This window comes from Mobula birostris, chromosome 5 (genome assembly GCF_030028105.1).
Source record: "Mobula birostris isolate sMobBir1 chromosome 5, sMobBir1.hap1, whole genome shotgun sequence".
Lineage (NCBI taxonomy): Eukaryota > Metazoa > Chordata > Chondrichthyes > Myliobatiformes > Myliobatidae > Mobula > Mobula birostris.
The window spans coordinates 193,179,564-193,251,109 of record NC_092374.1 but is presented as its reverse complement, the minus strand read 5'-3'; the positions used below and the strand labels follow the sequence as shown (position 1 = coordinate 193,251,109).

Sequence of the window (71,546 nt, the reverse complement as noted above, 5' to 3'; positions counted from 1 at the left end):
CTTAACACCTTTAATTGGATCTTGCAGAGAGGAGAAACTCCACCTTCCTGGAGAGAAGCGATTATTTCAGTTATTCCTAAAGAGGGTAAAGATAAACTAGAATGTGGCAATTATCGGCCAATTAGTGTTCTTAATTTAGATTACAAACTATTTACATCTATATTAGCGCGCAGATTGGAAAAGCTTTTACCTGGCCTAATCCACTTAGACCAGACTGGATTTATTCCACAAAGACAAACACAGGACAACATAAGGAGAACTCTGCACATATTAGAACAGGTTAATAAGAACGAGACAGAGACAATGGTAGTAGGATTGGATGCTGAGAAAGCTTTTGATTCGGTTAGTTGGGCATTCCTATACAGAGTGTTAGGAAGATTCGGCTTTCAAGAAAAGTTTATTAAAGTAATTCAGACTCTATATGACAGCCCTACAGCCCGAATTAAGATAAATGGGGACCTCTCTGACTCCTTCATCTTAGAGAGAGGCACTAGACAGGGATGCCCAATTTCTCCTCTCCTTTTTGCGCTATATATTGAACCGCTTGCCCAACTAATAAGACAGAGTGAAATCGTAAAAGGTATCAAGGTGGCAGGGATGGAACAGAAAGTGGCGTTATTCGCAGATGATGTTTTGGTCTATCTCAGTGAACCAGAAAAATCATTTATAGGAATGTTTACACTGTTGGATGACTTTGGGAAAATATCAGGTTATAAAATAAATGTAAAGAAAACGCAGGTTATGTCCCTAAATTATACACCATCCAAAAAGTTGCAGGATACATATGATCTTAAGTGGGAAGCTAAATCATTAAAATATTTAGGAATAACCCTGCCGAAGGATCTTTCAACACTGTCACAGGTAAATTATGGGCCATTAATCTCAGAGATAAAAGCAGATATGCATAGATGGAATCTTATCCCCTTTTTAAGTATAAATTCAAGGATAAATACTATAAAAATGAATATTCTTCCTATAAAATGAATATTGCTCCAAGGAGGCAAATCATTTTCATATATTTTGGGATTGCCCTAAATTAAGTCTATTTTGGGAAGGTATTCATAGAACATTAAGAAGTGCGAGAGGGAGCATAGAACAGTGCGAGAGGGAGGATAGGCAGGTGAGCGAGAAGGGTCACGCTCAGAGCAAAGGATTGAGATGCGTCTATTTTAATGCAAGGAGTGCTGTGAACAAAGCGGATGAGCTTAGAGCATGGATCAGTACTTGGAGATATGATGTGGTGGCCATTACAGAGACCTGGATGGCTCAGGGACAGGAATGGTTACTTCAGGTGCCGGGTTTTAGATGTTTCAGAAAGGACAGGGACGGAGGTAAAAGAGGTGGGGGCATGGCACTGCTGATCAGAGATAGTGTCACGGTGCAGAAGAGGTGGACACAATGGAGGGATTGTCTACGGAGTCTCTGTGGGTGGAGGTTAGGAACAGAAAGGGGTCAATAACTTTACTCGGTGTTTTTTATAGGCCGCCCAATAGTAACAGGGATATCGAGGAGCAGATAGGGAAACAGATCCTGGAAAGGTGCAATGATAACAGAGTTGTCATGATGGGAGATTTAAAATAGGGAGATTGGCATCTCCCTAGAGCAAGGGGTTTAGATGGGGTGGAGTTTGTTAGGTGTGTTCAGGAAGGTTTCTTGACATAGTATGTAGATAAGCCTACAAGAGGAGAGGCTGTACTTGATTTGACATTGGGAAATGAATCTGGTCAGGTGTCAGATCTCTCAGTGGGAGAGCATTTTGGAGAGAGTGATGATAATTTCATCTTCTTTACAATAGCATTGGAGAGAGATAGGAACAGACAAGTTACAAAAGCGTTTAATTGGAATAAGGGGAATTATGAGGCAATTGGGCAGGAAATTAGGAGCTTAAATTGGAAACAGATGTTCTCAGGGAAAAGTACGGAAGAAATGTGGCAAAGGTTCAGGGGATATTTGTGTGGAGTTCTGCAGAGTTACTTTCCAATGAGACAGGGAAGTTATGGTAGGGTACAGGAACCGTGGTGTACAAAGGCTGTAATAAATCTAGTCAAGAAGAAAAGAAAAGCTTACAAAAGGTTCAGAGAGCTAGGTAATGTTAGAGATCTAGAAGATTATAATAGGAAGGAGCTTAAGAAGGAAATTAGGAGAGCCAGAAGGGGCCATGAGAAGGCCTTGGTGGGCAGGATTAAGGAAAACCCCAAGGCATTCTACAAGTATGTGAAGAGCAAGAGGATAAGGCATGAAAGAATAGGATCTATCAAGTGTGACAGTATGTATGGAACCAGAGGAAATAACAGAGGTACTTAATGAATACTTTACTTCAGTATTCACTATGGAAAAGGATCTTGGTGATTGTAGTGATGACTTGCAGCAGACTGAAAAGCTTGAGCATGTAGATATTAAGAAACAGGATGTGCTGGAGCTTTTGGAAAGCATCAAGTTGGATAAGTCACCAGGACCAGATGAGATGTACCCCAGGCTACTGTGGGAGGGGAGGGAGGAGATTACTGAGCCTCTGGCGATGATCTTTGCATCATCAATGGGGACGGGGAGGTTCCAGAGGATTGGGTGGTTGCAGATGTTGTTCCTTTATTCAAGAAAGGGATTAGAGATAGCCCAGGAAATTATAGACCAGTGAGTCTTACTTCAGTGGTTGGTAAGTTGATGGAGAGGATCCTGAGAGGCAGGATTTATGAACATTTGGAGAGGTATAATATGATTAGGAATACTCAGCATGGCTTTGTCAAGGGCAGGTCATGCCTTACGAGCCTGATTGAATTTTTTGATGATGTGACTAAACATATTGATGAAGGAAGAGCAGTAGATGTGGTGTATATGGATCTCAGCAAGGCATTTGATAAGATAACCCATGCAAGGCTTATTGAGAAAGTAAGGAGGCATAGGATCCAAGGGGACCTTGCTTTGTGGATCCAGAACTGGCTTGCCCACAGAAGGCAAAGGGTGGTTGTAGACGGGTCATTATTCTGCATGGAGGTCAGTCACCAGTGGAATGCCTCAGGGATCTGTTCTGGGACCCTTACTCTTCGTGATTTTTATAAATGACCTGGATGAGGAAGTGGAGGGATGGGTTAGTAAGTTTGCTGATGACACAAAGGTTTGAGGTGTTGCGGATAGTGTGGAGAGCTGTCAGAGTTTACAGCAGGACATTGATAGGATGCAATACTGAGCTGAGAAGTGGCAGAAGGGTGAAGTGGTTCATTTTGGTAGTTCAAATATGATGACAGAATATAGTATTAGTGGTAAGACTCTTGGCAGTGTGGAGGATCAGAGGGATCTTGGGGTCCGAGTCCATAGGATGCTCAAAGCAGCTGTGCAGGTTGACTCTGTGGTTAAGAAAGCGTACGGTGTATTGGCCTTCATTAACCGTGGAATTGAGTTTAGGAGCCAAGAGGTAATGTTGCAGCTATATAGGACCCTGGTCAGACCCCACTTGGAGTACTGTGCTCAGTTCTGGTCGCCTCACTACAGGAAAGACGTGGAAACCATAGAAAGGGTGCAGAGGAGATTTACAAGGATGTTGCCTGGATTGGGGAGCCTGCCTTATGAAAACAGGTTGAGTGAACTTGGCCTTTTCCCCTTGGAGCGACAGAGGGTGAGAGCTGCCCTGATAGAGGCCTATAAGATGATGAGAAGCATTGATCGTGTGGATAGTCAGAGGCTTTTTCCCAGGGCTGAAATGGCTGCCAGAAGAGACACAGGTTTAAGGTGCTGGGGAGTAGGTACAGAGGAGATGTCAGGGGTAAGTGTTTTACTCAGAAAGTGGTGAGTGCGTGGAATGGGCTGCCGGCAACGGTGGTGGAGGCGGATATGATAGAGGCTTTTAAGAGACTTTTGGATAGGTACATGGAGCTTAGAAAAATAGAGGGCTATAGGTAAGCCTAGTAATTTCTAAGGTAGGGACATGTTCAGCTCAAATTTGTGGGCCGAAGGACCCGTATTGTGCTGTAAGTTCTCTATGCTCTATTATGTCTAAAAATAGTCACACCCAATGAAGGCTCAATTGTCTGGCTGAAAATCAAATTTCCGCTCTCTGGGAATCCATGCCTTTTTTCCTTGTTTGTTGGAATTTTATGTCAGGCAACAACAAATCAAAGATTTCCTTGTATTTGATGGTTATCTTTAACTGTTTTAAATGACACAGTTCAGTACCAGTTCATCAGACACCAGTACAACATCGAAAACTGACAGACTGAAGTAAACATAGATTTACTGAGAACAGACCCAGGTCTCTTCACCTCGTGAGTCAGACCATGCAATTTACACCCATCTCCCCACATTCCCTTCAACTCCCCCCAGGATCTGGCACCCGCCTACACATTAGAGGCAATTTACCGCAGTCAATAAACCTGCCGACCTGGGACTTGGGGGAAACAGGAGCAGCCGGCAGAAAGCAACACACAATCAAGGAGGACGTGCGAATTCCGCGCGGACAGTACCAGATGTCAAGATCAAACCCGGATCTCTGTCACCGACATCTGAGTCAATGGTTCTTTTGCTTCTTCTGCTGTACCTTCTATAGGTTTTTAAATTGTGTTGTAAAAGTTACAGTAGATCTATTCATTGCCCTGCAATTTAACGTAAGATATAAGGAGTAGAGGTCTATGGATCTTGTGTACTCAGGACTGGCATAGACATTGTGAACTGAAGTACATTCCCGAACCATTCGACACTCAGAAGCCACTTTAGATTCCTCCTGTGCCAAATGAAGGAGCCTCTGTGTGTGTGTTCATGGTCTTCTGTGGTTGTTGCTCATCCACTTCTTGGTTTGACATGCCATCATTCAGACGAGCTTTTCTGCACACCACCATTGTAATGCCTGGTTACTTGAGTTGCTGTCACCTTCCTGTCAGCTTGAACCTGTCTGGCCAGTCTCCTCTGACCTCTCTCATTAACAAGGAGGCTTTGCCCCCAGAACTGCTGCTCATTGGATGTTTTTCTGTTTATTGCACCATTCCTGGTAAACTCTAAAGACTATTGTGTGTGAAAATCCCAGGAGATCAGCAGTTCCTGAGATACTCAATCCACCCCATCTGGAACCAACACTCACTCCTCAGTCAAAGACACTTAGATCACAGTTCTTCACTGTTCTGATGTTTAGGCCCAATTGAATCACTTGACCATGTCTGCATGCTTTTATTCATTGAGTTGCTGCCACATGATTGGCTGATCAGATACTTCCATTAAGAAGCAAGTGTACAAATGTATTTTTTTTTGTCTCTGTAACCACTCAATCCCCACTCCCCTTCCTGCACCCAACAGTTCAAACTTCCGGGTTGAGCTGGTGCTGGTGTAGCAGGCTCTGGTCTGACTGTACGCTCCGTTTGGGAGTGTGTGAGGGCGAGTGAATGAGTGTGAGAAAGAGGTTTGGTTGACCTGGCCTGCAGCATTCTTCTGTTCAATTTTAAATCCTAGATGCGGCTGCTCATATAACTTGTGTTTGGTCACCTTACAGGGGCCGCAAAGGAATTTTTGTTCTGGCCTATCTCTTGTTTTGGGCGGTCATCTTTGCTTAAGCAGTTTTCTCATGGTAACAGAGGCACTTAGCGTGTTTTTAGGGTGTTTCCAGGTATCTGCTGTTCTTGTCCTTCTAGGTGGTAGTGGTCGTGGGTCTGGAAGGTGCTGCCTTTGGAATTTTGGTGTGTTGTTGCAGTGCATCGTGTAGATAGTACACACTGATGCAACTGTTCAACAATGGTGGAGGGATTGGATGCTTGTGGAAAGGATACCAATCAAATGGGCTGCCTTGTACTGGATGGTGTCAAGCTTCTTGAGTGTTGATGGCACTGCACTCATTCAGGTGAGTGGCGAGTATTCCATTACACTCCTGACCTGAGCCTTGTAGATGGCAGTCAGAAGGTGAGTTACTCACCACAGGATTCCTAGCCTTTAACCTGCTCTGGTAGCCACGGTGTTTATGTGGCTAGACCAGTTCAGTTTCCGTCAATGGTAACTCCCAGGATGTTGATAGTAGGGGATTCGATCAAGAGAATGGCGGCGTAAGGAAAAGGTCTCTCGACAAAAAAGAAGGTAAACTGCCCCATAATCGAATTTAGACAAATACTTAATATTGCATAACTATATTAATAAAAGGGGCAAGGATGATGTCTAAGAACAAGATTAAAAAGTCTGCTCTGAAGGCTGATAAACATAAAGAGACGCAGCAAGGCGACGGGCCTAGCTCCCCCACGGCAAGCCAGGACGGAGATAATGAGGGGGTATCGGTGACTCTGTCCTTGATTCTCGGGGAGATTCGCGAGTTCCGACAAGATAACAGCAAACAGCTGGAAGATATTAAAGGAGAAATAGTAAAAACTAACTCGTGGATAGATGAAGCCAAAGCGAGGATTGTTGGAATTGAAGAGAAGCTACAAAACGCAGAGGAAGTGATAGCAGAAATGCTGAAGCTGCAAGACCAGCTCCAGTGGAAACTAATAGATCAAGAAGGTCGCTCGAGAAGGGAAAATGTGAGGATTTACGGAGTTCCCGAAGGAACTGAAGGTAAACCCGGATTGATGATTCCCTTCGTGGAGAAGCTACTTAGAGAGAACCTTGATATACCGGCCGCAAAAGACCTACAGATAGAAAGAGCTCACCGCGCGTTGGCGCCACAGCCTCCAGCAGGCGCCCAGCCCAGATCGATTCTGGTCAGATTTCTCAGTTACAGAACGAAGGAAGAGGTGCTTAAAAGGGCATGGCAAAAGAAAGGTTTCATGTGGAACAACTGTAAAATCAGTTTAGACCACGACTACGCACCGGGGATTCTTGCCAGACAGAAGGAATATATGGAAACACGGAGAGTCCTGAAGGAAAACAACATCAAATTCCAGACCCTGTATCCAGCTCGGCTGAGAGTCTTTTACAACGAAGGGACAAAAACTTACGCTACGGTGGAGGAGGCAACGTTGGACCTGGCGGACCGGGGACTAAAGTTATCACCCAACCGGAGTCGCTACTGGAGAGGATTCGGCAGAAGTCGTGGCAGTTAGTGCGGCGAGGACGCTCCACACGAACCAGAGTGTCAAGCTACAAGGAAAAGCTGCAAATATTCAGACGTGAATGTACAGAGAACACAGATTAATTAAGAGAAATGACTGAAAAGAGTAAATCGGACTTAAAGGTAAAATGAAAACTGGTAACTGAAAATAAACTAGACGGAATAACTTGAATGATAGCAATATGGTCGAGACATAAATAGGAGAAAATTCTCTATGATTATTCAAACTGCTGAGGGCCCTCTAACACAGGGTGAAGATAGAGGTTATCCCTCTGAACTGAGGCGGGTCGGTGCTCAGGCCTCACTGTGGGAAGTCGGGAAAAATTTTCAAATGTTGCACGTTCAAAAATGTCTAGGGTGTGGTTATATGTCTTGGTTTACTGTTGAGAAGGGATTGCTTACTGTTTGGTTAGAAAAGGAGAGATTTTTTTCTACTAGAGAAAAATGCAAACTGAATTGGTAAAAATAATTTCCTATAATGTTAATGGGGTTTTGAATCCAATTAAAAGAAATAAGATTATGTCTAAATTGAAAAAAGAGAGGGCACAAATAGCTTTCCTCCAGGAAACACATATGAGCCAATCTGAACATGGAAAATTAAAAAGAATGGGCTTTAAGCATGTATTTTATTCATCATATAAATTGAGTCACAAAAGAGGGGTAGCTACTTTAATATCAAGCACTCTTAATTATGAACATATTTCAGAGACTGGAGACAAAGAAGGACGGTTCGTAAAAATCACAGGAAGAATAGAAGGTACAGAAATAACATTGCTGAATGTTTATGCTCCTCCAGGTTGTGAATGGTCATTTTATAGACACATTTTTGACCTAATGGTCAGTTCTCAAGGGGTAGTAATTTGTGGAGGGGATTTTAATATTAGATTAAATCCTATATTAGATTCTTCAAGAGTAGTTACTCAGAATAAACCTCTGACTCGGAAAGTGAATTCATTGATGGAGGAGTTGGGAATTATAGATGTCTGGAGGGAATTACACCCTACTAGTAAAGATTATACATATTACTCTTTCCCTCATTCAGCCTATTCAAGGTTAGACTATTTCTTTATCTTTAATACAGATAGACTCAGGATAAAAAACTGTAATATTGCAACAATTGATCTGTCGGATCATAGCCCAGTCTCTATGTCTCTAATCCTGGAAAGGAAAATGAGGAAAACACTATGGAGGCTAAACTCACATATACTCAATAACCCGAAAGTAATGGAGAGATTAAGGGGAGAAATCAAAGAATATCTAGACCTTAATGACACGGGAGAAACATCACCAGTGATCTTATGGGATACATTGAAAACTGTACTGAGAGGGAAAATTATTTCCATTACCACTCACATGAAAAAAATCAATGCACAAAAATTAGCAGACCTTCAAGGAAAATTAAAACAACTTCAAGTTGTAGATAGCAACAAAAGTAATTCAAATCGAAAACAGGAAACTAGGAAATTGCAAAGTGAAATTGACGATATTTATACGTTGGAAACTCAAAGAAATTTTCTTTACCTGAGACAAAAGAATTATGAAGTAGGAGGTAAATCAGCTAGATTATTAGCATATAAATTACGAAAACAACAAGCAGACAATACAATTCATAAAATAAAGAATCCAAAGACAAAGCTTGTGGAGAGGACAATAGGGAAAATTCAAGAGAGTTTTGAAACATATTATCGAGAGCTGTACTCCCAACCCCGGGCCCCCCAATGAGCCCTATATAGACAGTGTATTGAATTTTTTAGATCTACCTAAACTTACAGATTTACAAAATGAAAGTTTATTAGAACCAGTAACTGTCAAAGAACTGAACGTGGCCATCTCTAGGTTAAAGGCTGGAAAGTCCCCGGGTTCTGATGGGTTTACCTCAGAGTGGTACAAGTCCCTGAAGACACAGTTAGCCCCATTACTACTTAACACCTTTAATTGGATCTTGCAGAGAGGAGAAACTCCACCTTCCTGGAGAGAAGCGATTATTTCAGTTATTCCTAAAGAGGGTAAAGATAAACTAGAATGTGGCAATTATCGGCCAATTAGTGTTCTTAATTTAGATTACAAACTATTTACATCTATATTAGCGCGCAGATTGGAAAAGCTTTTACCTGGCCTAATCCACTTAGACCAGACTGGATTTATTCCACAAAGACAAACACAGGACAACATAAGGAGAACTCTGCACATATTAGAACAGGTTAATAAGAACGAGACAGAGACAATGGTAGTAGGATTGGACGCTGAGAAAGCTTTTGATTCGGTTAGTTGGGCATTCCTATACAGAGTGTTAGGAAGATTCGGCTTTCAAGAAAAGTTTATTAAAGTAATTCAGACTCTATATGACAGCCCTACAGCCCGAATTAAGATAAATGGGGACCTCTCTGACTCCTTCATCTTAGACAGAGGCACTAGACAGGGATGCTCAATTTCTCCTCTCCTTTTTGCGCTATATATTGAACCGCTTGCCCAACTAATAAGACAGAGTGAAATCGTAAAAGGTATCAAGGTGGCAGGGGTTGAACAGAAAGTGGCGTTGTTCGCAGATGATGTTTTGGTCTATCTCAGTGAACCAGAAAAATCATTTATAGGAATGTTTACACTGTTGGATGACTTTGGGAAAATATCAGGTTATAAAATAAATGTAAAGAAAACGCAGGTTATGTCCCTAAATTATACACCATCCAAAAAGTTGCAGGATACATATGATCTTAAGTGGGAAGCTAAATCATTAAAATATTTAGGAATAACCCTGCCGAAGGATCTTTCAACACTGTCACAGGTAAATTATGGGCCATTAATCTCAGAGATAAAAGCAGATATGCATAGATGGAATCTTATCCCCTTTTTAAGTATAAATTCAAGGATAAATACTATAAAAATGAATATTCTTCCTATAAAATGAATATTGCTCCAAGGAGGCAAATCATTTTCATATATTTTGGGATTGCCCTAAATTAAGTCTATTTTGGGAAGGTATTCATAGAACATTAGTTAAGGTACTTAAGTCCCAGATACTTCTGAACTTTGAGACGCTCTATTTGGGGCATGTATTGTTTCTTGAACAGAAGGAAGATATAAAGTTGCTGCAGGCCCTCTTAGCGGCAAGTAAGAAATCAATCACTAGAAAATGGCTAAATTCAATACCACCTACATTAGAAGATTGGTACGAAATTATCTTGGAAATATTTAAATGGAAAAGTTGACTTACTCCCTGAGAACTCAAAAAGAAAAAATTTATCAAATCTGGAATAAATGGATTGAATACATAACCCCAATGCGAGCAGACTTTAGATGACTCTCCTAATGATTTATACTGCTCTTCTCATCAACACAGTAGTATTGCTAACGTAAGCACCCCTAGTCTAAATGTTTGTTTTTTTTTGTTTTCTTTTGGAAAATAGAGAATTAACACAAGTAAAGGGAAAGATTTGGGAAAGGGATAAAAAAATGAAAAAATTAGGTAAATAAGTACATAGGGTTTGGATAATTATGTCTGCGGGCAGGAGCAAGCATGAACAAATTAGGTTATAAACACCAACAATGGTTGATACATAGGCTTATATACAACATTTTGGACTAGTGGAAATGGTCCAGAAGGGTTATATGGAAACTATTATTACCATTTTTCTTAACAACTAATTCCATTACTTAGCCTAATAGGTTAGATTTACCACAGTACATAATTATCTATTTAAATGTTTATTTTCCTTTTATATCATCTCAATGTGTACTTAAGAATGTATAAATAACTGTAGTTTTATACATATAAAAAAATGGAAAAGGTTATATGTGTGAAAAAAGTACATGATATTTGTGAATTCCTTATCCAAATAAAAATAAAATTTAAAAAAGATAGTAGGGGATTCAGTGATGGTGATGCCTTACCTTTTGCACAGGTGTGCTGGGCTCCTCTATCATTGAGGATGGGGATTTTGTGGAGCCTCCTCCTCCTGTGAGTTGTTTGATTGTCCACTACCATTCACAGCTGGATGTGGCAGGACAACAGAACTTAGATCTGATCCATTGGTTGTGGGAGCACTCAGCTCTGTCTATTACTTGCTGCTTATGGTGTTTGGCATACAAGCAGTCCCAGGGTGACACCTCATATTGAAGTATGCCTGGTGTTGTTCTTGGCATACTCTCCTGCGCTCTTCATTGAGCCAGGGTTGATCCCCTGACCTGGTGGTAATGTTAGAATGGGGGACATTAGAGATTACAGATTGTAGTTGAGTACAATTCTGCTGCTGCTGATGGCCCACAATGCCGCATAGGTGCCCAGTCTTGGGCTGCTAGATCTGTTCAAATTCTATCCCATTTAGCATGGTGGTAGTGTCGCACAACATGGTGGAGGGTTGCTTCAATGAGGAGACAGGATTTAGCCTCCACAACTACTGTGCGGTGGTCACTTCTACAAATGCTGACATGGACAAATGCTTCTGCAGCAGGCAGGTTGGTGAGAGTGAGGTCAAGTGTGTTTTTCCCTCTTGTTGGTTCCCTCACCACCTGCTGTAGTCCCAGTCTAGTAGCTGTGTCGGGTAGGACCCGGCCTGCTCGGTCTGCGGTGGTACTACCTAGCCACTCTTGGTGATGGACATTGAAGTATCCCACGCAGGGTATATTCTGTGTCCCTGCCATCCTCAATGCCTCCTCCGAGTGCTGCTCAACATGGAGAAGTACTGATTCATTGGCTGAGGGAGGACGGTTATGGGGAGAAGGCAGGAACTGGATACTGATAGTGGATGATCAGCCATGATCACAGTGAATGGCGGTACTGGCTCGAAGGGCCGAATGGCCTACTCCTGCACCTATTGTCTATTGTCTATTGACAGTACGTGGTAATCAGCAGGAGGTTTCCTTGCCCACGTTTAACCTGGTGCCATGAGACTTCACTATTGTGAGCAAATAGAAAGAATCCCTATTACTGATCCAAAAAGATTACATTAACGAATCAAGGATATCACTGATAAAAAGCTCCTCTGTTCTTCAGGTGGATGTTTGAGAGCAAAGGACAGTATCATTATCATGGAAAAAAATGAGATTATGAACAGATGGACTGAATATATTCTTTTTTAGATTATTTAGGTTAGATTATGAGGACACACAGTCCTCTTTTATTGTCATTTAGTAATGCATGCATTAAGACATGATACAATATTCCTCCGGTGTAATATCATAAAAACACAGGACAGACCAAGACTGAAAAACTAACAAAACCAGATAATTATAACATATAGTTACAACAGTGCAACAATACCATAGCTTGATGAAGAACAGTCCATGGCACAGTAAAAAAGTTCAAAGTCTCTCGAAAGTCCCACATCTCACACAGACGGGAGAAGGAAGAAAACTCCCCCTGCCATGCCCGACCACAGTCCGACTCTGAGTCGTCCGAAAACTTCGAGCTCTGATTAGCCCTCCGACACTGAGTACCCAGCACCATCTCTATCCGAACGCTTCGACCTCAGCCTCGGTCACCAGCAGCAGGCAAAGCTGGGGATTGTGGGGCCTTCCCTCCGGAGATTCTCGATCACACAGTAGCAATGGCAGCGAAACCAGGCATTTCAGAAATTTCTCCAGACATTCCTCTGCTTCTGAAGTCTGTCTTCATCAAATCAGGGTATTGTCCACCACCCCTATTTAACAGATACAATATCATTTCACCAGAGAGCTGCGCGCACTGCGTCGCGCAGCCATCTTGTCCTCCCTGCAACTATTCAGGAATTGTTTGAAGATGATGGAGGCAAGAAACCAGAAATTAAATAAAAACATTGAAGATCCAAGTATTTTAGAATCTGAAGTTCGTAATGCAATAAATAAGATGAAGAAAGGAAAGGCAGCAGGTCCTGATGAATTAGTAATAGAACAAATTATCACCCTTGAAGATTATGGAATTGAAAAACTTACTGATTTAATCAATGACATTTATGAGACTGGAATAATACCAGAAGAGATGAAAAAATCAGTATTTATCACTCTTCCTAAGAAACCTGGAACAATAGAATGTGAATTACATAGGACCATAAATTTAATGAGTCATATCACCAAGATACTTCTAAGAATTTTGATGATAAGAGCTAAAAGTAAGATACAAGCTCAAATAGGTAATGAACAACGTGGTTTTGTGAAAGATAAAAGTACAAGCAACGCAATATTGATGTTAAAGATACTATCAGGATGAGCTACTCAAGTGGAAAAAGATTTGTTTGTTTTATTGACTACACAAAAGCATTTGATAAAGTGAAGCACAATAAGTTATTTGAAATATTACAGAAAACTCTAGATCTAGATTTGAAAGACCTCTGCCTAATCAGAAATCTGTACTGGGAACAAACTGCCACTGTAAGAATAGATGGAGAAGTGAGTCAGTTTACGAAAATCAAAAGAGGTGTTAGACAAGGGTGTGTTTTCTCCTCTGATTTATTTAATGTGTACAGTGAAACAATATTGCAAAAAATAAGAGACATCTTGGGAATCAAAGTTGGCGGTGAAAACATCAATCATTTCAGATATTCAGATGACATTGTGTTAATTGCAAGTATGGATGAAGAACTACAAAACTTAATTGATATAGTTGTTGAAGAAAGTGCAAAAAGACAGAATGTTTGGTGATATCCAAAAAGAAGGAGAATCCTATCTGCAGGCTGAGAATAAATGGGGAAGACATAAAACAAGTAAAGAACTTTTGCTACTTAGGAAGGTTGGTGACATCAGATGGCAGGTGTGACATAGACATCAAAAGAAGAATAGGGATGCAAAAGCCACCTTTATGAGAATGAAGAGTATACTGACCAACACTAAACTAGGCATGACAACCTGCCTTAGACTAGTGAAATGTTACGTTTATCCAGTTATGTCATATGGCTCAGAATGTTGGACAATACCTAGTAACATGAGGAAACGAATTGAAGCAGCAGAGATGTGGGTTTTGAGGAGGATGGAAAGAATATCATGGATGAAACGAATATCTAACGAGGATGTCATGAACAGAGCAAACACAAAAAGAGAAATAATGTATGAGATCATGAAAAGACAACATAACTTCATTAGACATGTGATTAGGAAAGAGGAGTTAGAATGTACGGTAATTATGGGAAAGGCTGAAGGGAAGAAAGCAAGAGGAAGACAAAGACAAATGATGATGGAGACAGCAGCCAGAGAACTGGAAAGAATACCAGTGAATTGATCCACTTGACTCGAAACAGGAGTGTGTGGGCCATGGCAGTCAAAGCTGGGCAAACTGGGCATGGCACCTGATGATGCCATTACCTGGTGATAACAACCTTGAACTAAAATGGACTTTCATTCTTTTTCTGGTAATTGTGTCCTTTCTTGCTAATCTAATGTATAATTTATGTTTCTTTCATACTTTTCTTGTGAATGTGTAGCTTTTCTGATGCTGTATGCCAGCAGGCAGATGTTTTCATTGACTCTCTGCATGCATATACTTGCGTATATGCGTCATTGTGCGTATGACAGTAAGCTTAACCTTAAATTTGGCTTTGCTGTTGGTCAACTGATAAACGCATCACAAACCACAACAAGAATAGGGCCCGATATTATTCTGACATTGGCTCCACAGGTGCTCAGCGAGCTCCTCGTCTGCTGTCATACCCCAGGATGACACTTAGAGCTATGGGTGCACTGCTTGGGACGTGACCAGTTTGGGATATTGTTTCAATGCGTCAAACTGTAAATGATATGTTGTATTTTCCCAGAAATAATTTTGTTAAATGAATGAGGATGAAACATATCAACTCATGCATGAGAAGCAAATTAGATCTGCTCCAACAGGCCTACCAGAGCAACAGGGACAGAGCAAATTCCTTCTCACTTGCTCTTCACTCAACCCTGGAACATCTGGACAGCAAAGCTGCACACATCAGGATGTCCTTTATCAACTACAGCTCGGCATTCAATACCATCATCCCCTCAAACTAATCAACAAGCTTCAAGACCTTGGCCTCAATACCTCCTAGTGCAATTGGATCCTCAATTTCCTCGCCTGCAGACCCCAGTCACATTGGATTGACAATAACAGCACCTCCACAATCTCCACCGGCACAGGCGCACCACAAGGCTGCGTGCTTCGTCCTTTGCTCTACTCCATTACATAGTCATAGTCATAGTCATACTTTATTGATCCCGAGGGAAATTGGTTTTTGTTACAGTTGCACCAACCAAGAATAGAGTATAAACATAGCAATTTAAAACCATAAATAATTAAATAGTAATATGTAAATTATGCCAGGAAATAAGTCCAGGACCAGCCTATTGGCTCAGGGTGTCTGACCCTCCAAGGGAGGAGTTGTAAAGTTTGATGGCCACAGGCAGGAATGACTTCCTGTGACGCTCTGTGTTGATGCTCTATGGCACTGTATTACGCTTATGACTGTGTGGCTAAGGACAGCTCCAATGCCGTATTTAAGTTTGCCAATGACACTGCTCTTATAGGCTGAATCAAAGGTGGTGATGAATTAGCCTAAAGGAGTGAGATTGAAAATCTGGCTGAGTGGTGCCGCAACAACAACCTCTCACTGAGTGTCAGCAAGACCAAGGAGCTGGTTATTGACTTCAGAAGGAGGAAAGCAGAGACTCATGAGCCAGTCCTCATTGGAGAACCAGAGGTAGAAAAGAACATCGACTTTAAATTCCTCGCTGTTATCATTTTCAAGGACCTGTCCTGGGCCCAGCACGTTAGGGCAACTATAAAGAAAAGCACGGCACCAGCTCTACTCCCTTAGGAATTTGTGAAGATTTCTCATGACTTCTAAAAATTTGAAAAAACTTCTACAGATGCGTAGTGGAGAGAATATTAACTGGCTGCATCGTGGCCCGGTATGGGGCCACGAATGCCATTGAATGAAAAATCCTACAAAAAGTTAGTGAATACGACTCAGTTCATCATAGCTAAAGCCCCACTATTGAGCACATCTACATGAAGTGTCGCAGGAGAGCAGCATCCATCATCAGAGAACCTCACCACCTAGGTCATGCTCTCGTCTCACTACTGGCATCGGTAAGAAGGTTCAGGAGTTTCAGGACCCACAGTACCAGGTTCAGGGACGGTTATTACCCTTACCCTTATTACCCTTCAGCCATCAGGCTCCTGAACCAAGGAGGATAACTTCACTCAACTTCATTTGCCCCATCATAGTAATGTTTCCACGACCTATGGACTCACTTTCAAGAACTCGCCATCTCTTTCTTTTTGTATTTGCACAGTTTCTTGTCTTTAGCATAGTGGTTGAATGCCCAAGTTGGTGTGGTCTTTCATTGATTCTATTATGGTTATTATTCTATTATGGATTTATTAAGTATGCCAGCAAGAAAATGAATCTCCGGTTGTATATGGTGGCATAATGTACTTCGATAATAATTTTACTTTGAATGATGTAAAATGACTGTTTAAAGAATTATTTATTTTAGATTGCCCAATAAAGTCACCCTGTGCATTAACCACAGCATAAAAGGCAGGACCAACAGGCTCTGGGGCAGCATCTTCCACCAGGCCATCAGACTGATTAATTCACAATTGTAGTTCCATTCCTCCTGTAGTCCATAACCAGCTCCTTTGTTTTTGCGACATTGAGGGAGAGCTTGTTTTCTTGACTCCACTGTCTCAGCGGATGACTTCTTCTCTGTAGGCTGCCTCATTATTATTCGAGATAGGGCCAATCAGTGTGGTGTTGTCGGCAAATTTAATTAGCAGATTGGAGCTGTTGGTGGCGACAGTCATGGGTATACAGGGAGTAAAGGAGGGGGCTCAGTACACAGCCCTGAGGGGCACCTGTGATGAGGGTCAGAGGGACAGAGGTGAGGGAGCCCACTTTTACCACCTGCCAGTGATCTGACAAGAAGTCCAGGATTCAGTTGTACAAGGCAAGGTGAAGGCCAAGGTCTCTGAGCTTCTTGTCGAGCCTGGAGGGAATTATCGTCTTGAATGCTGAACTATAGTCCAAGAACAGCATCCTCACATAAGCATCCCTCTTCTCCAGATGTGTAACAATGGTGTGTAGAGCTGCGGCTATTCTGTCATCTGTCGATCGGTTGTGTCGGTAGGTGAATTGTAGAGGGTCCAGTGTGGGTGGTAGCATGCTGCAGATGTAGTCCTTGACCAGCCTCTCAAAGCATTTGTTTATTATTGAGGTGAGTGCGACAGGACGCCAGTCGCTCAGACATGTTACCTTGGTCTTTTTAGGTACAGGGACAACAGTGGATGTTTTGAAGCAGAAGGGCACTCTACACTGGGAGAGGGAGAGATTAAAAACATCTGTAAACACACCTGCCAGTTCTGCCACGCACATCCTGAGTACTCGTCCGGTCCCGTAGCCTCGCACTGGTTGACACTTGCTAATCGCCATGGCACTTAATCCGGGATGTTAGGTTGTATCCTCTTAATGGAGAACACCTGTGCAAGGCTTCGTTTAATGTAGGGAGGCTGGTGCATAGACAGCCACCACACAGCCCCTCGCCAGAACTGGGTCAGTGTTCAGTGACATAGAATGCCAGACAACTGGGGTCCCTTCTCTGTTGCAGCCTTCCTTCTGCCTTCGCTGCCATTGTGATGTGTCATCATCTTCAGCCAGCTCCACTGTTGAAGACTTCATCGGATCATTTTGTCTGGAACCTCCCCCATGGGTGGTCCTACCAGGAACAAACACGCCAGACATCGAACTCCAGACAGCATCACTCTAGGGATCTCGGGGACTCACGAGCCTCTCCACCGTGATAAGATGATGATCCTCAGACAGGATCCACATAAGAAATCCATTCCAATCCAGGTCACGTCTTGCTAAATCTCCTCTGCACCCTCTCTAAAGTTTCCACATCCTTCCTACAATGAAGTGACCAGAACCGAGCACAATACTCCAATTCTGGTCTAACTGGGGTTTGGTAGAGCTGCAACATTACCTTACAGCTCTTGAACTGAATCCCCCAGCGAATGAAAGGCCAGCACACCATATGCCTTTTTACACTGCCCTATCACCATGCACTGTGACTTTGAGGGATCTATGGATGTAAATATCAAGATCCCTCTGTTCCTCCACACAGTTAAGAATCCTACTATTAACCCTGTACTCTGCCTTCAAGTTCAACCTTCCAAACTGAATCACTTCACACTTTTCCAGATTCAACCTACCACTCCTCAGCAGAGCTCAGCATCCTATCAATATCCTGTGGTAAGCTACAACACCGCTAACCTTTGTGTCATCTGCAAACTTATCCGACCCTCCACTCCGGCATCCAATTTATTTATACGTATAACAAAGAGCATGGGTTCCCAGAAAAGTTCCCTGTGGAATATCACTGGGCATCAATCTCCAGGCTGAATATGCTCTGTCTACTACCACCCTCTGCTTTCTCTGAACAGGTCAGTTCTGAATCCACACAGCTAAGATTTCCTGACTCCTGTACCTCCTGATTTTCTAAATGAGCCTGCCATGCGGAACCTTATCAAATGCCTTACTCAGATCCATATACACCACATGAGACTGCTCTACCATCATCAATGTGCATGAAGCGTGACCTGCCTCTCATAAAGCCATGCTGTCTATCCCTCATCAAATAATACTTCTCCCGACTGTCTCTATGAATCCTCTATCACACATGAAACGCTGAAGGAACTTAGCAGACCAGGTAGCTTCTTTGCAAAAGAGTATAGTCCATGTTTCGGGCCAAGGCCCTTCATCAGGACTGAAAAAATTTATGAGGAGTCAGAGTAAGAAGGTGGGGGAAGGGAAGGAGGAACCACAAGGTGATGGGTGAAACCGGGGGTTGTGGGGGGGGGTGGGGGTGAGGTAAAGAGCTGAGAAGTTGATTGGTGAAAGAGAAACAGGGCTGGAGAAGGGATAAATCTGATAGGAGAGGACAAAAGTCCATGGAAGAAAGAAAAGGGGAAGGAGAACCAGAGAGAGGTGATAGGCAGGTAAGGGGATAAGGTAGAGGGGGAAATGGGAATAAGGGATGGTGAAGGGTAGGAGGGGGTGTGGAATTACCGAAAGTTCAAGAAATCAATGTTCATGCCATCAGGTTGGAGGCTACCCAGAAGGAATATAACGCGTTGCTCCTCCAACTTGAGTGTGGCTTCAACGTGATAGTAGAGGAGGCTGTGGACATGTCAAAATGGGAATGGGAAGTAGAAATAAAATGGGTGGCCACTGGGGCATTCCACTTTTTCTGGCGGATGAACCATGGGTGCTCGGCAAAATGGTCTCCCGATCTGCATCGGGTCTCACAGGAGCCCACACTGATACAGTAGAAGATCCCAACAGACTCAAGGGTGAAGTGTTGTCTCACCTGGAAGGACTATTTAGGGCCCTGAATGGTAGGGAGAGAGAGTGAGGGAGGAGATATAGGGGCAGGTGTAGCACTTGTTCTGCTTGCAAGAGTAAGTGTCCCGAGGGAGATCAGTGGAGAGGGATGAATGGACAAGGGAGTCACGTAGGGAGTGATCCCTGTGGAAAGCAGAAAGTGCGGGGAGTGGGAAAGATGTGCTTGGTGGTGGGATCCTGCTGGAGATACAGAAAATTATGTGCTGGTTGCAGAGGCTGATGGGGTTACAGGTGAGAACAAGAGGAATCCTATCCCTGGAGGGATGGCAGGAGGATGGGCTGAGGGCAGATGTGCGCAGAAAGGAGGAGATGCAGTTGAAGGCACCGTTGATGGTGGAGGAAGGGAAGCCCCTTTCTTTGAATAAGCAGGGCATCTCTTTAGATCTGGATATAGCTTGCCTGCCACTGACATAATCACTAGAAATATTCTTATTACCTTTCTTGGACAAAGGAATGTCATTTGTCACCTTCCATTCAGCTAGTGTCACTCCTAAGGCCATTGAGGATGCAAAGATCATTTCCAAGGGTGCAGCAATCTCTTCCCTTGCTTCCTGTAATAAACTGGGGTATATACCATCTGGCCCTTGACATTTATTAGACCCATAGAAATGTACTGCACAGAAACAGGCCCTTTGGCCCATCAAGTCCGTGCCAAGACATTTAAACTGCCTACTCTCATTGACTTGCACCAGGACCTTAGCCCTCCTTACCCCTATCACTCATGTACCTGTCCAAACTTCTTTTAAACATTGAAGTCAAGCTCGCATGCACGACTTGTGCTGGCAGCTTGTTCCACCCTCTCACAATCCTCTGAGTGAAGAACGTTTTTTAATAATTTTTGTTTTTCTTTAATCTTAACCTTAATGTTTTTTTAGAAGTTCTTAATGCCGAAAAGTTCCAACATACCAATCTGTTCTATGCTGACCTCACTATTTTCCTAGTTTATTGAAATCATTAAGTGAATTTGGAAAGTTTTCGGGATATAATCTAAACTTTCATAAAAGTGAATTATTTCCTCTAAATGATTCTGCTTCTATATATGATGACATTCTTTTTAAAGTTACGGACTCTTTTTAATATTTAGGTATTATTATCACTAAAAATCACAGAGCCCTTTATAGAGCTAATTTGATTCCTTTAGTGGATTTTATGAAACAACTATTTTGTAGATGGAGTCCACTTACACTTTCGTTAGCTGGCCAAATTCATGCAGTTAAAATGATGATTTTACCAAAATTTTTATATGTATTTCAAAATATTCCTTTTTTTTAACTAAGAAGTTTTTTGATCAGGTTGATTCTATTATTTCATCTTTTGTTTGGAATAATAAAAGAAAAAGAATTGGAAAATATCATTTACGAAAATTAAAGAAGGATGGACGTCTAGCTCTGCCTAATTTAAAATGTACTATTGAGCTGTTAATATATGTTATATGTGTGCTTGGTTATATTGGGCTGATAAAAATGAACGACCACCTTGGAATTGAAAGCTGTGAAACAATTTTACTTAACTTCATTTTTAGAAGCTTCTTTACCTGTACAACTGGCTAAAATTTCTAATCTAAATTTATATGCTATGATTAAGCAGTCATTACAAATTTGCTACCAGTTTCGTAATTTTTTTAATCTCAAAACATTTAACCTTCTTAGTTTAATTTATCAAAATTATTTATTTAAACTTTTTTCTTTGGAGGAATAAAGGAGTCTATTCCTTCATGGATCTGTTCCAAGAAGGCCGATTGATGTCTTTTGAGAAATTAGTAACTAAATACTCTCTCTCGTACTCACATTTCTTGCAATATCTTCAGGTCAGACATTTCTTACAAGAACATTTAAGTAATTTTCCATATATACAGGATTCTCACCTGTTAGACATTCTTTTAAAAATGAATCCTTTAGTGAAAGGTTTTATTGGGAATATTTATAATTTACTATTACAACAGTACAATTATCTTTCACTCAAGGTTAAGCAAGATTGGGAAAGATAGCTTAACATGACCTTGATAACAGAGGATTGGTTGCGAACTTTGAATTTGGTTAACTCTTCTTCGATTTGTGCCAGTCAATTTTTAATTCAATTTAAAATTGTACATCATTACTATTTGACAAAGGAGAAACAGTCTAAAATATTTCCTAATGTTGATAGTCAGTGTGATAGATGTAAAACTGAGACAGCTACATTGACACATATGTTTTGGTTGTGTTCTGTATTGAAGCAGTTTTGGAAATCTATTTTCTCTACAACTTCTAAAGCTTTAAAAATTAATTTACATCCTAATAAATTGACAGTTTTGTTTGGTATAATCCCTCAATGTATTCATGATATTTCTATATCAGCCCAACATGTAATTGCATTTGTTACATTACTGGCCAGAAGGGCTATTTTATTGAAATGGAAAGATGCCTCTGCTCCCACTTTGATACAATGGTTCTCTCAGGTGATGCTATGTCTTAGTTTGGAGAAAATCAGAAGTCGTACTTTTGATCCTCGATTTGACTTTGAGAAGAGGTGGGGCTCTTTTGCCCGCTACTATCATCTAATTTGAGTTAATTAAGAGCATTTCCTTCTGATTCTTTTTTAAATGGATTTGAATTGGCAGATTGATATTTTTCTTTTATGGAAGCTTGTATGGTATATAGCTCTGGGGTTGTGCTCCCAATGTTTTTTTTTCATTTTTTTTTGTTAGCAGGGTTTTTTTTTTGTTTTAGTTAGCAGGGGTTCTTTTTAACTTCTTACTTTTTTCCAAAAAAGAATAGTTTTAACACTTTTTTTTTCTTCTTATTATTGATATACTGTTTAGCTTTGTTAATCAGTTATTTGGCAATTTAATTCCTCATTATACATATTGACATGCTGACTTGATTACTTTAATGTATTTTCGTTGATATTCAATAATAATTAAGGAAAAAGATTTAAAAATGACATGAAAATGACAGGGTCCGTCTCACTGCTGAATACTGAAGCAAAGTACACATTAAGGGTCTCCTCTACCTCCTCTGATCCCAGGCCTACTTTCTCTTTTATCCCTGGTCAGTCTTGCCCTCACTTTAATCATCCACCTGTTCTTCACATATCTGTTTGAAAGGTTGTCCCACAGGACACAATCCCTCAGTGTCCAGTGTCAGCACCGTGTGATCCTTCCCCACAGGGCAGTCCCATTGAGTGCACTAAACTACAGTACATTCTTCAGCTTGTCCTCCCACATCCTGGGATGTTCCAGTCAGTGGATACTTAAAAACCATCCCCTTAATGTGACCAACAATCTCCACTGATGTCACAGACAAATATCAAGTTCCTCTGAAAGGTTTATGCAAGCCGTTCATCAGAAAATCACAGTCACCCCTGTGTGGGAAGTGAACGGCCTATAGTCTTCCTCTCTCCTATTTCCTTATCCTTATACAAGAAATGAAATGTAAAGAATGTTGTGGGCTTGTCTACACTCCGCAATTTTCCTTGGAAAGCCAACATGCCCTGATATGTCTGGTTACATTGAAGTTGGGCCATATGCTGAACAATAAGCCACCAGCATTCAGCATTCAGTGAAGGCAGATGGATAATTTTCAGCTGATGCAATCATCCTGTTTCTGTCATTATTTAAAAAGAGTTCACTCAATGCCTCTCTACCCCTGTCTGACTACCTGAAAGCCTTGAAGCAATATCACTTAAGGTCCTTACGAAAGATTTTGAGGATCAGCTGAAAGGACGCCAGCATACAAGGGGAGGTCAACATGAACAGCATTTCCACCGTGATAAAGTATCACCAACTCTGATGGATAGGTCATGTCACCTGGATGCCTAACTCTTGTTGCCCCAAATAGATCCTTTACTCCCAGTTGAAGAAAGCTCGGTGCCTCTGGTGGGCAAAGAAAATACTTCAAAGATAAACATCAAAATCATTCTGAAGGAATTCAACATTACATCTAAAAACTGGAAAGTTTGCATCTGGAGGAAATCTGTTCAAGATGGAGCTGCGCTGCACAAGAATGATCTCAGCTGTGCTGCAGAGAATAAACACCTGTTGCAAAAAGAGAGACTAACTAACCAAAAGACCCAACCACTATCCATAGCCCATACAGCACCAGAATATGCGGATCCTGGATTGGCCTTGGGGAGCCTTCAATAGACAACCACTTAGGAGAGTATCATACTCAACTTAAGGGATCTTTCTATCACTATCCCTCCTATAGCATGGAATAACGCATGTAGAAATTCCTTCAAAATTACTGCTGCACTGCAAGGAAAGGTATAGCTGGAGTAGAATGATATTTGGCCCATTTCCATTATTAGCGTCCAGTGACAAACTTGTACCTTGATGCCCTGGTGGGATTTCCAATGGTGCTGGAAAACTTTTCCAGACATGAAACTGGCCCCAACTGACTCCAAGGCCCTGAGGTTGTTCACAGCAATATATTTAGTAGACCGAAGAACAGCTGGAGTCACAGAGTTGTACAATCATGCAGCAGGAAACAGGTCCTTTGACACAACTATCCCATCCCAGGTGAAATTCTCTGAAGAAATAACAAGCAGGATAGACAAAGAAGAAACGGTTGATGTTATGTTCTTGCAGTTTCGGAAGGCTTCTGACAAGGTGTCAAACGTAAGGTTGCTTAACAAGCTACAAGCCCATGTTACTACAGGAAAGATTCTAACAGAGATAAAGCAGTGTAGCAAGGAGAGGGGGGATTTTCTCTGCTTCCTCCCCAGCCCAGCAGCAGCAGTGAGAGTGGGAACACATCTCTGCCAGCCGGTCAGGCTTCCCCAAAGCACAGGCAGCCAAAGGGCACAGACAAGTCCTAGCAGAGAGCTCTGTGACAACCTCCTGCCGGGCTGACGGTCTTGGGGGTGGGCAGCCTTTGCGAAAACAACTGTTGAACCCCAGATGCCCACTTCCAACACTTCAACCAAGATCCCTGCAGAGTCAACACTGTCCTCAACTTGGGAATGGAGAAGAAACAGGCCATTCGGCCTCTCGCTTCTGTTGCACCATTCAACATGATCATGGCTGACCTTTGACCTCAATACCACTTTCCTGCTCAATTCCTGTTTCCCTTGATTCGCTTCATACCCATAAATGTCCCGATCTCTTTCATCTTGAATAAGAAGTCCCAAAGATTCGCCATTCCTCTGGGTGAAGAAATGTCTGCTTCCCTAAGTCCTGCATGGGAGACGTCATATTCTGAGCTGGTGACTTGTGGTTCTAGTTACCCCAGCCAGCAGATTTCTTCGCCTCACATCCATCCTGGAAGAATGTTGCATGTTTGAGAAAGAATGTAGAGCATATCAAAATCAGAAACAGATTTAATATCACCCCATATCATGCAATTTGTTAACTTAATGGCAGAGTACAATGCAATACATGATAATATAGAACAAAAAATAAATAAGTAAATCAATGACGGTAAGTGTACATATGTGTGTTAAATAGCTAAATTAAAACATAAAAAATGTGAGTTAGTGTTTGTGGGTTCAATATCCATTCAGGAATCGGATGGCAGAAGGGAAGAAGATGTTCCTGAATCGCTGAGTGTGTGTGCCTTCGGGCTTCTGTAGTCCTTTCTGACGGTAACAATGAGAAGAGGGCATGTCTTAGATGATGGGGGTTCTTAAGAATGGATGCCACCTTACTGAGACATCTCGAAGATGTTTTCGATACTATGGAGGCTAGTACCCAAGATGGAGCTGACCAGTTTTACTTCTTACGATCCTGTGCAGTAGTCACCCTATACCAGACAGTGAAGCAGAATGCTCTCCATAGTACATCTGTACAAGTTTCCTAGGTGACAACCCAAATCTCAAATTCCTAATATACCAGTCCACTTAAGCGCCCTTGTAGAATGGACCCCACCAGCATACCACTGCAAGAATCGGTCGGTCAAACTTTCATTGTACTCCCCTTAGTACGGTTATATAATTTATGCGTAAGGGAAACCAGGCCTGCACATAATGTTGCAGGAATGATCTCACCAGAACCATGTATGATTGTAGTAGAGCATCTTACAGGGTCGATCGCACTCTGGAAGGTGCAGAAACCTGGGTCTGCAGGTCTCTTGCAAGTCCACTGAGGAAGTTGAAGCCCAGTGTCTATGAATCCCTAAGTCTGCTGCAGGCTGACTTTGGCCTGCCCTGGGGTTGGAGGACTGTGTACAGTAGGTGAATGGGAGAGAGGAACAGGGCTTGTTTTGCTGTTGTTTTAGTCTCTGTGTTCTGTGCTGTTCTGCCAAGCATTGTGGGCATGTTATATTGGTGCTGGAATGCGTGGCGACATTTGCAGGCTGCCCCATCACATCATTAGGTTGTGCGGCATGTTAATGTGAACAATGCATTTCACCATGTTTCAATGCACATGTGATAAATAAATGAATCTGAACCTGATTTATTGTTACACTCAAATCCTCTTGCAACAAAGAACATCATACTGCTTGTCTTCCTAATTGGAGAACATTAACCTTTTATGATCTGTGTACAAAGGCACCCACGTCCCTCTGAACGGCAACATCTCATTACCTAAATGATAAGTAGTCCACATTGTGAATGACCTCACATTCCTTCATATGAAACTGTTCTCTACCTTTCATGTAGTCTGTCCATTGTCACCTCTCCATCTTCTCCTCATACACTGTCACCTAGCTGGATCTTGTTAGCAAACTTGGATATATTATACTTGATCTTCTCATTCTGAGTCACGGATTTAGCATCTCTAGCACTGTGCCTCAGAGCAGACCATTGGTACAGCGAGAGCTCAGGGAAACCAGCATCGGATTCCCTGTATGTGTCCACATACTTGGCGATAATAAAGGATTCTGATCCTGTCAATTTGAGAATGGCCCACTAATTTTAGCAGTCTATTTTCTTTCTGTTAACATAATGTCAATCCACACTTTCTATTCCAGAGATCATTCATGTCAACCTCCTTTGGACTCTCTCCAGTTACAGCACATCCTTCCTCAGATATGGAGCCCAAAATTGTTCACAATCACAACTTCCCCATCGTCCTCCCGGGGGAAACTGACCTCCACTCTTTCACACGAGAGGCAGCAATGCTGATAACAATACCATGGGGGAAAGTCATTCAGGTTGCCCCCGTTGTGTAGGCTGCCAGGAGGTCTCAGTCCACCAAGAGTTTGGTGGCAAAGTAGGGGATCTGTTCTTCTGTGACCTAAGGGCAGCTTCATTCAATGAATGAAGGAGGAATCATCCCTGTGTCACAAGAGAAAGATTAAAGTCCAAATTAAAAAGCTGAGACATTTTTTCTGAATTGAAGCAACAGGCTGAGGCTGGCGAGCATGCTCCGTAAATATTCCCCAGGGACAAGAAAATTCCATTAACACTTCGGAAAATGAACCATATTATTCACTGGAACTGGAGGAGAACCAACCCAGCTGTTTGCCACTGAAATGAAGGTGATCTGCCAGAACAAAGAAATATCAGGACATGGGAAAGGATCTCAGTGAAGGATGTGACTGTTCAGTACCACGTATCAGGGCCTGGCTGAAGATTTTGAAAACAGAGCTCCGCTGTACTGAGGTCCTGGGAACAAAATCAAATCCTAGCGGGGGTAAAAGGCAAGACTATATTTCCAACATTAGAGGATTAAGGAGGACAAGGGACCTACAGAGTAAATTACATGGCAGTGTTCCCTCATAGGGAGGGTCATTGGAGGGGTCTTGGCCCAAAATGACAACTGTTTATTCCGCTCCATAGATACTGCCTCATCTGCTGAGTGTCATTTCCAGTACACAAGCGTAAAGAAAAGTTAAATAATTGTTACTCTGAATTTGATGCAGCACAAATAGAACATAATAAATTAAGAAGCACAATAAATATAAATACATAAGATAGCTTATAAACATCGATTGACTATTTGTCCATGAAGTGACACTAGGTACATGAGTGTCTGTACATAAGGTGACTCTGACAGGAAATTATAAAGTAATAGTGGGGTGGGTTAGTAGGTAGAGGCCATTCAACCATGTACACATGTACTGCCAATGAAACAACATTCCTCCAGACCGAGGTGTACAACACAGTACACATACTCACACACAATACATATAGTAATATTACCACAAATAAATTAACAAATAATAACATATATTCCTGAAGATTGACCTTTACCATAAGGAGTATTTATGACACGTTAAAATGTGAATAGCATAATGCTACTGGTGATTCCTGCATGATGAGACCTGGGTGGTGGTAAGGAGTTCATTAGTTCCATGGCCTAGGGGAAGAAGCTGGTTTCTATCAGAAAAGTCCTTGTCCTAATGGTCTGGCCTGATGCTAGGGGGTCAAAGAGATTGTTGGATGGATGGGAGGGGTCCTTGACAATGCTAAAGGCACCATGTGTGCAATGCTCCTGATATAGCAGACCAGGGGAGATGATCTCAATGAAGGATCGAAAGTGCAGCACTACGTATCAGGGTCTGGCTGGAGATTTCAAAAACCTGGGTTTCACTGAGCTCCACTGTCCAGAGGTCCTGGAAACAAGATCAAATCCTTGCCCATAAGGGGCAAGACCATACTTTTAACATTAGAGGGTCAAGAAGGACAAAAGTCACACAGAGTAAATCACACAGCAGAGTTCCCTCAGAGGGAGGGTCATCAGGAGGGTCTTGGCTCAAAACGTTGACTGTTTATTCCCCTCCGTGGATGCTGCCTGGCCTGCTGATTTCCTCCAGCGTTTGGGTGTTGCCCTGGATTTCCAGCATCTCCAGAATCTTCTGTATTTATGATCGTCTCTCAGAGTCTGGACATGTCTATTGGACAACTAATTGAATCCCGATGATACTTCAGGGAGGTGCATGAGTATACACTCCAAGATCAGTAGAGCACAGGAACACAATGTTGTGCTGAACTAACTTTGCAATGAATCGCCCAACTAAACTAATCCCTTCTGACTACAAGATGTCCCCATCATTCAATTTCCAACACATCTGTGTCCCTATCTAACAATCTCTTGTACCCCACTATTGTATTTGCCTCTAGCACCATCCCTGTCAGTGCATTCCTGTCACACATCACTCGCCATGCAAAACACTTGCCCCGCACATCTGCTTTGAACTTACCCCCCTCACCTTAAATGCATGTCCTCATTTCAGCCCTGGGAAAAAAAGATAATGTCTGTCTACTCTAACTATGCCTCTCATAATTTTATGAAACTCTTTCAAATCTCCCCTCAGCCTTCATCACTTCAGAGAAAATGACCCAGTTGTCACCTTCCCTTTATAGCAGGCAGCATTCTGGTATTAAGTTTTCTACACCCTCTCCAAACGCCTCACATCCTTCCTATAATGGGTCAACCAGAACTGAATGCAATACTTCCAATCTAGCCAAACTGATGAAGGTTGTCAGCTTGAAATGTTGACTGTTCACTTCCCTCCATAGATGCTGCCTGACCTGTTGATTTCCTTCAGCATTTTGTGTGTGTTGCTGCTTGACTGAAGCTGATTTTGCACAGCCACAGTCAGAAGGAATCTCAAGCAAAGCAATTAATTTCAGCGACACAGGTCTGGACTCGATTGTAATCAGTCTGGTTACTGGGTCTGAATGTTAAGAAGACAGTATTGGACAGCTTCAAGATAGACAAAAACACACCTCACACTGTCCTATCATGTACTCCCAGAGCAGGCAGCACAGGTTAAGAATAACATTGCTGTTCAAGTGAATACAAGACTACCCTGTCAACATTTCCTCACAAGATAACCAGCACATCCATTCCAGGTACCAGTCCAAATAAACCTTCTCTCAGTTGCCTCCACATAGAATAAAGCACCCCACAAGCTGCTAGATCAGGGTCTAAATTGCTATTTAAATTGTTATTGATCGAACTTTCCTTATGCTTGCCTATATGTTTGAATAAGTGAGCTGGGTAGTCAATGCCCCAACTGTGCACTCGATAAGGTGATTCAAGGAGGAGAAACTTCATCTCTTAAAGGGATGTGAATGCTTGTAACTATCTACCAGAGGCTGTGGAAAAATGATTTTAAAGATAAGCTCTATTGTTACTGTACATTAATACATACGATGAAATGCAGCATGTTTGCATCAAATCTAATCAGCAAGGAATTTAACAACACAAAATGATGGAGGAACTCAGCAGGTCAGGCAGCATCTATGGAGATTAATATATAGTTGACATTTCGGGCCAAGACTGTTCTTCAGGACTGAAAAGGAAGGGGGAAGCAGCCAGAATAAGAAGGTGGGGAGAGGAAAAGGAGGCTAGCTGGAAGGTGAAAGGTGAAGCCGTTGTTGGGAAAAGTCAAGGACTAGGGAAGAAGGAATCTGATAGGAGAAGAGGGTGGTCCATAGGAGAAAGGGGAGGAAGAAGAGACCCAGAGGGAAATGATAGGCAGATGAGAAGAGGTAAAAGGTCAGAGATGAAGCGATGGGGGGGGGTCATTTTTTTTACTGGAAGGAGAAATTGATATTCATGCCATCAGGTTGGAGGCTACTCAGACATAAAAATAATATGTTGCTCCTCCACCCTGAGGTGGCCGGATCTTGGCAAAAGAGGAGGCCATGGACAGACATGTTGAAACGGGAATGGGAATGGAAATTAAAATGTTTGGCCACTGGGAAGTTCTGCTTGTGGATGGTGGAGCAGAGCTGCTCAACGAAGTGATCCCTCAATTCACGATGGGTCTCTCCAACGTAGAGGCGGGTGCATTGAGAGAACCAGACATGATAGATGACCCCAGCAGATTTCTAGGTGAGTGTTTCCTCACCTGGAAGGACTGTTTGGGGCCCTAAATAGAGATAAGGGAGGAGGTGCATGAGCAGGTGTAGCACTTGAGCTGTCTGCAGGGTTGTGCCAGCGGGGAGATTAGTGAGGAGGGACGAATGGACAAGGAAATCGTGGAACAAACCCTATGAAAAGTGGAGGGGAGGGAGGTCAAGATATGTTTAGTGGTGGGATCCCTTTGGAGATGGCAGAAGTTGTGGAGGATATGTTGGATGCAGAAGCTGATGGGGTGGGAGGTAAGGACAAGAGGAACTCTATCACTATTAAGACTGTGGGAAGATGGAGTGAGCGCAGATGTTCGGGGAATGGAGGTGATGCGGGGGAGGGCAGCATCAATAGTTGTTGTTCCTGGTCATGTCTCATGGAGCATTGGCCAGCACTCTTGCTATTTCTTTAGCATTTTTATCTGTTTTTTTATGTGTTTCCAGCTTGACGCTCAACCCAGCACAGATGGAAAGCGTACAAGGAGCCAGCCAGATTTGAACCTGAGACCTCTCGCCCCATCACAGATACCACTACACCACCGGTTGCCCTAGCATCAATATTGGAGGGAGGGAAACCCTGTTCTCTGATGTCCTGGAATGGAAAATCATGTCCTGAGAACAGATACGGCAAAGGCAGAGGGACTGAGGAAAGAGAATAGCATCTTTAGAGGAGATAAGGTGGGAAGAGGTATAGATCGACACAACTCTGGGAATCAATAGGTTTATAAAAGATGTCTGTTGGCAGTTTGTCTCCAGAGATGAAAATAGAGAGATCGAGAAAGAGGAGGGAGATGTCAGAGATGGACCAAGTGAATTTATGGGCAGGGTGGAAGTTAGAGGCGAAGTGGCTGAAACTGATGAGCTCACCTTTCATTGGGAGGATGTTGGGTTTGTACCCTCTTTCTCAAAGGGCCATTGCGTATCTTAAAACAAGGACAGATAAAACCTTGATAAGTAGGGGAAAGATGAAAGTTAGAACAGCAGGGTGAATGTCGTTATCCTGATAAAGAGTCTCAACTGGGACCATCATCTGTTTATTCCCCTCCACAGATGCTGCCTGGCATGCTCAGTTCCTCCAGAGTAACACATACAAAATGATGGAGAAACTCGGCAAATCAGGCTGGATCAGAATATGGGGGGAGGGGTGTAAGTAGTTGAGTAGGAGAGGGGGATGAAATAAGAAGCTGGGAGGGAGAAGAAAGAATCGGATAGGAGAGGACTGTGGACTATGGGAGAAAGGAATGGAGGAGGGGCACCAGGGTAAAGTGAAGGGCAAGTGAGGAGAGCAGAAGGGTTAAGAGGGGAGCTAGAATGGAATGGGTAATGGAAAAAGAGAGAAGGCGTGTGTGTGTGTGTGTGTGTGTGTGTGTGTGTGTGTGTGTGTGTGTGTGTGTGTGTTGTGTGCGTGTGTGTGTGTGTGTGTGTGTGTTGCTCTGGATTTTCAACATCTGCAGAATCTATTGTGTTTATGACTGCTGTAATGAGAAGGCAGATGGGACGGAGGCCGAGTGTTCTCTTACTCCCCCCGGTACCTACGTCGGTTCATGTCCTTTCTAAGCAATGGGACATATCTTAAAAGATTGAAGAACGCAGCTGCAGACTTCGTGTTGGGGCTAAGTTTAGGGACTGGAAGAGTGCGAGCTGGAATCGATTCACGGCTCAAATTCTTTCGGTAAGACTGTATCTACAATGTCGACAAAAGTAAGCTGCTTACTGTCAAAACAGCCAGGCTGTAACTTGCACTGGTTTGCTCTAGGCTCTCCAGAGATTTTCCGAAATAAAAAGGGGATCTAACGTGCTGTCTCAAAGCTGGTGTGACAGGAGGCGGGATCAAGTGCATCCAATCGGTCAGTGAGACCTGAGAAAGGCGGGGACCGGCTGCGCATTAAATTGCTCCCGCGTCTCTGGAAAACCTCAGAACACAGATGGTTTTTTCACCTTTGCAGGTTGCTGCCTAGTTACATCCTCCAAGAAGCCATGTGTAGGAGCTGCCACTACCCCCAGCGAGCCTCCATGGTCCCCGGGCTCTCGCTGGAATATAGGGGCGACCCATTCCTGAAGAAGCAGAGGAGCATCGAGCCGGAGATCTTCACCTTCGAGACCGTCGCACCGGTCAAGAGCAGTACGTCGGTCAGTGGCCAGAGCCCGGGAAGGCGCCGAGCTGTGAAAGTCCTCTATCCGGCGCAGGTAAGTGCCCCCATCTCCCCTTACGCAAGAGGCCATTCAGCCCGTCGTGTACGTACCTCATCGTATTAGCTGTTAATGCCACGCTGCAGATAATTAAAGTGAATGGGCAATTTCTTCAGCCAGGGGTGGTATAGCTGTAGAGCGCACCGCCACAGACAAGTCCTTGGGTATATTTAAAGCGGGGTTCAATAGACTTGATTCGCAAGGGCGTCAAAAATTACGGGGGTAAAGCCCACGAATGGCGTCGAGGGGGGGTTAAAAAATCAGCCATGATAAAGTGGCGAAGCAGAGCTGGGACGAATGGCCTAATTCTGCACCCATGTCTTGTGGACCCAATGAAGGCAGATAGGTTTATTGTAGCCACGTACGGGATGCAGTGAAAAGCTTTAGTCTGCTCGCCATCCAAGCAGGTCATACCTAAATGCATTCATGCACTTGGGAATGGCACAATCTGTCTGGATGGTATGCAAAGAAGAAGAGAAGCGGAGTGCAGAAGACATTGAATGATCTTAAACCCATCTCCATCGATGAGCAATGCGCGCTGCCCTTTTAAATCGGAGCCAGCCGCTGAGTACTTCAAGCACCCGACCCCATCTTATCCGGCGAGCTCCCAAGCAGATTGTAAGCGCTAAGCAGGGGTGCATCTGCATGTCAGGATCAAAACTAAAAGAGGAGCCACTTGCAAGTTAAAGTAGATTGATTTGGACCGTTTGTATTGGCTGGGAGTGAGAGGGCGTGAAGGGGAGTCTGCAGGAGAGGATTGTCAGCCCCTCTTATTTCTGTTTGGTCACGTTGCTCCAAGACTCGCTCAGATGTGAACGGGGAAGGTCCTTCCTAGTGTCAGTCTCCGGGATTGGAGGGGGCCGAGTGGCCTAATTGTGCAGACCTTCCTCAAGCACGTTGCTCGAGGGAAAGGTGGGAGGGGTGGCAGTTTGCAGCTTGGGCCAATTCTCCATGCTACCGCCCCACCCCCTTCCCCGCCGCTGTTCGGGTTACTTACCGCTGAACCAATATCCCATTGAGGCGTGCGGATCTGATGATTGCTGTTTGTGGGAAATTTTCTGCGCGCAAACTTAGCGATTATGAGCAGAAGTCAGAACATCTTCCGTTGACTGTAAAGAGTTTTGAATTATTGCTATTGTATTTATCATGGCTCAATGTTGATCGTTTCTCTTATTTATCTGCAGGTCAGAAAGTATCTCCCACCGAAAAAGAAAGACTGGGTAAAGAGGATGTTTTTCCTGTTCCTGTCCATTGTCCTGCTCCAGGTGTACGAAGCCACGGAGGGCAACGAGGAGCTCGCTGTTGCGGCGGCACCGTTGTTGCCCACCAACAGATCCGCCCTGCTGCTGCCAAACCTGCCCATGCCGGGGGCTGGCGCCACCGCTAGCCCAGCCCTCGGGATCAGCGTGATCGCCAAGAAGCACCGTTTGCAACTCAGAGGGGAGATGGAGGGGGGAATCTTTCCAGGACTTGGGGTTTGAACGTGGGGGGCACTCCCTGCAGGACTTTGCAGACAGACAGAGGGAGTAACTGTTCAACTTCGACCACGCTGAGACTTCGTCAGTTACTAGACTACCCCCCACAGCATACGCAATCCTAGGGCAGTAAATGCCACCTAACCTGTACATTAACTATTATTTATTCATCTAATATTTTATTATGTGCTTGCTGTGCGAGCGACTTTGGTTTGATTGATGGAAATATAAAGTATTTTGGAACACAAGCTGTTCAAAACTCGCTTTGAGAACTTGTTTGTAACTTCATTCATAAAAGTTTAAACCATATTAACTGTATGTTCCGTGAACACATGGTAATAAACTATTATTGGGGAATATCTTACCTTATGGTTTTACTGATAGGCAATGAGGAACTTTTAAAATAAGCTCCATGGTAATTGCAATGTTTTGAAGCCTAATTTTGGACAGACCGGCGGCATTTTAATATCGCAAACCCGAGTAAATCTGCAGATGCTGGAAATTCAAGCAATACACATATAAAAAAAATGCTGGTGAATGCAGTAGGCTGGGCAGCATCTCTAGGAAGAGGTACAGTCGACGTTTCGGGCCGAGACCCTTTGTCGGGACTAACTGAAAGAAGAGATAGTAAGAGATTTGAAAGAGGGAAGGGGAGGGGGAGATCCGAAATGATAGGAGAAGACAGGAGGGGGAGGGATAGAGCCAAGAGCTGGACAGTTGATTGGCAAAAGGGATACGAGGCTGCAGAAGGGAGAGGATCATTGGACGGGAAGCCTGGGGAGGAAGAAATGGGGAGGAGAGCCCAGAGGATGGGCAAGGAGTTACAGTGAGAGGGACAGAGGGAGAAAAAAGAGAGAAAAAAATAATAAATAAATAAGGGTTTGGGGTACAAAGGGGAGGTGGGGCATTAATGGAAGTTAGAGAAGTCAATATTCATGCCATCAGGTTGGAGACTACCCAGACAGAATATAAGGTTTTGTTCCTCCAGACTGAGTGTGGTTTCATCTCGACAGTAGAGGAGACCATGGATAGACATATCAAAATGGGGATGGGACATGGAATTAAAATGTGTGGCCACTGGGAGATCCTGCTTTCTCTGGCAGACAGAGCATAGGTGTTCAGCGAAACATTCTCCCAGCCTGCGTCAAGTCTCGCCAATATATGGAAGGCCATTGACATTGGTACTGTAACTACTCTGTGACAGGATGGGACTCTCTCATGTTATCCCATCTGTTCATGTCGACGGTGACTGAATTTCACTCCCTTCTCACAGCAAATTATGTCGGGGTGGTTTTCATATCCTGGAACTCACTTCTCCACTGCAGGTTGGCCACTGACAGTCATGCCCTTCTCAATGCCCTCTGACATCCATACATATATAAACCATCCCAACCTTTCAATATGGTTTCAGCCTGTTACTTACTCCAAGCTATTCATTAATCTTCACAAAACCTTAAATTAGATTCTAGCCCGTATCTCACCTTGAGGGATCCAATATCTTTATATAAAAGATCTGAACCCCTGGATTATATTCCAGCCTGTAATTCACTCTTGGGGGTCCATGAATCTGTACACATAGTACTAACGTGATCACTTGAGTTGAGTACAATGGTCTCCAAAGGGGTTCCAGATGTTAGGATGGATTCCATTAAAGGAGAAAACCCATGCATGACTTTGTTTAACATGGAGAGGATGAGCACGGCCAGCAACCACATGGTCTTTGACAGATCGGAGTCAGGACCTGTGACATGGAATGCAAGACGGCTGTGGATCCTTCATTGCTGCAGCCTTCCTGCCCCTTCACCGCTGTCATCATCTTCTGCCAGCTCCATCAGTGAGGTCTTGGTTGGATTGCTCCCTGCCTGAACCTTCCCCTTTGACCTTACCGCCATGGGTGATCCTACCAGGAGCTAAGCACCAGATGGCTAATCTCCAGACAGCATCACTTTCTGGATCTCAGGAACTCACAAGCCTCTTTACCACAACAAGGTGATGATCTTTGGAGAAGATAATTCTATATATACAATGCCTGAATCTGTGGATCAGACCCCAGTGTGACTCACTCCTGGCGGTCCGTTATGCCATATTGTATCCTCTGAACCCCTGGATTAAATTCCAGCCTGTAATTCACTCTCAGGCAATTTTTTATTCCATTTATGAGATAAACCCTGGACCAATCCACACCAGTGACTCCCTGCCAGGGGTGCATTATTCTATACGTAAAAATGCCTGAACCTCTGTATTAGATCCGAGCCTGTAACTCATTCCTTGTTACTCATTAATTTATATATCAATGCCCTAAATCCTTGGATTGTATTCCAGCCTGTTCTCATTCCCAGGGATCAATTAGTTCATATATAAACCCCTGAACCCCTGTATTACATACCAGCCTGAGATCACTCCATGTATCTGCTATTCCACCAGATGCCAGCCTGCAGCACTTACACTCAGCTTCAACAAATGACGCATTGTTTATAATAGTTGTACAAAGCAGCACTTGGAGTCTTGTGTGCAGTTCTGTCACTGCACAGCAGGAAGAGATGGGGTTACAATGGAGAGAGTGTAGAACAGAGTCACGTGTATGTTAGATTGGAGGGCTTGAGTTATGAGGAGAGATTGGATGGGAGGGGGGTCTGTTTAGCCTGGGGTGTAGGACACTGAGAGATGACAGGATAAACTTATATACATTTTAGGGTAGACAGCCAGTGTCTATTTTCCATGATAACAGGAATGACTACAACTGGATGATAGGGATGACTAGAACTAGATGGCATAGGTTTAAATGAGAGAGCGCAGGGTTAAAGAGAGTCTGAGTGATAATTTTTTCACACAAAGAGCAGTGGTTACCTGGAATGAGCTGGACCTGATGGAGACAAGATCAGTAACAACATTTACCAAGTCCTTTGATGGTATTTGATGCCTGAGGTTGTTTTTTTTTGCTTGTGGGTGGTTGGTGCCGGGAAGGCACTGCTGAAGATGATGATTGAGGTTGGTACAATAGGGACATTTAGGAGACTCTTAAATAGGCAGAGGGATGAAAGAAAAACAGAGAGTTGTGGGCTATGTAAGACGGAAGGGTTAAATTGATTGTAGAGCTGTTTATATTGGACATCCCAACAATGTGGTTAAATTCTTCCTACTGTGATGTCTCTATTTTGCTTTCTCATGGTGTTGTGCGGTCCTGTTGGGATCTTTGATCTACAGCGGCATTCAAACTACGGTTCTGCATGGCTGCTCTTGGAACTCGCAGATTGGCCACGTTTTAATATGTCCGGGTTTGGCCTGAAGTCTGACAAATTATTGCCAGTGTCATGAACTGAAGTATAGTGGGAGCTGGAACATCAAAGACAGTGTGAGTGTCTGTTGGAGAAATCTGATCACTCTCTGAAAATGGCAATGGAGAGTTTGCTGCCGATTCTCAAGTCAGGGAACTCAAAATAAAAACTGATGCTTTGAACTGTGATATTGAAACAATGCCTGTATGTCTGCTCTCTCCCTGTGGAAAGAGTGATATTTGTCTGTCCCTTGTGAGTGAGGGACGGTGCCTGTGGGATGTCGAAAACATTGGAGTGAACAGTTAGTTTTTGATGTACTCTCGTGACCTTTGCTGTTGCTTGCATGGTGATTGGTGGGAATACTGATGCTTTATATTAGAATGAGGGTGGAAAGGGGTATGGCTGATGCTGCTGGTGCATGGGAGGCTGGCAGGGGGCTTTTTTCTGTCATTCACTGAGTTTTTTTTCCCCCTGTTTTGAGGATGTCTGTGGAGAGTAAGAATTTCATGTTGTCTATTGTATACATTCTCTGAAATTAAATGGAACCTTTGAACTGACAGGCCTGTTCTGTTCTTCTACAACTCAAGAACTCTAACCCATTATTCTATGTAAAACTACTCAAATTCTTCAATTAGATTCCAGCTTGTAACTCACAAATGGGTACTTTTTAGATCACAACTAAAGCATAGCAGTGACACAGGCAGTTTTCAATGCTTATGGGTCATCTACAGAAGAATTAAGGTGGAAAATAATGAACCTACTCCTGCTGTTGTACAGTATTGGAACACAAAGACAGAATATTAAAATGTTGCAGTTCTGTCCAAAGTTACGCTTCAAACATTGCAATTACCATTGAACTTACTTAAAAAGTTGCTCATTGCCTATTAGTAAAACCATAAGACAAGATATTCCCCAATAATAGTTTATTGTCATGTGTTCATAGAACATACAGTTAATACGGTTTAAACTTTTGTGAATGAAGTTACAAACAAGTTCTCAAAGCGAGACCTGAACAGATTGTGTTTCAAAATACATTATATTTCCATCAGTCAAACAAATGTTGCTTACACAGCAAGCACATAAATAAAATATTAGATAAATATATAATGTTTAATGTACAGGTTAGGTGGCATTTACTGCCCCAGAATTGCTGCGGGGTAGCCTTGCAAATGACGAATAAGTAAACGTGGTCGACGTTTAACAGTTATCTCCTCCGTCTGCAAAGTCCAACAGGGAGTGGCCCCCCACATTCAAGCCCCAAGTCCTGACAAGACCTGGAAAGGCACCTCTACCTCCCCTCGCTAGGTTGCTAGCGGCGCATCCTGGCGATCGAGCTGACACCGTGGCTCATATTATTTGGCGAGGAAAGCCCGAGTCAAACTTCCCAAGCGACTGAGGCCGGCCTCGTCTCTTCACAGGGCAAGGAAACCGGAGTTCAGGCCGTCCCCGCTCTTGACCTCACGGAGGTCCAAGACGACGCACCGCTGATCGGGAAGATCCCCGGCAGTGCCCTGGTGGAGGGACGACCCGTTCCATCCGCAGACGTGGCTGGCGCGTGGGATCCCGAGGGCCGGGCTGGTTTCAGTCCCCGTTATGGGCAGGTTTGGCAGCAGCAGGGCGGATCTGTTAGTAGGCAACAACGGAGTCACGTCGCCTGGTGACGCCGGAGCAGCGAGCTCCTCGTTGCCCTCTGTGGCTTCGTACACCTGGAGCAGGACAATGGCCAGGAACAGGAAAAACATCCTCTTTACCCAGTCCTTCTTTTCCGGTGGGAGATACTTTCTGACCTGCAGATGAATAAGAGAAACGATCAACATTGCTATTGCATTTTATCATGGCTCAACAACTCAACGCTCTTTACAGTCAACTGGGGATGTTCCGTCTTCTGCTCATAATCGCGATTGCACCAGGCAAAATTTGCGCTCAAAGTTTTACACGATCAGTAACCATCAGATCTCCCGTTTCCGTTCCCACAAACAACTCCTGAATGGGGCATTGGTTCAGGGATAAATAACCAGAGCCAGTGTGGAAGGGGGTGGGGGCGGGGGGGGGGGGGGACGGATGGAGAATGCCAGGGAGAACTGGTCCAAGCTCCAAGTTGCAAACTGCCATTCCCCTCCACCCCTATCGCCCGAATAAAGTGACTGAGGAAAGTCTGCATCCAAGTCTGTCCCCCTCACTACCAGATGCGGACACTTGGGAGAACGTTTACCGTTTATTTTGCTCTACACCCCCGCCCCTTCCCACATCGGTATTTCCTGCGAGTCTTGAAGCAGGGAATCAAATAGAAACAGGGGATGCTGACATTCCCCTCCTCCACACTCTCCCTCACTCGCAGCCGATACAAACAGCCCACATCTATTTATAACAAAATCAACCTAATCTTACAAGTGAGTTCTCTTTTAGTTTTGATCCTGACGTGCAGATGCGCGCCAGCTTAGCACCTACAATCGGCTTAGGAGCCGGTTGCTTGAAGTACTAAGCGGCTGGCTCAGTTTTAAAGGGCAGTGCACATTGGACATTGATTGAGATGGGGTTAAGATCAATTTAACATCTTCTGAGGAACTGGGCACTTACCTGCGCCGGATAGAGGACTTTAACAGCTCGACGCTTTCCCGGGCTCCGGCCACTGACCGACGCACGGTCCTTGACTGGTGCGACTGGCTGGAAAGTGAAGATCTCCGGCTCGATGCCCCTCTGCTTCTTCAGGAACGGGTCGTCCCTGTACTCCAGCGAGAGCCCGGGGACCATGGAGGCTCGCTGGGGGTAGCGGCAGCTCCTACACATGGCTTCTTGGATCTGAGGAGGGCGTAACTAGACAACAACGGGAGAAAGAGAAAAAAACATCTGTGCTCTGAGGTTTCCAGTGGACGCGGGGCAGATGTGCGCAGAAAGGAGGAGATGCAGTTGAAGGCACCGTTGATGGTGGAGGAAGGGAAGCCCCTTTCTTTGAATAAGCAGGGCATCTCTTTAGATCTGGATATAGCTTGCCTGCCATTGACATAATCACTAGAAATATTCTTATTACCTTTCTTGGACAAAGGAATGTCATTTGTCACCTTCCATTCAGCTAGTGTCACTCCTAAGGCCATTGAGGATGCAAAGATCATTTCCAAGGGTGCAGCAATCTCTTCCCTTGCTTCCTGTAATAAACTGGGGTATATACCATCTGGCCCTTGACATTTATTAGACCCATAGAAATGTACTGCACAGAAACAGGCCCTTTGGCCCATCAAGTCCGTGCCGAGACATTTAAACTGCCTACTCTCATTGACTTGCACCAGGACCTTAGCCCTCCTTACCCCTACCACTCATGTACCTGTCCAAACTTCTTTTAAACATTGAAGTCAAGCTCGCATGCACGACTTGTGCTGGCAGCTTGTTCCACCCTCTCACAATCCTCTGAGTGAAGAATGTTTTTTAATAATTTTTGTTTTCCTTTAATCTTAACCTTAATGTTTTTTTAGAAGTTCTTAATGCCGAAAAGTTCCAACATACCAATCTGTTCTATGCTGACCTCACTATTTTCCTAGTTTATTGAAATCATTAAGTGAATTTGGAAAGTTTTCGGGATATAATCTAAACTTTCATAAAAGTGAATTATTTCCTCTAAATGATTCTGCTTCTATATATGATGACGTTCTTTTTAAAGTTACGGACTCTTTTTAATATTTAGGTATTATTATCACTAAAAATCACAGAGCCCTTTATAGAGCTAATTTGATTCCTTTAGTGGATTTTATGAAACAACTATTTGGTAGATGGAGTCCACTTACACTTTCATTAGCTGGCCAAATTCATGCAGTTAAAATGATGATTTTACCAAAATTTTTATATGTATTTCAAAATATTCCTTTTTTTTAACTAAGAAGTTTTTTGATCAGGTTGATTCTATTATTTCATCTTTTGTTTGGAATAATAAAAGAAAAAGAATTGGAAAATATCATTTACGAAAATTAAAGAAGGATGGACATCTAGCTCTGCCTAATTTAAAATGTACTATTGAGCTGTTAATATATGTTATATGTGTGCTTGGTTATATTGGGCTGATAAAAATGAACGACCACCTTGGAATTGAAAGCTGTGAAACAATTTTACTTAACTTCATTTTTAGAAGCTTCTTTACCTGTACAACTGGCTAAAATTTCTAATCTAAATTTATATGCTATGATTAAGCAGTCATTACAAATTTGCTACCAGTTTCGTAATTTTTTTAATCTCAAAACATTTAACCTTCTTAGTTTAATTTATCAAAATTATTTATTTAAACTTTTTTCTTTGGAGGAATAAAGGAGTCTATTCCTTCATGGATCTGTTCCAAGAAGGCCGATTGATGTCTTTTGAGAAATTAGTAACTAAATACTCTCTCTCGTACTCACATTTCTTGCAATATCTTCAGGTCAGACATTTCTTACAAGAACATTTAAGTAATTTTCCATATATACAGGATTCTCACCTGTTAGACATTCTTTTAAAAATGAATCCTTTAGTGAAAGGTTTTATTGGGAATATTTATAATTTACTATTACAACAGTACAATTATCTTTCACTCAAGGTTAAGCAAGATTGGGAAAGATAGCTTAACATGACCTTGATAACAGAGGATTGGTTGCGAACTTTGAATTTGGTTAACTCTTCTTCGATTTGTGCCAGTCAATTTTTAATTCAATTTAAAATTGTACATCATTACTATTTGACAAAGGAGAAACAGTCTAAAATATTTCCTAATGTTGATAGTCAGTGTGATAGATGTAAAACTGAGACAGCTACATTGACACATATGTTTTGGTTGTGTTCTGTATTGAAGCAGTTTTGGAAATCTATTTTCTCTACAACTTCTAAAGCTTTAAAAATTAATTTACAACCTAATAAATTGACAGTTTTGTTTGGTATAATCCCTCAATGTATTCATGATATTTCTATATCAGCCCAACATGTAATTGCATTTGTTACATTACTGGCCAGAAGGGCTATTTTATTGAAATGGAAAGATGCCTCTGCTCCCACTTTGATACAATGGTTCTCTCAGGTGATGCTATGTCTTAGTTTGGAGAAAATCAGAAGTCGTACTTTTGATCCTCGATTTGACTTTGAGAAGAGGTGGGGCTCTTTTGCCTGCTACTATCATCTAATTTGAGTTAATTAAGAGCATTTCCTTCTGATTCTTTTTTAAATGGATTTGAATTGGCAGATTGATATTTTTCTTTTATGGAAGCTTGTATGGCATATAGCTCTGGGGTTGTGCTCCCAATGTTTTTTTTTTCATTTTTTTTGTTAGCAGGGTTTTTTTTTTGTTTTAGTTAGCAGGGGTTCTTTTTAACTTCTTACTTTTTTCCAAAAAAGAATAGTTTTAACACTTTTTTTTTCTTATTATTATTGATATACTGTTTAGCTTTGTTAATCAGTTATTTGGCAATTTAATTCCTCATTATACATATTGACATGCTGACTTGATTACTTTAATGTATTTTCGTTGATATTCAATAATAATTAAGGAAAAAGATTTAAAAATGACATGAAAATGACAGGGTCCGTCTCACTGCTGAATACTGAAGCGAAGTACACATTAAGGGTCTCCTCTACCTCCTCTGATCCCAGGCCTACTTTCTCTTTTATCCCTGGTCAGTCTTGCCCTCACTTTAATCATCCACCTGTTCTTCACATATCTGTTTGAAAGGTTGTCCCACAGGACACAATCCCTCAGTGTCCAGTGTCAGCACCGTGTGATCCTTCCCCACAGGGCAGTCCCATTGAGTGCACTAAACTACAGTACATTCTTCAGCTTGTCCTCCCACATCCTGGGATGTTCCAGTCAGTGGATACTTAAAAACCATCCCCTTAATGTGACCAACAATCTCCACTGATGTCACAGACAAATATCAAGTTCCTCTGAAAGGTTTATGCAAGCCGTTCATCAGAAAATCACAGTCACCCCTGTGTGGGAAGTGAACGGCCTATAGTCTTCCCCTCTCCTATTTTCCTTATCCTTATACAAGAAATGAAATGTAAAGGATGTTGTGGGCTTGTCTACACGCCGCAATTTTCCTTGGAAAGCCAACATGCCCTGATATGTCTGGTTACATTGAAGTTGGGCCATATGCTGAACAATAAGCCACCAGCATTCAGCATTCAGTGAAGGCAGATGGATAATTTTCAGCTGATGCAATCATCCTGTTTCTGTCATTATTTAAAAAGAGTTCACTCAATGCCTCTCTACCCCTGTCTGACTACCTGAAAGCCTTGAAGCAATATCACTTAAGGTCCTTACGAAAGATTTTGAGGATCAGCTGAAAGGACGCCAGCATACAAAGGGAGGTCAACATGAACAGCATTTCCACCGTGATAAAGTATCACCAACTCTGATGGATAGGTCATGTCACCTGGATGCCTAACTCTTGTTGCCCCAAATAGATCCTTTACTCCCAGTTGAAGAAAGCTCGGTGCCCCTGGTGGGCAAAGAAAATACTTCAAAGATAAACATCAAAATCATTCTGAAGGAATTCAACATTACATCTAAAAACTGGAAAGTTTGCATCTGGAGGAAATCTGTTCAAGATGGAGCTGCGCTGCACAAGAATGATCTCAGCTGTGCTGCAGAGAATAAACACCTGTTGCAAAAAGAGAGACTAACTAACCAAAAGACCCAACCACTATCCATAGCCCATACAGCACCAGAATATGCGGATCCTGGATTGGCCTTGGGGAGCCTTCAATAGACAACCACTTAGGAGAGTATCATACTCAACTTAAGGGATCTTTCTATCACTATCCCTCCTATAGCATGGAATAACGCATGTAGAAATTCCTTCAAAATTACTGCTGCACTGCAAGGAAAGGTATAGCTGGAGTAGAATGATATTTGGCCCATTTCCATTATTAGCGTCCAGTGACAAACTTGTACCTTGATGCCCTGGTGGGATTTCCAATGGTGCTGGAAAACTTTTCCAGACATGAAACTGGCCCCAACTGACTCCAAGGCCCTGAGGTTGTTCACAGCAATATATTTAGTAGACCGAAGAACAGCTGGAGTCACAGAGTTGTACAATCATGCAGCAGGAAACAGGTCCTTTGACACAACTATCCCATCCCAGGTGAAATTCTCTGAAGAAATAACAAGCAGGATAGACAAAGAAGAAACGGTTGATGTTATGTTCTTGCAGTTTCGGAAGGCTTCTGACAAGGTGTCAAACGTAAGGTTGCTTAACAAGCTACAAGCCCATGTTACTACAGGAAAGATTCTAACAGAGATAAAGCAGTGTAGCAAGGAGAGGGGGGATTTTCTCTGCTTCCTCCCCAGCCCAGCAGCAGCAGTGAGAGTGGGAACACATCTCTGCCAGCCGGTCAGGCTTCCCCAAAGCACAGGCAGCCAAAGGGCACAGACAAGTCCTAGCAGAGAGCTCTGTGACAACCTCCTGCCGGGCTGACGGTCTTGGGGGTGGGCAGCCTTTGCGAAAACAACTGTTGAACCCCAGATGCCCACTTCCAACACTTCAACCAAGATCCCTGCAGAGTCAACACTGTCCTCAACTTGGGAATGGAGAAGAAACAGGCCATTCGGCCTCTCGCTTCTGTTGCACCATTCAACATGATCATGGCTGACCTTTGACCTCAATACCACTTTCCTGCTCAATTCCTGTTTCCCTTGATTCGCTTCATACCCATAAATGTCCCGATCTCTTTCATCTTGAATAAGAAGTCCCAAAGATTCGCCATTCCTCTGGGTGAAGAAATGTCTGCTTCCCTAAGTCCTGCATGGGAGACGTCATATTCTGAGCTGGTGACTTGTGGTTCTAGTTACCCCAGCCAGCAGATTTCTTCGCCTCACATCCATCCTGGAAGAATGTTGCATGTTTGAGAAAGAATGTAGAGCATATCAAAATCAGAAACAGATTTAATATCACCCCATATCATGCAATTTGTTAACTTAATGGCAGAGTACAATGCAATACATGATAATATAGAACAAAAAATAAATAAGTAAATCAATGACGGTAAGTGTACATATGTGTGTTAAATAGCTAAATTAAAACATAAAAAATGTGAGTTAGTGTTTGTGGGTTCAATATCCATTCAGGAATCGGATGGCAGAAGGGAAGAAGATGTTCCTGAATCGCTGAGTGTGTGTGCCTTCGGGCTTCTGTAGTCCTTTCTGACGGTAACAATGAGAAGAGGGCATGTCTTAGATGATGGGGGTTCTTAAGAATGGATGCCACCTTACTGAGACATCTCGAAGATGTTTTCGATACTATGGAGGCTAGTACCCAAGATGGAGCTGACCAGTTTTACTTCTTACGATCCTGTGCAGTAGTCACCCTATACCAGACAGTGAAGCAGAATGCTCTCCATAGTACATCTGTACAAGTTTCCTAGGTGACAACCCAAATCTCAAATTCCTAATATACCAGTCCACTTAAGCGCCCTTGTAGAATGGACCCCACCAGCATACCACTGCAAGAATCGGTCGGTCAAACTTTCATTGTACTCCCCTTAGTACGGTTATATAATTTATGCGTAAGGGAAACCAGGCCTGCACATAATGTTGCAGGAATGATCTCACCAGAACCATGTATGATTGTAATAGAGCATCTTACAGGGTCGATCGCACTCTGGAAGGTGCAGAAACCTGGGTCTGCAGGTCTCTTGCAAGTCCACTGAGGAAGTTGAAGCCCAGTGTCTATGAATCCCTAAGTCTGCTGCAGGCTGACTTTGGCCTGCCCTGGGGTTGGAGGACTGTGTACAGTAGGTGAATGGGAGAGAGGAACAGGGCTTGTTTTGCTGTTGTTTTAGTCTCTGTGTTCTGTGCTGTTCTGCCAAGCATTGTGGGCATGTTATATTGGTGCTGGAATGCGTGGCGACATTTGCAGGCTGCCCCATCACATCATTAGGTTGTGCGGCATGTTAATGTGAACAATGCATTTCACCATGTTTCAATGCACATGTGATAAATAAATGAATCTGAACCTGATTTATTGTTACACTCAAATCCTCTTGCAACAAAGAACATCATACTGCTTGTCTTCCTAATTGGAGAACATTAACCTTTTATGATCTGTGTACAAAGGCACCCACGTCCCTCTGAACGGCAACATCTCATTACCTAAATGATAAGTAGTCCACATTGTGAATGACCTCACATTCCTTCATATGAAACTGTTCTCTACCTTTCATGTAGTCTGTCCATTGCCACCTCTCCATCTTCTCCTCATACACTGTCACCTAGCTGGATCTTGTTAGCAAACTTGGATATATTATACTTGATCTTCTCATTCTGAGTCACGGATTTAGCATCTCTAGCACTGTGCCTCAGAGCAGACCATTGGTACAGCGAGAGCTCAGGGAAACCAGCATCGGATTCCCTGTATGTGTCCACATACTTGGCGATAATAAAGGATTCTGATCCTGTCAATTTGAGAATGGCCCACTAATTTTAGCAGTCTATTTTCTTTCTGTTAACATAATGTCAATCCACACTTTCTATTCCAGAGATCATTCATGTCAACCTCCTTTGGACTCTCTCCAGTTACAGCACATCCTTCCTCAGATATGGAGCCCAAAATTGTTCACAATCACAACTTCCCCATCGTCCTCCCGGGGGAAACTGACCTCCACTCTTTCACACGAGAGGCAGCAATGCTGATAACAATACCATGGGGGAAAGTCATTCAGGTTGCCCCCGTTGTGTAGGCTGCCAGGAGGTCTCAGTCCACCAAGAGTTTGGTGGCAAAGTAGGGGATCTGTTCTTCTGTGACCTAAGGGCAGCTTCATTCAATGAATGAAGGAGGAATCATCCCTGTGTCACAAGAGAAAGATTAAAGTCCAAATTAAAAAGCTGAGACATTTTTTCTGAATTGAAGCAACAGGCTGAGGCTGGCGAGCATGCTCCGTAAATATTCCCCAGGGACAAGAAAATTCCATTAACACTTCGGAAAATGAACCATATTATTCACTGGAACTGGAGGAGAACCAACCCAGCTGTTTGCCACTGAAATGAAGGTGATCTGCCAGAACAAAGAAATATCAGGACATGGGAAAGGATCTCAGTGAAGGATGTGACTGTTCAGTACCACGTATCAGGGCCTGGCTGAAGATTTTGAAAACAGAGCTCCGCTGTACTGAGGTCCTGGGAACAAAATCAAATCCTAGCGGGGGTAAAAGGCAAGACTATATTTCCAACATTAGAGGATTAAGGAGGACAAGAGACCTACAGAGTAAATTACATGGCAGTGTTCCCTCATAGGGAGGGTCATTGGAGGGGTCTTGGCCCAAAATGACAACTGTTTATTCCGCTCCATAGATACTGCCTCATCTGCTGAGTGTCATTTCCAGTACACAAGCGTAAAGAAAAGTTAAATAATTGTTACTCTGAATTTGATGCAGCACAAATAGAACATAATAAATTAAGAAGCACAATAAATATAAATACATAAGATAGCTTATAAACATCGATTGACTATTTGTCCATGAAGTGACACTAGGTACATGAGTGTCTGTACATAAGGTGACTCTGACAGGAAATTATAAAGTAATAGTGGGGTGGGTTAGTAGGTAGAGGCCATTCAACCATGTACACATGTACTGCCAATGAAACAACATTCCTCCAGACCGAGGTGTACAACACAGTACACATACTCACACACAATACATATAGTAATATTACCACAAATAAATTAACAAATAATAACATATATTCCTGAAGATTGACCTTTACCATAAGGAGTATTTATGACACGTTAAAATGTGAATAGCATAATGCTACTGGTGATTCCTGCATGATGAGACCTGGGTGGTGGTAAGGAGTTCATTAGTTCCATGGCCTAGGGGAAGAAGCTGGTTTCTATCAGAAAAGTCCTTGTCCTAATGGTCTGGCCTGATGCTAGGGGGTCAAAGAGATTGTTGGATGGATGGGAGGGGTCCTTGACAATGCTAAAGGCACCATGTGTGCAATGCTCCTGATATAGCAGACCAGGGGAGATGATCTCAATGAAGGATCGAAAGTGCAGCACTACGTATCAGGGTCTGGCTGGAGATTTCAAAAACCTGGGTTTCACTGAGCTCCACTGTCCAGAGGTCCTGGAAACAAGATCAAATCCTTGCCCATAAGGGGCAAGACCATACTTTTAACATTAGAGGGTCAAGAAGGACAAAAGTCACACAGAGTAAATCACACAGCAGAGTTCCCTCAGAGGGAGGGTCATCAGGAGGGTCTTGGCTCAAAACGTTGACTGTTTATTCCCCTCCGTGGATGCTGCCTGGCCTGCTGATTTCCTCCAGCGTTTGGGTGTTGCCCTGGATTTCCAGCATCTCCAGAATCTTCTGTATTTATGATCGTCTCTCAGAGTCTGGACATGTCTATTGGACAACTAATTGAATCCCGATGATACTTCAGGGAGGTGCATGAGTATACACTCCAAGATCAGTAGAGCACAGGAACACAATGTTGTGCTGAACTAACTTTGCAATGAATCGCCCAACTAAACTAATCCCTTCTGACTACAAGATGTCCCCATCATTCAATTTCCAACACATCTGTGTCCCTATCTAACAATCTCTTGTACCCCACTATTGTATTTGCCTCTAGCACCATCCCTGTCAGTGCATTCCTGTCACACATCACTCGCCATGCAAAACACTTGCCCCGCACATCTGCTTTGAACTTACCCCCCTCACCTTAAATGCATGTCCTCATTTCAGCCCTGGGAAAAAAAGATAATGTCTGTCTACTCTAACTATGCCTCTCATAATTTTATGAAACTCTTTCAAATCTCCCCTCAGCCTTCATCACTTCAGAGAAAATGACCCAGTTGTCACCTTCCCTTTATAGCAGGCAGCATTCTGGTATTAAGTTTTCTACACCCTCTCCAAACGCCTCACATCCTTCCTATAATGGGTCAACCAGAACTGAATGCAATACTTCCAATCTAGCCAAACTGATGAAGGTTGTCAGCTTGAAATGTTGACTGTTCACTTCCCTCCATAGATGCTGCCTGACCTGTTGATTTCCTTCAGCATTTTGTGTGTGTTGCTGCTTGACTGAAGCTGATTTTGCACAGCCACAGTCAGAAGGAATCTCAAGCAAAGCAATTAATTTCAGCGACACAGGTCTGGACTCGATTGTAATCAGTCTGGTTACTGGGTCTGAATGTTAAGAAGACAGTATTGGACAGCTTCAAGATAGACAAAAACACACCTCACACTGTCCTATCATGTACTCCCAGAGCAGGCAGCACAGGTTAAGAATAACATTGCTGTTCAAGTGAATACAAGACTACCCTGTCAACATTTCCTCACAGGATAACCAGCACATCCATTCCAGGTACCAGTCCAAATAAACCTTCTCTCAGTTGCCTCCACATAGAATAAAGCACCCCACAAGCTGCTAGATCAGGGTCTAAATTGCTATTTAAATTGTTATTGATCGAACTTTCCTTATGCTTGCCTATATGTTTGAATAAGTGAGCTGGGTAGTCAATGCCCCAACTGTGCACTCGATAAGGTGATTCAAGGAGGAGAAACTTCATCTCTTAAAGGGATGTGAATGCTTGTAACTATCTACCAGAGGCTGTGGAAAAATGATTTTAAAGATAAGCTCTATTGTTACTGTACATTAATACATACGATGAAATGCAGCATGTTTGCATCAAATCTAATCAGCAAGGAATTTAACAACACAAAATGATGGAGGAACTCAGCAGGTCAGGCAGCATCTATGGAGATTAATATATAGTTGACATTTCGGGCCAAGACTGTTCTTCAGGACTGAAAAGGAAGGGGGAAGCAGCCAGAATAAGAAGGTGGGGAGAGGAAAAGGAGGCTAGCTGGAAGGTGAAAGGTGAAGCCGTTGTTGGGAAAAGTCAAGGACTAGGGAAGAAGGAATCTGATAGGAGAAGAGGGTGGTCCATAGGAGAAAGGGGAGGAAGAAGAGACCCAGAGGGAAATGATAGGCAGATGAGAAGAGGTAAAAGGTCAGAGATGAAGCGATGGGGGGGGGGTCATTTTTTTTACTGGAAGGAGAAATTGATATTCATGCCATCAGGTTGGAGGCTACTCAGACATAAAAATAATATGTTGCTCCTCCACCCTGAGGTGGCCGGATCTTGGCAAAAGAGGAGGCCATGGACAGACATGTTGGAACGGGAATGGGAATGGAAATTAAAATGTTTGGCCACTGGGAAGTTCTGCTTGTGGATGGTGGAGCAGAGCTGCTCAACGAAGTGATCCCTCAATTCACGATGGGTCTCTCCAACGTAGAGGCGGGTGCATTGAGAGAACCAGACACGATAGATGACCCCAGCAGATTTCTAGGTACATCCTCCAAGAAGCCATGTGTAGGGGCTGCCACTACCCCCAGCGAGCCTCCATGGTCCCCGGGCTCTCGCTGGAATATAGGGGCGACCCATTCCTGAAGAAGCAGAGGAGCATCGAGCCGGAGATCTTCACCTTCGAGACCGTCGCACCGGTCAAGAGCAGTACGTCGGTCAGTGGCCGGAGCCCGGGAAGGCGCCGAGCTGTGAAAGTCCTCTATCCGGCGCAGGTAAGTGCCTCCATCTCCCCTTACGCAAGAGGCCATTCAGCCCGTCGTGTACGTACCTCATCGTATTAGTTGTTAATGCCACGCTGCAGATAATTAAAGTGAATGGGCAATTTCTTCAGCCAGGGGTGGTATAGCTGTAGAGCTCACCGCCACAGACAATTCCTTGGGTATATTTAAAGCGGGGATCAATAGACTTGATTCGCAAGGGCGTCAAAAATTACGGGGGTAAAGCCCACGAATGGCGTCGAGGGGGGGTTAAAAAATCAGCCATGATAAAGTGGCGAAGCAGAGCTGGGACGAATGGCCTAATTCTGCACCCATGTCTTGTGGACCCAATGAAGGCAGATAGGTTTATTGTAGCCACGTACGGGATGCAGTGAAAAGCTTTAGTCTGCTCGCCATCCAAGCAGGTCATACCTAAATGCATTCATGCACTTGGGAATGGCACAATCTGTCTGGATGGTATGCAAAGAAGAAGAGAAGCGGAGTGCAGAAGACATTGAATGATCTTAAACCCATCTCCATCGATGAGCAATGCGCGCTGCCCTTTTAAATCGGAGCCAGCCGCTGAGTACTTCAAGCACCCGACCCCATCTTATCCGGCGAGCTCCCAAGCAGATTGTAAGCGCTAAGCAGGGGTGCATCTGCATGTCAGGATCAAAACTAAAAGAGGAGCCACTTGCAAGTTAAGGTAGATTGATTTGGACCGTTTGTATTGGCTGGGAGTGAGAGGGCGTGAAGGGGAGTCTGCAGGAGAGGATTGTCAGCCCCTCTTATTTCTGTTTGGTCACGTTGCTCCAAGACTCGCTCAGATGTGAACGGGGAAGGTCCTTCCTAGTGTCAGTCTCCGGGATTGGAGGGGGCCGAGTGGCCTAATTGTGCAGACCTTCCTCAAGCACGTTGCTCGAGGGAAAGGTGGGAGGGGTGGCAGTTTGCAGCTTGGGCCAATTCTCCATGCTACCGCCCCACCCCCTTCCCCGCCGCTGTTCGGGTTACTTACCGCTGAACCAATATCCCATTGAGGCGTGCGGATCTGATGATTGCTGTTTGTGGGAAATTTTCTGCGCGCAAACTTAGCGATTATGAGCAGAAGTCAGAACATCTTCCGTTGACTGTAAAGAGTTTTGAATTATTGCTATTGTATTTATCATGGCTCAATGTTGATCGTTTCTCTTATTTATCTGCAGGTCAGAAAGTATCTCCCACCGAAAAAGAAAGACTGGGTAAAGAGGATGTTTTTCCTGTTCCTGTCCATTGTCCTGCTCCAGGTGTACGAAGCCACGGAGGGCAACGAGGAGCTCGCTGTTGCGGCGGCACCGTTGTTGCCCACCAACAGATCCGCCCTGCTGCTGCCAAACCTGCCCATGCCGGGGGCTGGCGCCACCGCTAGCCCAGCCCTCGGGATCAGCGTGATCGCCAAGAAGCACCGTTTGCAACTCAGAGGGGAGATGGAGGGGGGAATCTTTCCAGGACTTGGGGTTTGAACGTGGGGGGCACTCCCTGCAGGACTTTGCAGACAGACAGAGGGAGTAACTGTTCAACTTCGACCACGCTGAGACTTCGTCAGTTACTAGACTACCCCCCACAGCATACGCAATCCTAGGGCAGTAAATGCCACCTAACCTGTACATTAACTATTATTTATTCATCTAATATTTTATTATGTGCTTGCTGTGCGAGCGACTTTGGTTTGATTGATGGAAATATAAAGTATTTTGGAACACAAGCTGTTCAAAACTCGCTTTGAGAACTTGTTTGTAACTTCATTCATAAAAGTTTAAACCATATTAACTGTATGTTCCGTGAACACATGGTAATAAACTATTATTGGGGAATATCTTACCTTATGGTTTTACTGATAGGCAATGAGGAACTTTTAAAATAAGCTCCATGGTAATTGCAATGTTTTGAAGCCTAATTTTGGACAGACCGGCGGCATTTTAATATCGCAAACCCGAGTAAATCTGCAGATGCTGGAAATTCAAGCAATACACATATAAAAAAAATGCTGGTGAATGCAGTAGGCTGGGCAGCATCTCTAGGAAGAGGTACAGTCGACGTTTCGGGCCGAGACCCTTTGTCGGGACTAACTGAAAGAAGAGATAGTAAGAGATTTGAAAGAGGGAAGGGGAGGGGGAGATCCGAAATGATAGGAGAAGACAGGAGGGGGAGGGATAGAGCCAAGAGCTGGACAGTTGATTGGCAAAAGGGATACGAGGCTGCAGAAGGGAGAGGATCATTGGACGGGAAGCCTGGGGAGGAAGAAATGGGGAGGAGAGCCCAGAGGATGGGCAAGGAGTTACAGTGAGAGGGACAGAGGGAGAAAAAAGAGAGAAAAAAATAATAAATAAATAAGGGTTTGGGGTACAAAGGGGAGGTGGGGCATTAATGGAAGTTAGAGAAGTCAATATTCATGCCATCAGGTTGGAGACTACCCAGACAGAATATAAGGTTTTGTTCCTCCAGACTGAGTGTGGTTTCATCTCGACAGTAGAGGAGACCATGGATAGACATATCAAAATGGGGATGGGACATGGAATTAAAATGTGTGGCCACTGGGAGATCCTGCTTTCTCTGGCAGACAGAGCATAGGTGTTCAGCGAAACATTCTCCCAGCCTGCGTCAAGTCTCGCCAATATATGGAAGGCCATTGACATTGGTACTGTAACTACTCTGTGACAGGATGGGACTCTCTCATGTTATCCCATCTGTTCATGTCGACGGTGACTGAATTTCACTCCCTTCTCACAGCAAATTATGTCGGGGTGGTTTTCATATCCTGGAACTCACTTCTCCACTGCAGGTTGGCCACTGACAGTCATGCCCTTCTCAATGCCCTCTGACATCCATACATATATAAACCATCCCAACCTTTCAATATGGTTTCAGCCTGTTACTTACTCCAAGCTATTCATTAATCTTCACAAAACCTTAAATTAGATTCTAGCCCGTATCTCACCTTGAGGGATCCAATATCTTTATATAAAAGATCTGAACCCCTGGATTATATTCCAGCCTGTAATTCACTCTTGGGGGTCCATGAATCTGTACACATAGTACTAACGTGATCACTTGAGTTGAGTACAATGGTCTCCAAAGGGGTTCCAGATGTTAGGATGGATTCCATTAAAGGAGAAAACCCATGCATGACTTTGTTTAACATGGAGAGGATGAGCACGGCCAGCAACCACATGGTCTTTGACAGATCGGAGTCAGGACCTGTGACATGGAATGCAAGACGGCTGTGGATCCTTCATTGCTGCAGCCTTCCTGCCCCTTCACCGCTGTCATCATCTTCTGCCAGCTCCATCAGTGAGGTCTTGGTTGGATTGCTCCCTGCCTGAACCTTCCCCTTTGACCTTACCGCCATGGGTGATCCTACCAGGAGCTAAGCACCAGATGGCTAATCTCCAGACAGCATCACTTTCTGGATCTCAGGAACTCACAAGCCTCTTTACCACAACAAGGTGATGATCTTTGGAGAAGATAATTCTATATATACAATGCCTGAATCTGTGGATCAGACCCCAGTGTGACTCACTCCTGGCGGTCCGTTATGCCATATTGTATCCTCTGAACCCCTGGATTAAATTCCAGCCTGTAATTCACTCTCAGGCAATTTTTTATTCCATTTATGAGATAAACCCTGGACCAATCCACACCAGTGACTCCCTGCCAGGGGTGCATTATTCTATACGTAAAAATGCCTGAACCTCTGTATTAGATCCGAGCCTGTAACTCATTCCTTGTTACTCATTAATTTATATATCAATGCCCTAAATCCTTGGATTGTATTCCAGCCTGTTCTCATTCCCAGGGATCAATTAGTTCATATATAAACCCCTGAACCCCTGTATTACATACCAGCTTGAGATCACTCCATGTATCTGCTATTCCACCAGATGCCAGCCTGCAGCACTTACACTCAGCTTCAACAAATGACGCATTGTTTATAATAGTTGTACAAAGCAGCACTTGGAGTCTTGTGTGCAGTTCTGTCACTGCACAGCAGGAAGAGATGGGGTTACAATGGAGAGAGTGTAGAACAGAGTCACGTGTATGTTAGATTGGAGGGCTTGAGTTATGAGGAGAGATTGGATGGGAGGGGGGTCTGTTTAGCCTGGGGTGTAGGACACTGAGAGATGACAGGATAAACTTATATACATTTTAAGGTAGACAGCCAGTGTCTATTTTCCATGATAACAGGAATGACTACAACTGGATGATAGGGATGACTAGAACTAGATGGCATAGGTTTAAATGAGAGAGCGCAGGGTTAAAGAGAGTCTGAGTGATAATTTTTTCACACAAAGAGCAGTGGTTACCTGGAATGAGCTGGACCTGATGGAGACAAGATCAGTAACAACATTTACCAAGTCCTTTGATGGTATTTGATGCCTGAGGTTGTTTTTTTTTTGCTTGTGGGTGGTTGGTGCCGGGAAGGCACTGCTGAAGATGATGATTGAGGTTGGTACAATAGGGACATTTAGGAGACTCTTAAATAGGCAGAGGGATGAAAGAAAAACAGAGAGTTGTGGGCTATGTAAGACAGAAGGGTTAAATTGATTGTAGAGCTGTTTATATTGGACATCCCAACAATGTGGTTAAATTCTTCCTACTGTGATGTCTCTATTTTGCTTTCTCATGGTGTTGTGCGGTCCTGTTGGGATCTTTGATCTACAGCGGCATTCAAACTACGGTTCTGCATGGCTGCTCTTGGAACTCGCAGATTGGCCACGTTTTAATATGTCCGGGTTTGGCCTGAAGTCTGACAAATTATTGCCAGTGTCATGAACTGAAGTATAGTGGGAGCTGGAACATCAAAGACAGTGTGAGTGTCTGTTGGAGAAATCTGATCACTCTCTGAAAATGGCAATGGAGAGTTTGCTGCCGATTCTCAAGTCAGGGAACTCAAAATAAAAACTGATGCTTTGAACTGTGATATTGAAACAATGCCTGTATGTCTGCTCTCTCCCTGTGGAAAGAGTGATATTTGTCTGTCCCTTGTGAGTGAGGGACGGTGCCTGTGGGATGTCGAAAACATTGGAGTGAACAGTTAGTTTTTGATGTACTCTCGTGACCTTTGCTGTTGCTTGCATGGTGATTGGTGGGAATACTGATGCTTTATATTAGAATGAGGGTGGAAAGGGGTATGGCTGATGCTGCTGGTGCATGGGAGGCTGGCAGGGGGCTTTTTTCTGTCATTCACTGAGTTTTTTTTCCCCCTGTTTTGAGGATGTCTGTGGAGAGTAAGAATTTCATGTTGTCTATTGTATACATTCTCTGAAATTAAATGGAACCTTTGAACTGACAGGCCTGTTCTGTTCTTCTACAACTCAAGAACTCTAACCCATTATTCTATGTAAAACTACTCAAATTCTTCAATTAGATTCCAGCTTGTAACTCACAAATGGGTACTTTTTAGATCACAACTAAAGCATAGCAGTGACACAGGCAGTTTTCAATGCTTATGGGTCATCTACAGAAGAATTAAGGTGGAAAATAATGAACCTACTCCTGCTGTTGTACAGTATTGGAACACAAAGACAGAATATTAAAATGTTGCAGTTCTGTCCAAAGTTACGCTTCAAACATTGCAATTACCATTGAACTTACTTAAAAAGTTGCTCATTGCCTATTAGTAAAACCATAAGACAAGATATTCCCCAATAATAGTTTATTGTCATGTGTTCATAGAACATACAGTTAATACGGTTTAAACTTTTGTGAATGAAGTTACAAACAAGTTCTCAAAGCGAGACCTGAACAGATTGTGTTTCAAAATACATTATATTTCCATCAGTCAAACAAATGTTGCTTACACAGCAAGCACATAAATAAAATATTAGATAAATATATAATGTTTAATGTACAGGTTAGGTGGCATTTACTGCCCCAGAATTGCTGCGGGGTAGCCTTGCAAATGACGAATAAGTAAACGTGGTCGACGTTTAACAGTTATCTCCTCCGTCTGCAAAGTCCAACAGGGAGTGGCCCCCCACATTCAAGCCCCAAGTCCTGACAAGACCTGGAAAGGCACCTCTACCTCCCCTCGCTAGGTTGCTAGCGGCGCATCCTGGCGATCGAGCTGACACCGTGGCTCATATTATTTGGCGAGGAAAGCCCGAGTCAAACTTCCCAAGCGACTGAGGCCGGCCTCGTCTCTTCACAGGGCAAGGAAACCGGAGTTCAGGCCGTCCCCGCTCTTGACCTCACGGAGGTCCAAGACGACGCACCGCTGATCGGGAAGATCCCCGGCAGTGCCCTGGTGGAGGGACGACCCGTTCCATCCGCAGACGTGGCTGGCGCGTGGGATCCCGAGGGCCGGGCTGGTTTCAGTCCCCGTTATGGGCAGGTTTGGCAGCAGCAGGGCGGATCTGTTAGTAGGCAACAACGGAGTCACGTCGCCTGGTGACGCCGGAGCAGCGAGCTCCTCGTTGCCCTCTGTGGCTTCGTACACCTGGAGCAGGACAATGGCCAGGAACAGGAAAAACATCCTCTTTACCCAGTCCTTCTTTTCCGGTGGGAGATACTTTCTGACCTGCAGATGAATAAGAGAAACGATCAACATTGCTATTGCATTTTATCATGGCTCAACAACTCAACGCTCTTTACAGTCAACTGGGGATGTTCCGTCTTCTGCTCATAATCGCGATTGCACCAGGCAAAATTTGCGCTCAAAGTTTTACACGATCAGTAACCATCAGATCTCCCGTTTCCGTTCCCACAAACAACTCCTGAATGGGGCATTGGTTCAGGGATAAATAACCAGAGCCAGTGTGGAAGGGGGTGGGGGCGGGGGGGGGGGGGGACGGATGGAGAATGCCAGGGAGAACTGGTCCAAGCTCCAAGTTGCAAACTGCCATTCCCCTCCACCCCTATCGCCCGAATAAAGTGACTGAGGAAAGTCTGCATCCAAGTCTGTCCCCCTCACTACCAGATGCGGACACTTGGGAGAACGTTTACCGTTTATTTTGCTCTACACCCCCGCCCCTTCCCACATCGGTATTTCCTGCGAGTCTTGAAGCAGGGAATCAAATAGAAACAGGGGATGCTGACATTCCCCTCCTCCACTCTCTCCCTCACTCGCAGCCGATACAAACAGCCCACATCTATTTATAACAAAATCAACCTAATCTTACAAGTGAGTTCTCTTTTAGTTTTGATCCTGACGTGCAGATGCGCGCCAGCTTAGCACCTACAATCGGCTTAGGAGCCGGTTGCTTGAAGTACTAAGCGGCTGGCTCAGTTTTAAAGGGCAGTGCACATTGGACATTGATTGAGATGGGGTTAAGATCAATTTAACATCTTCTGAGGAGCTGGGCACTTACCTGCGCCGGATAGAGGACTTTAACAGCTCGACGCTTTCCCGGGCTCCGGCCACTGACCGACGCACGGTCCTTGACTGGTGCGACTGGCTGGAAAGTGAAGATCTCCGGCTCGATGCCCCTCTGCTTCTTCAGGAATGGGTCGTCCCTGTACTCCAGCGAGAGCCCGGGGACCATGGAGGCTCGCTGGGGGTAGCGGCAGCCCCTACACATGGCTTCTTGGATCTGAGGAGGGCGTAACTAGACAACAACGGGAGAAAGAGAAAAAAACATCTGTGCTCTGAGGTTTCCAGTGGACGCGGGGCAATTTATCGCCTAGCCGTTCCCCGCCTTTTTCAGCTCTCGCTGTCCGATTGGGTGCCTTTGATGGAGCTGTCCCGCCTCCTGTCACATCAGCTTTGAGACAGCATGTTATTTTCCATACTTCGTTTCGGGGAATAAGCTCTGGAAATAAGCCTAGGAAATGTCAGAGCAAGTTACAGCCTGAATGTTTTAGCATTAAGCAGCTTACTTTGGTTGTCGTTGTAGACAGCCATAAAGCAGGAACTCAAGCCGTGACCTGATTGAAACACAAAGTCTGCAGCTGCGATTCTCAAGTATTTCTAATGAAGTAGCTCGTTGCTTAAAAAGACCATAAAACATTTTTGGTGGGGAGGGCAGTAAGTGGACACTCGGCCTCAGCCCCATCTGCCCTCTCATTACAACAGTCATAGATTCTGCAGATGCTGAAAATCCTGAGCAACAAACAGAAAATGCCTGAGAAGACGCCTGATCTAATTTTCACCTCCTGTTTGTCAAGGCTTTACCTATTCTTGCCTTAAGCTATGTAATAACCCTTTGACAAATAGTATTGCACAAAACCAACACCCTCCCAATGAAAGGCAATAGACAACAGACAATAAGTGCAAGAGTAGGCCATTCGGCCCTTCGAGCCAGCACCGCCATTCACTGTGATCATGGCTGATCAATTGCGAACTCCTCAGTTTCATCAACTTTGCCTCTAACTTCCACCCTGCCCTTAATTCACTTGGTCCATTTCTGGCATCTCCCTCCCCTTTCTCGATCTCTCTGTTTCGAGCTCTGGAGAGGAACTGACAACAGACATCTTCTATAAACCTATTGATTTAGTTATCTTGACTATAGCTCTTCCTATCCTATCTCCTGTAAAAATACTATTCCCTTTTCTCAGTTCCTTCACCTCTGCCATTTCTGTTCCCAGAATATGGCTTTCCATTCCAGGTCCTCCTTCTTCACAGAACCCTAATGCACTTCCCTCCCTCCATTACTGATGCTGCTCTCACGCACATCTCCTCCATTTCCTGAACATCCGTGCTCACCTCCATCTTCACGCCACCTTAACAATGATAGAGTTCCTTTTGTCCTTACCTACCACCCCATCAGCCTCCACATCCAACACAACATCCTCTGCAACTTCTGCCATCTCCAAAGAGATCCCACCACTAAACACATTGCAACCTCCCCCATCTCCGCTTTCTGTAGAGATTGCTCCCTCTGCAATTCCCTTGTCCATTTGTCCCTCCCCATTAATTTCCCTCCTAGCACTTAACCCTGCAAGTGGACTAAGTGCTACACCTGCACATACACCTCCGTTCAGGGTCCCAAACAGTCCTTCCAGGTGAGGCAATGCTTCACCTGCAAATCTTCTGGGTTAATCTATTGTGTCTGTTGCTCACGAAGTGGCCTCCTCTATATTAGTGAGGCCAGTTATAAATTAGGGAACCAGTTCATTAAGCACCTCTGCTCTGTCTGTCACAAGTGGAATTTCTTAGTGGCCAGACATTTTAAATCACATTCACATTCCCATTCCAACATGTCAGTCTATGGCCTCCTCTTCTGCCAGATGAGGCCACCTTCAGGGTGGAGGAGCAACACCTTATATTCTATCCAGGTAGCCTCTGGCCTGATGGCATAAGTATCGATTTTTCCTTCTAGTAAAAAAATCCCTCCGTTGTCTATCATCACCCTGACCCACTACCTCTTCTCATCTGCCTATCAGAATGGCTGGGAGAGAGGAGAAGACGGTGACGACATGCAGCGCGTTCGGCCTCTCCGGTGAATGATATCATATTTGTAAGTAGGATGCTGTGCACAATTCTGATTTGATGGAGACAGACATGAGAAGCATGGAGGAACATCTGGAGAAACTTCTGAAATGCCCAGTTCGCTGCCACTGCTGTTGTGAGATCGAGATTCTCCAGAGGGGAAGGGCCCAAATCCTCGGCTTTGCCTGTTGCTGGTGGCTGGGGTTGGGGTCGAAGCACTCGGCAGAGTTTTTGTTCGGTGCTCGGTGTTAGAGGGCCGGTCAGAGGCTCGAAGTTTTCAACGGACGGACTCAGTGTTGGCTGTGGTCGGCTGCTTTCAAGGCATCGTCAAGTTTACAGTGCCTGGAGGTTTATGGCAGGGAGTTTCTCCCTCTTGCCACTTGCTATCAACTCAGGGACTCTGAGACATTTTTTATACTGTTCCTATGGTTTGTTCTTCATCAAATTATGGTATTGCTTTGCACTGCTGTAACTATATGTTATGATTATGTGGTTCTGTCAGTGTTAGTCTTTGGTTTGTCCTGTTTTCTGTGATATCACTCTGGAGAAACATTGTATCATTTCTTAATGCATGTATGCATTTCTAAATGACAATAAAAGAGGACTGAGTGTTCTCATAATCTAAAAAAAATTATGTGGTTTTTGTCAGTTTTTAAGTCTTGGTCTGTCTTGTGTTTCTGTGATATCACACTGGAGGAACATTGTATCATTTCTTAATATTGCTATATTTATACTCTATTCTTGGTTGGTGCAACTGTAACAAAACCCAGTTTCCCTCGGGATCAATAAAGTATGACTATGACTATGACTATGACTAATGCATGCATTACTAAATGACAATAAAAGAGGACTGCGTGTCCTCATAATCTAATCTAATCACTTAGCTTTGGGTCCCCTCCTCCTTCCCTTTCTCCTGTAGTCCAAACTCCTCTTATATCAGATTCTTTCTTCTCCAGTCCTTGACCTTTCCCACCCACCTGGCTACACCTATCACCTTCCAGCTAACCTCCTTTCCCTCCACCCCACCTTTCTACTTTGGCAGCTTCCCTGTTCCTTCTCAATCCTGAAGGGTGGTCTCGACCTGAAATGTTGACTATTTATGTATTTCCATAGCTACTGCCTGACCTTGTGTGTTCCTCCAGCATTTTAGACTATAAGACATAGGAGCAGAATTAGGCCATTTGGCCCATTGAGTCTGCTGTTATTTCATCACAGCTGATCTATTTTCCCTCTCAACTCCAATCTCCTGCCTACTCCCAGTATTCCTTCACACCCTGACTAATCATGGATCTATCAACCTCTGCCTTAAATATTTCCAATGACTTGGCCTCCACAGCAGCCTGTGGCAATGAATTACACAGATTCCCCACTCTCTGGCTGTGTGTGTGTGTGTGTGTGTGTGTGTGTGTGTAGTTTTTGGATTTCCAGCATCTACAGTCTTTCTCATGTTTATGAATTTCACTTCACATCTGAACTGAATAGGTGATTCTTTCTTTATTTGCAAACATAGCCCATCTGGGTTCTTCCACAGGAATCAGAATCTGATTTATTACACTGAGAAAAAGTCATTACTTTTGTTATTGTGCAGCAGAAGTGCTGAGCAAAGCACAAAAATTAGTAAGTTACAATAAATGGTACGTGGAGCTTAGAAAAATAAAGGGCTATGGGTAACCCTAGGTAATTTCTAAAGTAAGTACATGTTCGGCACAGTATTGTTGGCCGAAGGGCCTGAATTGTGCTGTAGGTTTTCTGCATTTCTAAATAAAATAGTACAAAATAGGAATAGTGATTTAGTGTTTCTATGATCAAGTTTCTACATCCACCTTAAAGTTGGTTAAAAAGAGATGTAATAATTGGCCTTCATTAGTCAAGGGTTTGACTTCAAAAGGTAAAGGTAATGTTGCAGCTCTATAAAAATCTAGTTAGACCACACAGGGAGTATTGTATCCAGTTTCGGTTGCCTCATTTGTAGGAATGGCGTGGAGGCTGCGAATACATCTCTCTGACACATTTATCAATACAGCATGGAACAGGCCTTTCTGGCCTGTTGAGCCGTGCTGCCCAGCTGCCCACCAATTTAACCTTGGCCTATTTACAGGACAACTTACAATGACGTAACCTACTAACAGGTAGGTCTTGGTACTGTGGGAAGAAACAGGAGCACCCAGAGGAAACACACACACAGGAAGAATGCACCCTGACCACAAGACTTGTTTATCTAATTGTAACTCTCTAAAGTGTATTCATTAACTCACATCTAAACCACAACAGTGACATGGGCAGTTTTCAGTGCTTATAGGTCATCTACAGGAGAATTAAGGTAGGAAATGATGAACTTGCTCTTGCTTGATGTAGAATTGCAACACAAAGACCGAATATTAAAATACCAGCAGCACACATAAAAAATGCTGGTGAATGCAGCAGGCCAGGGAGCATCTACAGGAAGAGGTACAGTTAATGTTTCGGGCTTTGTCAGGACTAACTGAAAGAAGAGCTAGTAAGAGATTTGGAAGTGGGAGGGGGAGGGAGAGATCCGAAATGATAGGAGAAGACTGGAGGGGGAGGGACGGAACTGGAAGAGCTGGAAAGTTGATTGGCAAAAGGGATGCAAGGCTGGAGAAGGGAGAGGATCATGGGACGGGATGTCTAGGGAGAAAGAAAGGGGGAGGGGAGCCCAGAGGATGGGCAAGGAGTTATAGTGAGAGGAACAGAGGGAGAAAAAAGAGAGAGAGAGAAAAAAAATCATAAATAAATAAGGAATGGGGTACAAAGGGCAGGTGGGGCATTAATGGAAGTTAGAAAAGTCAATGTTCATGCCATCAGGTTGGAGGCAACCCAGACAGAAGATAAGGTGTTGTTGCTCCAACCTGAGTGTGGCTTCATCTTTATAGTAGAGGAGGCCGTGGATAGACATGTCAGAATGGGAATGGCTCCGCCAGCTCCTTCTTCAAGCCTACTTCTTTGGCAAGAACTCTCCCACCCCCACTGATGACCCCTTCTCCCGTCTTCAACGGTGTTCCATTTCCTCTGCCCTTCCTTGCCCCTTGGTGGTGTGGCAAGGAGGTCCTCAGGGTGCGTCTCCTACCCTCATTTCACCAGGCAGGTGCCTGGCTTTTAACAGGCATCACCTTCCCATTAGAGAGTTTAGATGGTCTTTGTATCTCCTTTTCCCACACTCCACACGTTTTCCTCAGTACCCATGCCTCAGTATGTGTGGGTTCAGAAGGATCAAACATTTCTAGTGCCTTTTTAGATTCATCGGTACAGTGAGACACCAGAGTCCTTAACCATCTATTTGATGTCTCTGGTCCTAAATGGTCCCACTCTAATTTTGTCCCATAAACCCCTTGGAACACAGTCCAGAAACGGGATGCAAGTGCAATGGGATGTTCAACTCTCCTTTGGTAACATTTAGGGCATCTACTGGGTCCCCTCTGTTAACTCCCATAACAGTTTTTCAGATCCTCACGTGTTCCCCCACCATGTTGTTGTATATCTGGCAAAGCTGAGTGTATATTTGGGTGTAAACACATTATAGTCAATTTCCTTTCCTCAGAGTTGTCTAGGCCATATATTATTCCCTGATGACTAGTTGCTTGGAAAATCTCTCGAGGATCGTCTCTGAGCACACATGTCCCAATATCTTTAGCAATATCTCTAAGCTGCTGTACCCCGAATGGTGTGGTGTGTGTTATATTCTGATTTGATCTGCTCCCCCTGCTTCTCTCTCTCTGATAGTAACTAGCAGTGCCAATCGTGCAGACGGTAGCACCGGCTGTCGTTGGTAGGGTGTCGGTGGGAGTTCCTCGGGAAATGGTGTTTCGTAATTATTGTAATCGTATCTAGTAGCTTCAACAGCGAAATCATGCCAATCAATGTCTCCATATTCACCTTCCTCCCCTTTTTCAGATCCAAAAGCACATATTATTCCTTGCTGTGTTACAACTTGGTCCTGCAGGTTTGAATCTGCTTTAAGCACTTTGCATGATCTCCAGCGTTACTCGTCCTTTTCTGTGCTGATTTCTGAATCACATTCATAGCCGCCTTTAAACCACTGCACTGTTTCCTTAATCCTTCCACTTCATCCTTCACCAGTGCAGCTGCTTCCTCTAGTTTACTCTTCTCTTTAAGTAATTTCTCACATTTCAACTGAAACTGATTCATATGCATCAAGTCTGTAACTCTTTGACCCTGTAAATCAGTAACCCTTTCCCTAAGTGTTTCTACCTCCTTTTGGAGCCTTTTGTGTTTTCCTTCCAACCTATCTCGCTCCGCTTCAGCGTTATGCCGACCTTGGTTTTCCGATTCTAACCTATGCCGTTCTGCTTTAGCATTTTGTCATAATTCTATCAAATCCTCAATTAGACAACCAACTGTGACTGGTTTTTGTAATTGTTTAAACTTTCTGCCCGACAGATTCCCTTGGGCGATTTTCCATAGAGCGTCACCAGCAGTTTTCCCTTCACTTACCCAACACATATGGCTGGAAGCATCCCCTCCAATCAAAACAATCCACGTCTTGTGGACTCGCGGGATTTCTTGGATTCTTCATCCTGGGTCGGTAACTGCTAACTACCCAGTCCCAGATCTCTGTACCTCACCCACGTGGTCCGACTCGAGTCTCCTACTGAACAAAGAGGTTTATCCTCGAGCCCACCCAGGGACGCCAATTCTGTTACAAGAATCACCTCTTGTAATAATGATCAGTGAGGCACAAAGAACCTGTAGTTACCGACAAGTAACTTCTATTGTTTCAACTACAAGCACGTGGGTTCACAAACTCTCTGTGTGCACTCTACTAGAATTCCCTGCCAGTCCATGAACAGTCAATGAATAGAAAAGGATATTACCCGGGAAAAGAGTCCGCGCTGGCCAGGCGTTCCTCGTGGTCCTGATCTCTACGTGTCCGTGGGGTCCTCCTTATCCACGATGGTTGGTCTCTGGCTGCTGGAGAGTTATCACCCCTGCGTGTTTGAGCTCCTGAGTTCCTCGTCAATTGAACCATTGGATCTCTATCCCATTGGCTCAAGGTCACCTGACCTACCTGGGTCACCTTCTTACTGGTCATTGTACAGGGCTGCAGCCAACATTGTTTCATGGCTCTGCCCATCCCAGCCTTGTGTATTTGTGTCTTTACACTCTGACTGGTCCAAACCACTTAAATAAGGCAACCCAGACAGTGTCTAATGAGATTACCGATCGCAGGTCTGGCATTTTACAAAACAAGCATCTACTCCTCTGGGAATGGTCTCAGGTATATTATTCTGATTAGGTTGTCCCAGATCAAGGATCAGTTCAGAGTCCATGCCCTTTACATTACAAATGGCTATTTGTTTGAGAATGGTCTCAGGTTTAACAGATCATTACCTGAAGCTTCCTATGCCCACATTCAGTTGCTCTGATTAGATTATCCAAGAGCAGGAAACTGTTCAGAGTCCACAAAACAGGGGAAACAAAGACAACTGGCTCACCTGCTTCCCCGTCCTTGATCAGACTGCGGTTTCTTCTGGCCAGCAGGAGGTTAATAGAAGTTAGAGAAGTCACTGTTGATGTTGTCAGGCTGGAGAAGGCCAAGGCAGTATGACCTTCTGTTCCCCTAATCGTTCAACCTGGCAGTGGAGGAGGATGTGGACAGATTTGCCGGTGAGTGAATGGGAACTGGAATTGAAATGGCTGGCCACTGGGAGATCCTGGGCCGTAGGGCAGATGTGCCCAACAAGGTGGCCATCCACCCTGCACTGGATTATTCCGATGTGGAGAGAACAGGCCAGGAGCACCATCAGCAATAACTAACAGCAAAGTATCCACATGTGAAGGACTCACCCAACTGGAGGGACTGCTTTAGGGCCCTGAACCCAAAGCATGCTGAGATGTGTACTTGAGTAGCGACCTCTCAGGCGACAGAACATGTAATCTCGCCGGCCTTTCTGAACCATGTTGGTTCCATGGAAACAATTCACATAACTTTTAAAAAATTACAATTAGGTACACTTGATTTCCAGCCCAGTGGATGACACAGGAAGCCCCTCCAGTGAGGTTGACTTTCTTGGAATTCTTACCTAAACTATGTCCATAGGGCTTTTATATTGACCTTACAGAGGACACTTACTCAATACTCCATGAGCCCCAGTACTGTATGTTGTAATGGCCAACCACTTCATCCCTCATCCCTCATGGTCATGTTTCCGAAAGCCTGGAGGGCGTACAGAAGCAGGCTTTCCATCAGAACAACCAAAAGAGTGAGGCTTATGACTAGTTAGAAAAGCACCAGGAGGTGGAGAATGTGGCTGAAATTGGACGTCTGATTACTGTTGAAAACATCCTGACTGGTTGCATCAAAGTCCGGTACGACAATTCGAATGTGCAGGAATTTGAGAAGCTGAAGAGAGTAGTGCATTTTGCCCAGTGAATCCTATTCTTCCCCACCATCAGTGGTGTCTGCATGAGCTGCTCACTCAAGAAGGCAACGTCCATCATCATAGATCCCCACCATCCAGGCCATAACATCTGCTCATAGCTACTGTCAGGCAGGAGGTACAGAAGCCTGGTTCAAGGTTCAAGAACTGCTGCCTCCCTTCAACCATTCAGTTCTTGCAGGCTGAAGAACAACGTTCTACCTCCCCACCATCAGATTTCTGACTGGACCATGAACCCGTAATCAATACCTCACGTTTTGCTCTCTATTTTTGCATGACTTATTTCTATTTTTTATATGTCTTATTGTAACTTAAAGAGATTTTTAAAGTATTGCCTTATACTGCTGCTGTAAAGCAACAGATTTCACGACATGTCAGTGGAAATAAACCTCATTCTGATTCTGATTCTTCAACTAACCAAAACAACCCTAATCACTATCTCAGCATAACAATGTTATCTATGACCATTCTACACTACAATGGACTTATATAGTGTTTAAATTGAGTCCTTTCTTGCATAAATTAGTTTTGTTTAGGTTCTTATCATGGATGTTTTGCCTCTGATACTATGTGCCTGTGGTACTGCCACAGATAAGCTTTCCATTGCATTTATATGTATGCACTTGCACAGAGGGCAATGAACGTAACTTTGACCTTGACGAGGGACAGAAGATCAGCTGACAATCAATTCCAGTTGCAAAAATGATGAACTAACTTCCTTTGGATTGCAACAGTACAGTCAGGGTTTGTAAGCTGTGTGGATGCATTGATGGCGTCAGAATCAGAGCAACACTTAGGGGCTGCCCCCAGCACATCCTTGGACTGTGTTGGTCATTGGCGCGAATGATGCAATTCACTGTATTTTTCGATGTTTGGAGATACACGAGATAAAATGAAGCTAATCTACATTCTTGCACGAAGGAAAAAAAAGAAACAGGAAATGTAGAACACAACAACAGATGCCGGAATTCTGAAATAAAATGGCTGGAAACATTCAGCAGGCCAGACAGCATCTGCGGAGGGAGAAGCTGGGGTTAGCGTTGCAGTTCTGACAGTGGATCTCAGACAGGGAATTTTGGCTCAGTTTCTCTACCCGCCATGGATTGTGATCAACTGTTTCCATTCTCCTGTCTCCTCCCTGCACCCTTTGTTGCATGTATGAATCAAGAATTTAGCAACCTCTATGAGCTGGAAGGGGATGGGGTTGATTGATGATATTGAGGGATCGGTGGTGAGGTCCTGTCATGGGGAGGATAGGACTGGGCAGATGATGGAAAATGATGGGGGTGGGGGGCATTGGGAAAATGCAGAATTTCCAAAACTAGCTGTAATCATCAGGACAACTTTGCTATTTTTATGTTTAGGACGTGGACTGGAAGGAGAGAGATAGTGGATCTCAAAGCAACAGTTCAGAGTGAATATTTCACTGATCGCAGGTATTTTGCGTCAATTATGGTACTTGGGCAATGCTCCAGCATCAAGATACATAAAATAATCTCTTATACCATCAGTCTTGATCCCTTTAGACAAGGCAGTGGATTGTTACTGAAAGAAAAACAAGGACAGAAATAGAACAGAAGAATGTGGTATGTCAGGAAATCAGTGTATGTGCAGATTTCAGGATGTTTGGTGATTTTTCCAGGCATGAAGAGGTGTTGCTCAATTGGCTGTGAGCGATTTACTGAGAATCACGAAATTTCAAAAACAATTTTTCTTGTGTTAACTCTTTCAGTCAAGGAGTCGAAGAGCAAAGCTGCACAGAAATAGGCCCTGCCATCCACCTCGCCCATGCACCATGCTTTCTGTCTAAACTAGGTTGATTTGCTTGTGTTTGATATTGGAATTGGAACTGGTTTATTATTGTTATTATTATTATTGTTTATTATTATTGAATTCCTATGGATTCCTGCTAAGGTGAGGAACTTTGTTGTGCAGTACTACAACGATTTCTGGATGAGGTTTTCCACTCAGCAGTTTACAACTGGTGGCAGAGCTTGGATGTTGGAATCCCAATGGGATGTGTGATTTCACCCATCCTTTTTGTGTTAGCCATGGAGGTTATTGTGAGGGCTGTAGAATCAGTGGGACCAGGTGTCGTACTTGATGGCGGAGGGGAAGATCTCACCCTTTTGGGTCCCAGCACGGAGGCAGTGGAAAATGTACTATCTAGACTCGAGGAGCTAATAGATTGGGGAAGAATGAAGTTCAAGAACAAGAAGTCAAGGAGCCTTGTTCTTAGGAGAGGAAAGCTGGTTGACTTTCATTTCACCCTTTGTGGAGAGGAGATTCCATCCATTCAGGACCAACCAGTTAAGAGCCTCGGGCGCTGGTACACAGAGGAGCTGAGAGACACCAAGAGGGTTCAAGAGACAGGAGAACAGATGAGCAGAGGTCTGATGTCTGTTGACAAGTGTGGCTTGCCTGGCAAATTGAAGTTGTGGTGTTTGCAGTACGGACTGATGCCACGGATAATGTCTATGTCCGAACTGTCTATGAAGTGGCAATGTCCCACGTTGAGGCAATGGAACGGAAGATCACCAAGTATGTGAAGAAGTGGTTTGGAGTACCGAGCAGTCTCACCAATGTTGCAATCCACAGTAGCCAGACAAAGCTTACCATCCCAGTGCAATCCCTCGTTGAAGAGGTCAAGGTTGCCAAGGTAAGATCATTCTTGATGCTTCGAGACTCAAAAAACCCTGTCATCAAGAACACCCAGCTGGATGTGAGATCAGGCAGGAAGTGGTCAGCCCGTGTAGCAGTTGATGAGGCAGAGTCTAGATTGAAGCACAAGGAGACAGTTGGGGCTATCCAGCTAGGCCGTCAGGGACTTGGGTGGACAACCCACAAGTGGTGGTCATCTTCTACAGGTAAGGAGCGCCGTGAGCTTGTAACACAAGAAGTACGAGAGGTAGAAGAGGAGAAGAGGTTAGCTAAAACAGCTGGCCTGGCCAAACAAGAGGCTTGGACCTGGTGGGAAAGTGTTGAACAGCGACATCTATCTTGGAATGTTCTGTGGCAGGTGGAATCGCTCCGCATTTCTTTTCTATGCAGAGCAGCGTACGATCTGCTCCCAACACCTGCCAACCTCAGCACCTGGTATGAAGATAAGACAGACGGGTGTGCTGCTTGTGGTGAGAAGGGAACACTTCAACATATTTTGAGTGCATGCAGAGTCAATCTTTCCAGCGGCATGTACACTTGGAGACATAACAACGTTCTCAAAGTTGTGACAGAAGCGGTTGAGCAGGGAGTACTGCAGCACAACTTATCTCGTGCCCCACACTGCACAGAACATCGCATATCATTTGTGAAAGAAGGCTCCAAGTCAAGGGTGTACAGCGCAGGCTCACGATCAAGCATACTTTCCTCGCCAATGATTGGTGTGTCAAGGCCGACCTGGATGAGAAAGGCAGTTTCCCAGAGCAAATAGCTTTCACCACATTGCGTCCAGATATAATCGTATGGTCTGACACCAGTAGAGAAGTGGTTATTGGTGAACTCACACTCCCCTGGGAAGACAACATCGATGAAGCCCATGAGCTCAAGTTAACCAAGTATGCAGAATTAAGATCAGAGTGCAGAGACAGAGGGTGGAAGGTCTCATGCTATCCATTCGAAGTAGGCTGTCGTGGATTTATTGCGTTCACTTTCCAGAAGTGGTTGCGTGACCTTGGCTTCACTAGAAGAGAGATCAAGTCAACCAGCAGGGCTGTAGCTGAGGCAGCAGAGAAAGGATCAGCATGGGTGTGAACCAAGTACGTCCAGAGGGGCAGATAGTCAGACAGTGTATACATATCTTGCAAACCCTTCAATAGTTGCATAGACACCTGAACAGCAGACTATCTGTTGGATGGAAGTGACTGATAGAGGCAGATGCCAAGTCTTTAAGCTCACCAGTGGGAGGTGGTGCTTTAGCACTGCTGGCCCACCACCTTGAGGGAGTCCTGATCATAAGCGGGCCAAAACTCCTGAAGACAGGTGGCAGATCAATTGGTGATAGCACAGGACAGTTAACATCAGAGTCCAAGTGTATTTTTAACTCTGGTCACGTGTACTGGGGATACAATAAAAGCTTGTCTTGTATACTGTTCACACAGATCCGATCATAACATGTGGATTATGATTTAAGCCCCTGGCTAGATTGAAAAGGTCAGTGTGTCAGAGCTAGAAGGGAGGGATGGGCTGGTTCAGCTCACTGCTCCATGAGGTTTACTCATTTCTGTACTGAACTGAGGCTGTGGCCTGCAACCAACAGGCGGGACTCACTTTCATGAACAATTCTGAATGCTATTTGCTTGCTTCCATTGTTTGCAAGATTTGTTTTTTTTAAATCTCTGCACAATGGACATTCAAAGGTCTTCATTTGTTTGAATGCGTTATATTGGGTTTCCTTGTTTTGTGGCTGCCCATAAGGACACAAATCTCAAGGTTGAATAAAGTATACATTCTTCGGTAATATATATATTTTGAACTTTGAGGTAGAACAAGGTAAAATAATAACTGAGAGCAGAATAAAGTGTGCCAGCTGCAGAGAAAGTGCAGCGCAGGTGGATATTAAGGTGAAAAATCATAATGAAGTAGATTGTGAGGCCAAGAGTCCATCTTCTCTTACTATGGGACCCTTCAACAGACCTGCAGCAACAGTCTGTCCTTGAGACTACTGGAATGTATACTGAGGCTTTTGTAAATTCTGCCCAATGCAAGAGGAGAGAAGGCAGAATGCCCAGGCTGGGTGGGCTTTTTGGTTATGCTGGCTGCTTTAGTGGGGCAGTGAGGAGTCAATGGAGGGGGGGGGGGGGGGGGGTTGGTTTCCAGGGATGCTGCAAGCTGCGTCCCCAACTCTCTGCAGTTTCTTGCGGTCATCTGCAGCGCCTTTACCATATCAAGCTGTTATACATCCAGACAGGATGCTTTCTGCCTGGATCAACCATATACTGTTCATTGATATGTATCAGGAATTTGGCGGCATGACATGAAACAGGGAAAAACAACAGTGTTCAAAATCTCTAAAGAATAAAGTATGATATAAAAATAGTTAGATGTTGATGTAATGATATGGAATGAAATGTGGATAAATACATAAATAACATCCTGTAGAGTATTTACAATGTAAATAGCATTATCAAAAGTAGTTTAGAACATAGAAGAGTAACGCACAGGAACAGGCCCCTTCAGCCCACAATGATGTGCCAGACC

The 71,546-nt window shown here is 43.9% G+C and overlaps 4 protein-coding genes across 4 annotated transcripts; 2 read left to right on the top strand and 2 right to left on the bottom strand.

Annotated features, from left to right (window-relative positions):
• Window positions 1-31,979: 31,979 nt before the first annotated feature.
• Window positions 31,980-34,086, top strand: LOC140197409 (radiation-inducible immediate-early gene IEX-1-like). The gene is made up of 2 exons (XM_072257366.1): window positions 31,980-32,259; window positions 33,447-34,086. The coding sequence occupies exons 1-2, from the start codon at window positions 32,050-32,052 to the stop codon at window positions 33,741-33,743; spliced, it is 507 nt and encodes a 168-aa protein (XP_072113467.1). The 5' UTR covers window positions 31,980-32,049; the 3' UTR covers window positions 33,744-34,086.
• A 3,842-nt stretch (window positions 34,087-37,928) lies between these two features.
• On the bottom strand, window positions 37,929-39,799 carry LOC140197408 (radiation-inducible immediate-early gene IEX-1-like). The gene is made up of 2 exons (XM_072257365.1): window positions 39,590-39,799; window positions 37,929-38,799 (listed from the first exon to the last, which is right to left on the bottom strand). Exons 1-2 carry the CDS (start codon window positions 39,797-39,799, stop codon window positions 38,425-38,427), a joined length of 585 nt encoding a protein of 194 aa, XP_072113466.1. The 3' UTR covers window positions 37,929-38,424.
• Window positions 39,800-50,333: 10,534 nt separating this feature from the next.
• On the top strand, window positions 50,334-52,370 carry LOC140197407 (radiation-inducible immediate-early gene IEX-1-like). Its single transcript, XM_072257364.1, has 2 exons — window positions 50,334-50,543; window positions 51,731-52,370. The coding sequence occupies exons 1-2, from the start codon at window positions 50,334-50,336 to the stop codon at window positions 52,025-52,027; spliced, it is 507 nt and encodes a 168-aa protein (XP_072113465.1). The 3' UTR covers window positions 52,028-52,370.
• Window positions 52,371-56,213: 3,843 nt separating this feature from the next.
• On the bottom strand, window positions 56,214-58,137 carry LOC140197406 (radiation-inducible immediate-early gene IEX-1-like). The gene is made up of 2 exons (XM_072257363.1): window positions 57,875-58,137; window positions 56,214-57,084 (listed from the first exon to the last, which is right to left on the bottom strand). Exons 1-2 carry the CDS (start codon window positions 58,082-58,084, stop codon window positions 56,710-56,712), a joined length of 585 nt encoding a protein of 194 aa, XP_072113464.1. The 5' UTR covers window positions 58,085-58,137; the 3' UTR covers window positions 56,214-56,709.
• Between the last annotated feature and the right edge of the window lie 13,409 nt (window positions 58,138-71,546).

What these genes read in the sequence shown, in the direction of transcription:
- LOC140197409 (XM_072257366.1), top strand. Translation starts at nt 32,050, where the DNA reads ATGTGTAGGAGCTGCCACTACCCCCAGCGAGCCTCCATGGTCCCCGGG. An exon ending in AAGTCCTCTATCCGGCGCAG is followed by an intron (nt 32,260 to 33,446) that starts GTAAGTGCCCCC and finishes ATTTATCTGCAG; the next exon opens with GTCAGAAAGTATCTCCCACC.
- LOC140197408 (XM_072257365.1), bottom strand. Translation starts at nt 39,799, where the DNA reads ATGTGTAGGAGCTGCCGCTACCCCCAGCGAGCCTCCATGGTCCCCGGG. An exon ending in AAGTCCTCTATCCGGCGCAG is followed by an intron (nt 38,800 to 39,589) that starts GTAAGTGCCCAG and finishes ATTCATCTGCAG; the next exon opens with GTCAGAAAGTATCTCCCACC.
- LOC140197407 (XM_072257364.1), top strand. Translation starts at nt 50,334, where the DNA reads ATGTGTAGGGGCTGCCACTACCCCCAGCGAGCCTCCATGGTCCCCGGG. An exon ending in AAGTCCTCTATCCGGCGCAG is followed by an intron (nt 50,544 to 51,730) that starts GTAAGTGCCTCC and finishes ATTTATCTGCAG; the next exon opens with GTCAGAAAGTATCTCCCACC.
- LOC140197406 (XM_072257363.1), bottom strand. Translation starts at nt 58,084, where the DNA reads ATGTGTAGGGGCTGCCGCTACCCCCAGCGAGCCTCCATGGTCCCCGGG. An exon ending in AAGTCCTCTATCCGGCGCAG is followed by an intron (nt 57,085 to 57,874) that starts GTAAGTGCCCAG and finishes ATTCATCTGCAG; the next exon opens with GTCAGAAAGTATCTCCCACC.